A 72089-nucleotide genomic window follows, 5' to 3' on the forward strand; every position below is an offset into this window, starting at 1 on the left:
CATCCAAAAGCACAGTGTTAGTTTTCACATATGCACCGATGACACCCAGCTCTACCTCACCTTGACTTCTCCAATATTGCTAAATTATCAGACTACTACCCAAATGCGTAGAAATTTCCTCCAATTAAATATTTGGATGACCGAAGCCATTGTTTTCAGTCCCCACTTCAAATTCTGTTCCCTAGCTACCAATTGTATCCCTCTCCCTCGCAACATTGTGAAACTAGGCCAGTCTGTTTGTAATCTTGGTGTCATATTTGACTCCGAGATAAGCTTCTGACCACATATGCATGCCATCATGACAACCACTTACTTCCACCTCTGTGATATTGCCTAATTTCAGCCTGTCTCAGCCCATCTGTTGCTGAAACACTCATCCATGCCTTTGTTACCTCTAGGCTTGGACCATTCCAACACATTTCCAGCTGGTGTTCCACATTCTACCTTCCATAAACTTAAGGGCATACAAAACTCTACAGCCTGTGACCTAACTCACACTAATTCCCTATCAGCCCTGTGGTCGCTGACCTACAATGGCTTCCATTCAACCAATGCCTTGATTTTAAAATTCTCATCCTTGTTTTCAAACCTCTCCATGGCCTTGCCTCTCCCTAATTTGCTCCGGTCCTACAACACTCTGGGATATCTATGCTCATCTATTTCTGGAATCCTGGGCATCCCTGATTTTAATTGCTCCACCATTGGTGGCTACACCTTCAGCTGCCTAGGCTCTAAGCTCTGGAAAACCCTCCATAAAGCTTTTCACCTCTCTATCTTGCTTTCCTCTTTATTTGGCTTGGTATCTTATTTCGATTTTTTAATGCTCCTGTGGAGCACCTTGGGACATTTCATTGTGATGGAGGCACTATACAAATATAAGTTGTTACTGTTGTTTTAAAACCAAACTGGAATAGATTATCTGCCCTGGAGGGAAAAAAAGTGCAGAAACGGAATAAAAATAAAATTAAAAATAAGACAAAATTAGTACTATCATAGTTCCATTATTGACCTCCCAAGATGAGCTTCCAATCTCTATTTCTGCCTCTGTAACAAAAATCGACTCTGCCATGCTTCAACCCGTCTGCTGTTGAAACCCTAATTTGTTACCTTTAGCCCTAACTATTTTAACACACTCCTGGCTGCATGGCTTCCTGACTTCCATCCTCCGTAAACTTGAGATCATCTAAAACTGAGCTGTCCCTCCTCCCTGTTCAGCTGGATGTAAAGGATTCCATGGTATTACTTAAAGAAGAACAGGATGTTTTATTAGAACCTTGGACAATATTCCTCCCTCAACCAACACCACTAAAAGTAGTTCAACTCATTCTTTTCCTATTTATCCATAAATTAGCTCCTGTATTTGTCTTTGATTACACTTCACGTCCAATAAATTTATATTTTGAAGTGCTTTGCAATCTCCTGCAGATGTCATATTATGCTATATGCTTGTTTCAGGAAGGGATAGCCAAGTATATAATTTTTGTAAATCTATTATTTGTTTTTATTCTCACTCATCTGTTTGTTTATTACAGGGGGAGGCGATGGTGTACTGGTATTGTTGCTGAACCAGTAATCTGAGAACCCAGGCTAGAAATCTGCCATGGCAGATGGTGGAATTTGAATTCAGTAAAAATCTGGAATTAATAGTCTACGGATGACCATTGTCAATTGTTGTGAAAAACTATCTTTAGGGAAGGAAATCTGTTGTCCTTCCCTGGCTTATATGTGACTCCAGACCTGTAGCAATGTGGCTGGCTCTTAAATACCTGCTGAAAAAGGGCAATTAGGGATGGGCAATAAATGTTGGCCTAGCCAGTGATGCCCACATCTCAATATTGAATAATAATTTAAAAATCTGTTTATTGCTCTTATTGCCCTTATAGTTTATAGCCTAAACCAGAGTGTGATTTTCAAGTTGAGAAAATTACATTGTGACCAGTGGTAATCGATAAGATTTTCTGTTCATTCCTGAGCTCAATACATTGATACAAATATTCAGAAGGTAAAGCACACTTTGCGTCATAGGAATCCAGGGCTTCTTTTTGGGAGCCCTCTGTCTTACTAAGCCCGATAGAAATATCTAGTAAACCACAACCCCCAACCCCTACCTTGCAGAACATAACACGTATGACCCATATTTAATTCCGGAAGATGGCATTCATTGCTTTACAACCCATGGCAGAGCATTTTATTTTGCTCTTTTTTACAGCTGAGGATCAATGAAGACCCGCTCATAGAAGTCAGCATTAAAATGATTTGATATCAGTGGGAAAGGACTGAGAAACAGAGGGAATAAAAGTACCTCGTCTGCAAGGTTTTCAAGTATCTGGCTGCCTGCCCTCTATTCTTTGCAGAGTTAAATACAGCCAATACTTCTTACTTCTTTCTTCACAACTGAACATACCATCCATTACATCAATTTGAGCCATCGAACCTTTGTCTGTTTTGCATATTAGTGTTATCCTGTTTTATTAATTAAGTTCATGTTTCCAGAGATATTCTGTTCAGTGGTTTGAGAGACAAATGAAAATCTCAGCATACAGTATGAAATTATTATTGCAGAATTTGCTTTATGAGTGTCTAGCCACTGAAGGACATGGCCCTTCTAAATGTTGCCATGTCTATGTCACCTGATTTCCTTCTGTGTCCATTTGTGTGTACATTTGGTTGCTCCTTTGACACCAAGCCCATTACTATGATTTCCCTTTTTTCCTCTTCTAGATCCTTTTCCCTTGTTTCTTTCCTTTCCTATCAAGTCATGCCACTCCTCTTTTCTCCCCTCTTCCGTACTTTGCCCCCACTAATCTCTACCCTAAACCATCACTACTTCTCTGTCCCTCTTATGTTGTCCAGCCTTGGATTTCACTTGGATAAACCTATGGCCACCCTCTGTGCGTTTCTTAGCAGTCTCAGAAAGTCTCACTGTAACACCCGTCGCTGCATCCTTGCAAGTAGCAATCCCAAATGTTCCATCCTTTTCTCTAGTCCACCTTCCCATTCAATATGCCTCCTGAAGACTAACCTCCTCAATCCTGACTCACTCACCCAAATCACTAGATCCCCTTTGGACTCTGTCAATGAAACAACAATTGCTGCTCTTTTCTTCATTTCCCTTTTGAAAATTTGTTCACTTGTAAACAAGGACATGCCATACAGAACCATATTGTGGATAATTGCATTGGCATTCGGATTTTACAGAAATTTGGCTCGAGTGGAGCCTTATGAAACCTTCATGGCAGATGAAATTTTCTACATCTGGCCCACCCAAACCAGTGGAGTGGCAGTATAGGCTTTGTTAGCAAATCACACCTTGGTGTCTTCCCCATTCCCCTTGTGTACCTTCCCCTTCTTTGAGCATCTCACCTTGTTCCATCTTCTCACAACGATTTTTCTACACGGTCCTCCAAGCCCTGCCCTGAAACTTTATTCCTTCTTTTCTGTCAACCTCTGCACTAAGCAATTCCTTGTCCTCAGTGATTTTGATCTCCACCTAAACTCACCTCTGCCCCATTCTATCTTCACCTTCAGCAAGCAGTGTGAGGAGCTCGATGAACTTCTTCATCATTAAGACTAATACCAGCTCTTCAGTTGCCTCTGCTGCATTTCCTTATCATAAAACTAAATCCCAAGTTTCCCCTCTGCCCTAGTAATGATCCCACATATTTAGAATTTCTGGCGTATCTTTCCTAATGCCTGAGCTCATCTGGTCCATAAGACCAGACAGCTCTTCTCACATTAATCTGCTGACCGAGCACACATGAGTTGACCACACAAATAAGCCTCTTTTGCAAAACTGCCATCATCACCACAATCCACCTTTTTGTCTTTACAAACTACCATCCCATCTCCTATCTGCTCTTCTTTTCTAGAGTCCCTGAAAGCATTGCCATCTCCAAAATCTGTGCCCATTTTATCAGAATCTCAGATTCAGATTCAGGTCTGTAGTTCCACTGGAGATGGTGTTATGGAAGCCAGTCAGCCTCCTGGGGTAGTGTGTTGCCCCACCATCCTTTCCAGCATGTGCTGCACCCCATCTTGAAGAGGCCGTCCATGCAAGAGTCCCCTGCTAGTACCAGAAACAAATGAAGGGGTCCAATCGTGATAACCCTGCCAGCTGAGGTGATGCCCATTTTCCAAATTTGGACCAGACAGGCTCATTCAACAAATTCACACATCAGTCAGCAAAGATCAAGCATGCAGCTACAAGAGGGTACAGCACAAGCATTATTTAAAGAGCCAGGCACCCAACTTGCAGATGAGGCAATTTTGAAAAGCTTCTGTTGTTGCAATGTGTCTGGAAGTACCCTGGAGTGTTTTTGGAGGTGTTGTGGTGAGATCCTGGATTTGGCAGGGAATGTTACTGAATCCTCACACAGAGGGCAGAGGATTGGTGACCTGTCCGTACAAAAGCTGCAACAGGTATTGGGCTACAGTTGCAGTGTCTTTGTGTCTGCAGCACAACAGAGAGCAGGAGCAGAGGCTGTGGAGAGGGAAAGCTCTGCACAACATCCTTTGCCAACTTGGAGCTGGACTCTTCCATGCTTCTTGACAAGAGCCTATCTGGAAGGCCAGCCAATGCATCTCAGTGTGCATTCTCATCAGTGTTCTCCTGTATGCCACCCCAATGTTGTCCTCATCTGAGTTCCAAATAGCAAAACTTGTCTGCAACCTCGCTCTTCAGTGAGCTGGCAAACAAACCATCCTTTACCACTAAAATAAAAGCAAAACACTGCGGATGCTGGAAATGAAATGAAAACAGAAAATGCTGGAAAAACTCAGCAGGTCTGGCAGCACCCGTGGAAAGAGAAACAGAGTTAATGTTTCAAGTCCGTATGACTCTTCTTTGGACTCTTCTCCACAGATGCTGCCAGACCTGCTGAGTTTTTTCAGCATTTTCTGTTTTTATTTCAATTATCCTTTCCCCTGGCCTTGCTGCACCCAGTCAATCCTGCATGACATGTCTGGTCCCAACTTTATACTTGCCTCCAGGGTAAGTGCAGCAGCAGTATCTGAGTTGGTGGCTGTGAGTGTCAGCTGAAGTGGCAGGGCCTCTTCATCAGTGCTGTGCTGTTGCTTTCTCTTTTCCCCCCCTGTGTACTGTTGCCGGGCAGGTGACAGTTCTTCCATGTCTGAAAACAGAAATTAGAAGAGAAAGGTTGGGGTGAAATGGGTGCAGGGGTGGGTGGAAAGCAAGTAGTTTGCTCATCATGCCAAATAGCAGGATAAGTGTGAGCTGGGAATTGAGAAGCAGCATAAGGCAGAAACATACCATCACCCTGAATGTTCTCAGTGATGCTGGCTATAGCCAGCTCCATATTGCAGAGAACCATCTCCTTTACAGGACTCAGGAGATGCAGCTGCCCATGTCTCCCACCAGCTCTGCTCCCTTCTATTGTGTGCCTGCAAGAGAGAGGAAAGAATGTCAGTAAGCATGTTGCACTGTCTGGCGGCATCTGCGGAGAGGAACACAGTTAACGTTTCGAGTCCGAATGACCCTTCAACAGAACTAAGTAAAAATAGAAAAAAGAGAGAGCTCTTCTATTTTTACTTATTTTTACTTAGTTCTGTTGAAGGGTCATTCGGACTCAAAACGTTAACTGTGTTCCTCTCCGCAGATGCTGCCAGACTTACTGAGTTTTTCCAGGTATTTTTGTTTTTGTTTTGGATTTCCAGCATCTGCAGTTTTTTGCTTTTATCAGCGTGTTACACTGTGTTTGAGTGATTTGCTTGCCATTGGTGAATAACTGAAGTTGGAGACAGCGAGAGGTGGATGTGAGACTGGCAGCATTGATAGATGCATGAGGGTGACGTGGGGTATCTGGATGTTATGTGTGAGTCCTAAGAGCCAGGGAGTGTTGATGGGTGTGTGGTGCACTGAGCAACATGGGACACTGATGGAGATGAGTAGGAGATGTCTTGTACGACTGTGACTGTGACTGTGAAGATGGTGCATTTGCCCCTTGTTCTCCTCAAATTTCATTCAGCCTCTGGCATGGTTGACATTCTTCAATGCATTTTCTCCATTAGCTTAATGGGAGGGCCTTTATTTTATTCCAGTCCTTTCTATCCATTCATAGCTAGAGAATCAACACCATGGCTTCTCTCTGACCCTTCACACCTCTTGACTTCTTTAACAATTTATCCTTGGCCTCTTCCTCTTTCCCCTCTATGCTTTGCTCTTTGGCGACATTATTGGAAGACATGACAAGGTCCCTCATGGCAGACTGGTACAGAAGGTAAAGTTGCACGGGATCAGAGGTGAGCTGGCAAGATGGATACAGAATTGGCTTGGTCATAGAAGCCAGAGGGTAGCAGTGGAAGGGTGCTTTTCTGAATGGAGAGCTGTGACTAGCGGTGTTCAGCAGGGATAAGTGCTGGGACCTTTGCTGTTTGTAGTATACGTAAATGATTTGGAGGAAAATGTAACTGGGCTAATTAGTAAGTTTGCAGACAACACTAAGGTTGGAGGAGTTGCAGGTAGTGAAGAGGATTGTCAAAGGATACAATAGGATATAGATTGGTTAGAGACTTGGGCGGAGAAATGGCAGATGGAGTTTAATCTGGACAAATGCGAGGTAATGCATTTTGGAAGGTCTAATACAGGTAGGAATTATACAGTAAATGGCAGAACCCTTAAGTGCATCGATGGACAGAGGGATCTGGGTGTACATGTCCACAGGTCACTAAAAGTGGCAACGCAGGTGGATAAAGTAGTCAGGAAGGCATATGGCATGCATGCCTTCATTGGCAGGGGTATTGAGTATGAAAGCTGGGAAGTCATGCTGCAGTTGTATAAATCCTTAGTTAGGCCACACTTGGAATATTGCATGCAATTCTGGTCGCCACATTACCAGAAGGATATGGAGGTGTTGGAGAGGGTGCAGAGGAGGTTTATCAGGATGCTGCCTGGTCTGGAGGTTATTAGCTTTGAGGAGAGGTTGGAGAAACTCGGATTGTTCTCACTAGGGCGACGGAGATTGAGGGGTGACTTGATAGAAGTTTACAAAATTACGAGTGACATGGACAGAGCAGATAGAAGCTTTCTCCCAGGGTGAAAAAATCAATTACTAGGGGACATAGTTTTAAGGTGAGAGGAGAAAACTATAGAGGAGATGTGGGGGGCGAGTTTTTTACGCAGAGTGTAATGAGTGTCTGGAATTCGCTGCCAGAGGAGGTGGTGGAAGCAGGTACGATAGTGATGTTTAAGAGGCAGCTTGACAAATACATGAATAGGACGGGAATAGAGGGATAGGGACACCAGAAATGCAAAATGTTTTAGTTTGACAGGCAATATGATCAGCGTAGGCTTGGAGGGCCGAAGGGCCTGATCCTGTGCTGTACTTTTCTTTGTTCTTTGTTCTTTGTATGCTGACAATACCCAGCTCACCCTCTCCATCATGTCTCCCAGCCCTTCCACTGTTTGTTACTGCTTGCCTGACACCCAGTCCTATTGCAATGCCTTTAGTATATGATCCCAATCATAAACTCCATTCCCTTGCCACCAACTCAATCCCTCTCTTACACCACTACCTCAGAGTTTGCAACCTATTTGAGCCCACACTAAGTTCTCACCTCATGGATTTGATTTTACCTCCTATGTAGGAACACGGTAAAGTTCCTCCTGGCTCACAAGGAACCAAATATAATGTTAAAACTTACCTTGTCCTGTGAGTTGTTCCCAATAGGTTTGGCCTGCTTAGGCTGCCATCACTACTCTCCCCCTGCTCAGGCCTTGGGTTAAAATTGTAGATTTTGCCCCAGTGACATTATTGGCATATTTAAAGTAGATGCCACTTGCTTGGGGTGGATATCCTTGCTGCCTGTAATTAAAAATTACAGCTGGCAGAAAAGGATTGGGTCAGGTCATGGCATCATTTGGAAATGTTGCTTCACAGTTGTCATGAGATTCAGTGTTTCTCCAATACTGGCCTCTTGCACATCCGTGGTTTCCTTTGCCCCACCATTGGAGGCTGTGCCTTCAACGTTCTAGGCTCTAAGCTGTGGAATTCCCTCCGTGAACCTCTCTGCATTCCTACCTCTGTCCCCTCTTTTAAAACACTGCTTAAAATCTAATTCATTGACTAAACTCTTGGTCACCTATCCTAGTACCTCCTTGCGTGGCTTGATGGGATCAAATATTGTCCAATGTCCTTCCTATGATGCACCATGGGCATTTTACTACTTTAATGGCACTATATAAATGCAAGTCTTATTGAGATGTCATCTTTGAGGGCAATAAACTTCCTGGTTTTTACCCTCCCCACACAAGAAAGGTCTGCTAAGCAATTCCTCATGAAGACAATGCCCTTTAGTAACTTGTCCTCCTGGCAATATAAGATTACCCTGAGCCAAAAATAAATCAAGTAAGTCACACTTCTATCTTCTGAATATGTCACAAGGTGAAATCTTGATCCAAGTTAGAGTGGAAAATATTTAATTTAATTTAGCTCCTTTGATTAATCTTGACTTTATTTATTCAGTTATCTTTAAATATTTCCCTGCTTTAAGCAGATCTTTGCTGTGTAAATAAACTTGATGTTCAGTATAATCCACAACAATCTACCCAATGGAATTGTGAAAGTCGGTTCTTGTCACTCATCTGCAACCAGCTGTATTTGTTTTCTTGAATATTAGATACTTCATTTTCTTTCACTCTTAATTTTTCAACAATGGATGCATGTTGGTTGTTAAATATTGTGCACCTTCTGCCTCTAAATAAACATGATTATATGCATGATATATATTAACTTTGTTCTTTCCTCTACTGAAGGCATGACCTGTGTTACAGGAAAACATCATGCCCTCTTGTACCTCATGCAAGTTGACAGTCCAGAAATGTGAGCTTAGATAGTGACAGCTGGCCGGTTATTCAACTGTGAGGGCATCACAGCCTGGTACAATGCTCACCTAATATTCACACATACTTTACAACACAAAAGTATGGACTTGTCCAGGAAAGGAGAACCATGAGAGATTTCAAGAAGACAGAGAGATGACAGATTGCAGGGAAGTGGAAGGTAAAACAATGGGAGAAAAAAATGGAATGGGAATACATATTCAGTGGAAAGATTCTGAAGACAGTTTTGTGTCCTGGACCTCATTTGAATTTACTAGGCGAGCTGCAAACACAAAACATGCTTTCAGATGTAGCTCACCGCTCTTCAATTGCGGGTTTGGCAGCTGAGAAGCCAGCAGAGACCTGAAAATAGATACTTAGAATGAGGTGGTGGAGGTTGGTGGTTGAGTGCTTGATACCAATTAGGCGTTCCTGCTCCTTCTGCATCTGAAAAAAAACATATTTTGTGCTCATTTCCCGATTAAACCACATAAACAGAACACGTGTAAGACAGGATCATAAAAGTACAATGAAGCATTGATAAAGTAAGTGGACAGAACAGTGGCAGGTGGTTTTCACTGCAATTAAGTGTGAGGTCATCCATTTTGGAGCAGAAAAGGATAGATGAGCATTATTTAAATTGTGAAAAACTAGGAATAGAGATCCAAAGAGTTACAGGGGTCACTGTAAATAGATCACTAAAATTTATTAGGTACAAAAAAAATCAAGAATGCTAGTGGAATGTTATCCTTTATAACTAATACTAGAACACTAATAGGGAGGAGGTTTTGCAACAATTATACAAAGCTCTGATTAAAGCACACCTTGAGTACTATGCATTGTTCTGGGCACCAGATCTTAGAAAAGATACGTTGCCTTGGAAGGAGGGCAGTGCAAATTCACCCAAATGTTTTTAGGGCTCCAGAGTCGAATTGCTACTCTGCTCCTAGCTTCCTACTTGGAAATCCAGCCGATCCTTCCAACTCAGGCCAGGTGAGAACTGTGTAGGGCAGCGCACCCTGAGGCCTTCAATTGCAGGCTGCTAAATTGGAGGTAATGAAGCCACATCCCTTTTTTACGGCACAGCTGCTGTAACATAGGTGGGTTTAAAGGCACAGCCACTTTCAGAAGCCATGGAGAAGTTAGGTTTGTAAGGTAAATGGGTAAGGTAAATGGATTAGGGGAGAGGGGTGTCGGTCAGGGTGGATGCGGTCGGCTGGTCGGTGCATGAGAGTGGTCGGTTGGTTGGGAGAAGGTTGGTTGGGAGTGGGGGGGCACAGTTGGTCGGAGAGAAGGGTTGGTCGAAGGCATCGTTGGTCAGTGGGGTGTTGGGGGTCATGTGGTGAGTGGGGGAGGTCAGTCATGCGGAGTCAGTTGTGGGGTGGGTCGATCAGTTGGTGGGATCAAGTGGTCAGTACAAGATTGAGGATCAGATGGTCAATGGGGGGATCGGTCGTGGGGAGGGTTTGGTCAGGGGGTTCATGTGGGGTGCAGTCATTTGTGGGGAGTTGGTTGGTCATTGGGGTGTCTGGATGGTCTTGGGGGTTGGGGGGCTGGTCAGTGGGGGTGGGTCAGTTGATGAGTAGGTGGTTTGTTGTTTGGGGAGTTGGGTGGTCAGTGGGGGGGTGGTCAGTTGGTCTGTGGGGGGGTTTCAGGCGGTCATGGGCGTGTGCTGGTTGGGTGGTCAGTTGTGGGGTCAGTCGAAGGGGATTGATCATGTGAGGTTGGTGTGGGGGTTTGGGTGGTTGGGAGGTGGTCAGTGGGGGGGTTTCAGTTGGTGAGTGGGGCAGATGGTTGTTTAAGGGGTGATCGGTGGGTGAGTGGGTGGTTGGTTGTTCAGAGGTTGGGTGGTCAGTGGGGCAGTCGGTCGGGGGAATGGGTTGATCGGGCTTGTTTTGAGTGGTCAGGGAGATTGTGTGGTCACGGGGTGGAGGGGGTCGGGTGGGCGGGGTGGGTTGGTTAGGGTGTTGTGGGGTCACTGAAGGGGTGATTGGGTGGTTAGTGGGGGTCCCGTGGGGGCATTGGGAGGAGGTTCGTGGGGTTTCGGGATGATGGGGGGTGGTGGCTGGGGGCTGCCAGTATTACAGTTACCCAGGCGTTAGAAGTGGTTTAATTCTAACTTTTTCTGGGTAACTATTACACAGTTGGACTTGACATTTGTGATAGAAATTGTTCTTTCGAATGGTTCCTAGCGTAGGGCAATTGCCCATCAGAAGTTTGAGCTTCCCGGGCATTTGCCGGGCAATCCTTCTCTGGGAACTTCAGGGGGCAGGGGCTTCCGCAACGCACCTTTGGCGTACCCTGCTTTACAAAACTCCGGAGCCTGGAATTTATATGCCAATACATAATGTTTGCATCCCCTGGAATTAGAAAGTTAGGAGGTGATTTGATTGAGGATTCCAGGGTTTTCAAAGGAATCAACAGTGGGTGCGCCAAATGGTTTTCTTCAGTGCTGTTTGTACAACAAAAACGATCAATTAAATAATAATTGGGACGATTTCCTCCCATTTTGACCTAGGAATGTTATAAACAATATTTGTGTCCTAGTGCTGCCTCAGCTAAAATCAACTAACACACAGACCAGAGATCAAGCTGAATATTAAAAAGAGCTTTACATAAAATCCACAGCACAAGAAACAGGCCATTTGGCCCAATCAGTTTATGCCAGTGTCTATACTACACATAAGCTTCCTCCATCTCTAATTGCCTCTTCCAAACTTGCCCCCATATCTTGTTCATGTTCATTTCTCCCTCATGCAAAGGATCCACTGCTTCTTCATGGGCCAACCTGCAAAAACATAAAGAAGTATCAGTTAAGAGAGAGAATTCTTCTGGACTAGAAGGATAGCAGACTGCTGATATGCTGCAGCCAAAGGTTCTCAGCTTGTGTCACACCGCCACTTGTCCCAACAACAAGCTGTCTGTTTCATACCAGAGTAATATGCTCCAATCTGTTGAAGGACAAGTTACCCCGAACCTCTCTCTTTAAATGAGGTGAGATTACATATTCCTGCCAGACTCCCTCCAATTGCATTTCTCTGCCTCAAATTGTCTACTGCCTTTTCCTATGGTCACATTACAGTATGCACAATGAATGCAGCTACCTAGTGTGTGATGCAAAAGACTGGCAGGGTTGCAATGCCTGGCATTTGGAACATGAGGGAGGTCTGACAGGAAGAATGTAAGCACAGTACCAGTAATCCATATGCGATGAAGGGACGGAAGTGTGCTGACGGACATGATGGATTCTGCACACATTCGATGAGATTTTATAATGGTACTGTAAAGAATGTCACAAGACAATGATGGTAACAAAGTGTCACAAAATGTTTTTGTTAATAGATGCAGATCATAAATAAAAACCTTACATCTGCCTACCCTGCCACACACTCTCTCCTCACCACCCCACTAACCCACACCCCGGCTTCTTTTGAAACTTCGGACAAATATAATGCATTATGGTTCTCACTTTACTGCCATGCCCTTCAAACTGTTGCCTTGGGCTCCTTTTCAGTGCACCAAGAGAAAAGGAATTCCCTCAAGAATCAAACTGGAACTGAACTATTCCAGATCCAAAAAGGCAATGTATTACTTTCCATTCACATAATTGAATGTAGGCCTGAAGCAGATAGTGAAAACAACACTATCCCTTTTAGGTGAAATAAGTCCTGATAACTTACATTACAAAGTGCCAATTCCTGTACCCAATAGCTAACTGCAAAATGCACATGCCAAACTGTCAGTTCATGTAAATTATGGGGAGGTCAGTAAATTACTGCACTCCTGCAGAACTTCCCACAAACATACTTCTGGTGCACAACATGACATGTGAGCTCATTGTGGCCTTCCCCGGCTATATAGTTATAATTAAGAGAATAAGGATATGGGTGGAAATGTAAAAGATGTTTATCACTAAACTCAGTGACGGATGGATGATGCTTCATCTCAATGAAATGTTTATTTCCCATCCTTCAGGAAGATTAAAATCATCAATTATCTGATAATCTTCTTTGAACTGGAGCTCATTAGCATGGGTTCACCTTCACTGGAATTTCCTGTTGTGTAAATAAAGACATTTTTAGATCCATTATCAGTAATGCTGTGTATTAACCTTTCAAAGGCTGCAGATGACTTGTTCTTTGAAAAAGTATTAAACACAGGTTCTACCTCCCTGTCCAAGTTAATATTAAAGACCACAAAGCAGTGTCAAAGGAACTGGGGGCAGAATTTTTCATTTATCGAGCGAGCGCTCGCCCAGCCCGAGCGGGAGAGAAATAATGCGCGATAACATTGGGCGAGCGTCCCAACATCATTGCGCACTCGCACGGTATTTCGCTGGGCAGGCACGTAACAGGCGGCAGCATGCCAATCGACAATTAAAAGGCCTATTAAGGCCCTTAATAATTTAATTAAATTGAATTTTTCACTGCCTGTTCAACTTTATGGTTGGCGGGCGAGCGAAAAGGCCAAGCGGCCTTTGCATTTTTTGCGAAACCGCATCCACAGGTGGGGTGAGGTTTCGACCACGGATTAAAAAATGATAAAAACTTTTAAAACTCATTTTTAACATGTCCCTGCTCACGTAAAGTTAAAAATCTTCAGTTCCCTGAGGCAGCTCTGTGCCTTCAGGGAGCTTTCACTCAGCGTCCCCGTGCACATGCTCCGACTTCCGTGCTCGACCCCCTCCCCCCACCCAGGCAGTGCTGAGCGTTTCAGTGTGCAGAGCACGCTGGCGGGCTATTTATTGGCCAGGCAGCGTGAAACCACATTCGGGGCTCGATTGCGGGCGTGGTCGGTTTTGTGGCTGCTCCCAGGCCCGCCTGCTGCACCCGCCTGACAAGGGGAAAATCCTCCCCTGGGAGTTCTTCCAGAGTCCTGCACAAAATTCTTCCCTCAACTTCCAAACTCAAATTAACTGGTCATTTATCTCACAAAACCAATTGCAATGTTTACCTATTCAACTGTTCTTGATATTCTAAGTAGTTCCCCTTTCCTTTGGTACCCATCTCTCACATCATAAGACCCTCGATACCTCGCTTTGTGCAAACTACCGCACCATTTCCAACTTCCCTTTCCTCGGCAAAGTTCTAAAACATATTGTCACCTCCTAAATCTTTCCTGTAATCTCATCTTTGTACCTCTTTGAAAAAGCTTGAATAAAAGTCACAGATGATATGGTCTATGGCCCAATGGGCTCCCACACCTTTACTTTAAATATGTATGATTATCCTCCTTCCTCTAGGGTTTCTTGTGAGCATAAAATAACTTCTGGAACTGTCGCTGAGTCCCAATAGTTAATAAGGTTTTCCCTTGGATATTTGTGCTGGGTGCCTATGGAGGAAAGCTTAGAAAAAGCTTGTGTGTGCCAAATGGAACAACATGACAGTGGCCATTTCTCTCACTCACAGACTGCAGACCAATGCAGGAAAAAAAATCAATATTCAAGGTAGGTAAGATAACATACCGGTTACTCTCATTCACTGAAAAGGCCATCTCTCACCATTCCTTCCTATTTCGCATTGCCCACGACGTTATCCCATTAAAATCCTGCATCTGCATCTGTCCCTGGAAAAATCTTCCTGCAGGTTGTTTTAAATTGCACTTCAAACCCACAACCGCCTAAACTGAAGGGGGCAATATCATGATTTCATAGCATCTATAACCATCACTTTTTTTTTCTTTTATGGATTCGGTGGAGGTGGCATTGGATTGGAAAATAGCAAATGCATCAGCTTTATTCAAAAAGGGAGGGAGACAGAAATTGGGAAACTACGGGCCAGTTAGCTTAATGCCTGTCATAGGAAAAATATTAGAAGCTATTATTAAAGATGTTATAGCCGGACACTTAGAAGAATTCAAGGCAATCAGGCAGAGTCAACATGTTTTTGTAAAAGGGAAATCATGTTTAACCAATTTATTGGAGTTCTTTGAAGGAGTCACAGGTGCTGGAGCTAAAGGTGAACCAGTGGATGTGCTGTACTTAGATTTCTAGAAGGCATTTGGTAAAGTGCCACATCAAAGGTTATTGTGGAAAATAAAAGCTCATGGTGTAGGGGGTGTCATATTGTTATGGATAGAAGATTGGCTAGCTAACAGGAAGCAGAGAGTAGGCATAAATGCATCTTTTTCTGGTTGGCGGCATGTAATGAGTGGTCTGTTACAGGGATTGGCTAGCTAACAGGAAGCAGAGAGTAGGCATAAATGCATCTTTTTCTGGTTGGCGGGATGTAATGACTGGTGTGTTACAGGGATCGGTGCTGGGCCCCCAACCTTTAACAATTTATATAAATGAATTGGCTGAGAGGATCAAAGGTATGATTGCTAAATTTGCTGATGATACAAATACAATATAAGTAATATAAGTAGGAAAGTAAGTTGTGAAGAGGATATAAGGAAGCTACAAAAGGGACATAGATAAGTTGTGGGCAAAGATCTGGCAAATGGAGTATAATGTGAGCAAATGTGAAATTGTCCCATTTTGGCAAGAGGAAAAAAAAGAATATATTATATAAATGGTGAGAATTTGCAGAACTCTGAGGTTAAGAGGGATCTGGGTTTCCTGGTGCATGAATCACAAAAGGCTAGTATGCAGGTACAGCAAGTAATTAGGAAAGCTAATAGACTGTTATCATTTTTTGCAAGTGGAATTGAAGATAAAAGTTGGGAGGTTATACTTCAGTTGTACAGGGCATTGGTGAGACCACATCTGGAGTGCAGTGTACAGTATTGGTCTCCTTATTTAAGGGAGACTGTAAATACATTAGAAGCAGTTCAGAGAAGGCTTAATAAACTAATATGGGCAGGTGAGGAAAGATTGGGCAGGCTGGGCTTATATAGAGTTTAGAAGAATAAGAGGTGACTTGATTGCAATGTATAAGATCCTGAGGGGTCTTGACAGGTTGGATGTGGAGAGGATGTTTCCTCTTGTGGGACAATCTAGAATTAGGGGTCACTGTTTAAAAATAAGAGGTCACCCATTTAAGATAGAGATGAGAAGAATTTTTTCTCTCAGAGGTTAGTGAGCCTTTGGAACTGTCTTCCTCAAAAGGCAGTGGAAGAAGAGTGTTTGAATGTTTTCAAGGCAGAGGTAGATAAGGTTCTTGATAAACAAGGGGGTAAAAGGTTATTGGGGGCAGGGGGAGGTTACAGTCAGATCAGCCATGATCATATTGAATGGTGGAGTAGCCTCGAAGTGCCGAGTGGCCTCTACCTGCTCCTAGTGCATATATTTGTATGGATGTGGGCATCACTGGCAAGGTCAGCATTTGTTGCCCATTCCTGACTGCATTGTGAGTAGTTAAGAGTCAACCAGATTGCTGCGTGTTTGGAGCCACATGTAAGCTAGATCATGTATGGGCAGCAGATTGCCGTCCTTAAAGAACATCAATGAACCAGATGGGTTTTTCAACAACCGATGATAGTTTCATGGTCACCATTACTGAGACTAGCTTAAATTCCAGATCTTTTTATTTGATTTAATTGAGTTTCTTTTATTAATTGAATTTAAATTCCACTAGTTGTGCATTAACCTGGGCCTCTGGATTACTAGCCCAGTGATGTTACCACTATGCCGCTATCTAACAGCAATCGTTTGCATGTACAACATTAAAATATTTTCCTCTACTGTAAATCTTACTCCAGCTGACATATAGCACCTGGCAGTGCCAATTCAGTTGTTTGCCCATCCCTAATTCACTCAATCTCATTTCGAGGCAAACTAGCTTATTTTGATACCAACGATGTTCAGGGCATAGCATGCTACAAGTATGCAGGCACACAAACTGGAAGCTATTGCAGGAACTCTCCTTACCTGACAAGGCATTGAAATGTTCTTTTAGGACTCCAGTAGTCTTCTTGATAACCACTGTAACAGAGGCACGTATCTCTACTCTGGAGCTCTTTTGCTACTGGTCAGGCCACAGCTACTGGCCATTATCCATAGGAATACAGGGTAAGTCTTTTCATCCTTTAAATAAAGGATTTAAACCATAAAGGATTAATCATAGGAGTTATGGCACAGCAGGTGGTAACTGCCAAGCTATTCAGGGAAGCAGTGGTATAGTGGTGTTATCACTGGACTTATATTCCAGGCACCTGGCATAGCAATCTGGGTTCAAATCCCACCACAGCTAGTTGGTTAAATATGAGTTCAATAAAAATCAGGAATTAAAGGTTGAATGATGACTGTGAAATCATTGCTGATTGTTGTAAAAACACCCATCTAGTTCACTAATGTCCTTTAGGGGAGGAAATCTGCCATCCTTACCTGGCCTACAAATGACTTCAGACCCACAACAATGTGGTGGACTCTTAAAAATGGCCCCTGAGGGCAGTTAGGAATGGGTATTAAATGCTGGCCTAGCCAGTGATGCCCACATCCCATGAACAAGGGACAAGCCCAGATATTTTTGTGGAAATCAACATCAGCTGAATGTGTCAACCAGTGTGCACTGGGGTTTTACTCATTGGCTGGAGATTGTTTTTTATTCATTCATGGGATATGGCTGTCACTGGTAAAATCTGAATTAGTTGTTCATCCCTTAGTGGTAAACCAATTTCTTGAATTTCTTGACAACTGAGAGGTTTACTAGGCCATTTCAGAAGGCAGTTATGAGCCAATGACATTGCTGTAGGTCAGGAGTCACATATAGGTCAGAAATCACATATGGGTCAGGAGTCACATTTAGGTCAGACCAGTTAACAATGACAAGTTTTCCACTTGCTGCTATATGCTTTTAAGTGACATCAGCATGACAGCACTAGAAGGGAAGTGTGTCATGTGATCCAGTCTTAGTTTCACTTTTGCCTTGAGCAGAGAATACATACACAGCTCTAACGTCTCCAAGCTACACAACCATGTAACCATCTCATGTGCCTAGCCTCAATAAATGAAACTACAACATGTTTACCCAATCCCTTATACCAGCAATTAGGTATTAATAACACAGCACCACTAACATGACTTTATTCCCTGAAAAGGCCAGTAAAGGTTAAATTTTGCAGGATGAATACATCGTGACAACTTCCAGCATATCTTGCATTCACATGTAGAATCCTTTGCAAGTTGCCACATACTATCCGTACATGCAGAGAATGGAGGCTCTAACAGTGTGAACAGTTCTGCTACTGAAAGATTGGATAAGTGGACAGGTGAGCATATTTACAAAAGCATAATAACCAGTTCATATGTCAATGGCTTGGGATTGCATTGTTACATCCACTAGGTGGTGCTATCATATAGATAGATATTGGGCAGCATGTAAGGGATATGGGTTCTGGTTATGGGAGTGACCAATGTCACTGAACTGAAAAGGTTTCCACGCAAGTCTGAATTTGGAACAACTAGTAATTGGAAATTTTGTTAAGTAACATTGACTGATTGATTTTACTTTGAAATTTGTAAAATTCACTCTTTAAATAAAGGATTAAAACCATAAAGGGTTAATCAGAGACAAGCCCAAATATTTTTTTGCAGAAGTCAACATCAGCTGAATGTGTCAACCAGTGTGCACTGGGATTTTATTCATTGGCTGGAGATTTTTTTAATTCATTCTTGGGGTATAGCTGTCACTGGTAAAACCTGAATTAATTGCTCATCCCTTAGTGGTGAACCAATTTCTTGACAACTGAGAGGTTTGCTAGGCCATTTCAGAGGGCAGTTATGAGCCAATGACATCTCTGTGGGTCAGGAGTCACATATGTGTCAGGAGTCACATTTAGGTCAGACCAGTTAACAAGTTAACAATGACAAATTTCCTTCCTAAAAGACATTAATGAATGTGGGGGGTGGTGCGGGGTGGTGTTGGTGGGGTTGGAGCTGGAGGTGGAGCTGATGGTGTTTGTTTGGTGGGGGGGGGGGGGAGTTGGTTAGCTCATTTGGCTAGATGGCTAGCATGTTGTTCAGAATAATGCCAGCAGCACAGGTTCAATTCCTGTTCTGGCTGCAGTAGGCTTGGGACCTGCCCCCAAGCCCTGCTCCAGAGATTGGAAAGCAATGGCAAACCACCACCAACAAAAGCTGCCAAGGAAACAGCTCAGGATGAAGCATCTGTAGACAATGAGCCAAGTGCCTGCCTTTGAGAAGAGCACACATGAATGAATCAATAATCTCTCCATTGAGGAATATATTCCTGACAGTATTCTAAAACATCCTTTCAAATATAAATAACAATGTGAGAATATGATGTAGTGGAATGATAATGGAAACATGGCTTAAAACGGTGAGGGCTGGGTGCTTAATATTCATGGGTAGGAATTTCTGAAATTTGTTCAGGAGAACTTCCTTGATTAGTTAGTGTGTTCTCAGTCAAACAAGAAGGGAGGCATTTCTGAATTTGGTGCTGAGAAATAAGGTGGACCAAGTGTTAGTGGGGGAACATTTGAGTAAGAGACATCATCATAACAAAAGGTTTAGATTAGTAATGGAGAACAATCTAATTGGTAATGGATCAATCTAATATAGAACTTCTAAATTGGAAGAGGGCTAATTTCAATGCAATGAGAAGGGGTTTAGCCAAGGTAAAATGGGATCAGAGACGGACAGAAAAAACTGTGACAGAACAATGGGTGATATTTAAGGAAGAGATGCTTCAGGTACAGGCTAGGTATATTCCAACAAGGACAACAGGTAAAGCAGCCAAAAAAAGGCTCCTTGAATGATGAGGAAGTTGGATGATATGATGAGAGGAAAAAGAGAGTGTAAATTGCATGTCAGTTGAGTTCTTCAAGTGAGAACCAGGTAAAATGCAATAGATTGAGAGAAGAGGTGAAGAGTAAAATAAGACTGGCAAAGGGAGAGTATGAGAATAGAATGGCAGTCAACATACAAGGAAACCCAAAAATCTTCTACCAGCATGTCATTGGTAAGCAAGTAGTAAGAGGTAGAGTGGGTCCTATTAGGGACAAGCAGGATGATTATATGCTTAGGAGGTACAGGCCAAGCCTAGAATACTTAATGAGTTCTTTATATTGGTATTTACCAAGAAAGAGGAATGTGACAAAATATTGGTGGAAACAGAGATAGTGGAGGCTATAGATAGTGTGAAAATTGAAAGGAGCAAGGTTTTTTTATATTCTTTCATGGGATGTGGGCATCGCTGGCTAGGCCAGCTTTTATTGCCTGTCCCTATCTGCCCTTGAGAAGGTAATGGTGAGCTGTAATGCCATTGAATGTCAAGGGGGGATGGTTGGATTCTCTCTTGTTGGAGATGGTAATTGCCTGACACTTGTGTGGTGCGAATGTTACTTGCCACTTGTCAGCTCAATCCTGGGTATTGTTCAGGTCTCGTTGCATTTGTACATGGACTGCTTCAGTACCTGAGGATCCCCACTTCTGACCTTGTGATGGAGGGAACGTTATTGATGGTGCAGCTGAAGATGGTTGAACCCAGGACACTACCCTAAGGAATTCCTGCAGTGATGTCTTGGAACTAAGATGATTGACCTCCATCAACCACAACCATCTTCCTCTGGGCTGGGTATGACTCCAACCAGTGGAGAGATTTCCTCTTGATTTCTACCGACGGGCTCCTTGGTGCTACATTCATTCAAATGATGCCTGTCAAAGGCAGTCACTCTTGCCTCACCAGGTAGTGGATAGGCTGGATATGCTTAGGGTAAATAAGCAATGGGGAGCTTGGTCCGGAAAGCTTGCATCCCTGGTTGCTAAAGGAAGTGGAGGTGGAGATAGTGGAAGGGCTTGCCTTAATCTATTAAATTTCTCTAGATCTGAGGGATCAACCATAGAATTGGAGAGTGGCAAATGTGGTACCCTTATTCAAGAAAAGCTAGGTCAGTCCTAGCAACTGTTTCTTAAGATCAGTAGTTGGGAAAGTTTTGGAATCCATAATCGGGGGAAAAAAATCAGTAGACACTTGGAGAGGTCTGAGTTAAAGAAACCAGCGTAGATTTGTAAAAGACAGATTGTGCTTGATTAATTTAATTTAATTTTTCAAAGAAGTAACAGAGAAGGTTGATGAAGGGAATGCAGTGGACTTTGTCTGTATGGATTTTAAGAAAGTATTTGACAAGATACTGCATACAAGGCTGATTAACAAAATTGAGGCTGATGGAATAGGAGTGTCAGTGTCCCATTGGATAAAATATTGGCTTAAGGACAGAAAGCAGAGAGATGGTTGTTTTTCGGAAGAGAGGGCAATAGGCCGAGGTCTTCTGCAAGGGTCAGTGCTAGGACCACTGTTTTTCTTGTAATATATAATTATCTTGGATCTTAGAATATGGAGTAAAATTTCAAAATTTGCCAATGATACCAAACTTGGAGGAGTGGCAAGCAGTGAGGATAATACGAATTGCTGAAACAGGCCATCGATATGCTTGCTAAATGGATAGACAAGTTGCAGATGGAATTTAACACAGAGAAGTGTATGATGCATTTTAGCAGAAGGGATAAGGAGGGGCAATAGACTTAATGACACAATTCTAAAGAGTGTACAGGAACAGAGTGACCTGAGGATGCACGTACATTGATCTTTGAAGATGGCTAGATATAAGAGTGGTCAGCAAAGCATATGGGATCTTGAGCTTTATAAATAGAGGCACTGAGCACAAAAGCAGGGGAGTTATGCTACACCTTTATAAATTTCTGTTTAGGCCGCAACTGGGATGTAGCGTCCAATTCCGGTCACCACACTTTAGGAAAGATAAGGCCCATGAGCAGGGATTTACCAGAATGGTTCCAGCAATGGGGTGGGTTTTAGTTACAAGGGCCAGAATTTTCCAGCTGCTCCTCACTGCAGGTTCCCCCCTGGTGGGCCGGCAAGCCATTGAAATCTCCATTCATATCGGTAGGAGTGGAAGATCCCGCCAGTGTGAGGAGCTGGAAAATTCCAAGGTTAGGTTAGGTTGGAAAGGTTGGGGATGTTATCTTTGGAACAAAGGAGATTGAGTGGTGATTTGATAGATGGTACGCCACTACGATAGGCATAGATCAGTTTGACAAGCTAAAACTTCCCATTGGTTGATGGGCCAACGACTAAGGGGGCACAGATTTAAGCCCTTGGGCAAGAGATGCAGAGGGAATGTAAGGAAAAACTCTTTCACTCGGCAAGTGGTCATGACCTGGAACTCTAAGATAAGAGCAAAAAACTGCTGGAAATCCAAAACAAAAACAAAAATACCTGGAAAAGCTCAGCAGGTCTGACAGCATCAGCGGAGAGGAATACAGTTGACCTGGAACTCGATGTCCACGAGGATGGTGAAAGCAGAGGCAATCAATGATTTCAAGAGAAAATTGGATGGGCACTTGAAGGAAACAAACTTGCAGGGCTATGGGGATCAAGCATGACTAGACTGCTCCGCAGGGGCAAATGGCCTCCTTCTGTGCTGTAAATGACTTGAGACTCTCTAACTACATGGGTTTTAATGACAATCTAGTAGCTTTACAGTCACCACTGCTGATACTAACTTTTTAATTCCAGATTTATTTAATCAATTGAATTCAAATTTCCCGAGCTGATATGGTGGGGTTTCAACTCCTATCTCTAGATCACTAGGCCAGGCCTGGCAAGATCACTATCCCATAATATAATGTGGTGATGTTTAGCTATTTTCTTCTAGATTTTGAACCTTTTATGGAAATCTGAAGAGTAAAGCTCCAGACTAAGAGCCCGCCAGCCAGGCCTCAGACACTTGGGTGACTCGGGACCCCAAAGTCATGATAGAAAGTGGGCCCTGGGCCCGTACTTGCTGGCAGTGGGACCCTCTTAATTGGCTGCCTGTGGGACCACCATCCAGTTAAGGATGGTAGGTGGGTGGTTCGATGGGCCAACAGCTCTGAAAAATCAGCATTGCCACTGGGAGAGGTGGTTGCTGCTAAGGAATGCAGGAATGCTTGGGCCTCCAGCAGGTAAGGAAAAAATATATAAGATTTCACGAGGCTGAGCTTCAGAGGCGAAACCTACCTGAGGTGGTTGGTAAGTCCACGGGTGCTGCCTTCCCTGCCTGCCAGCCCATCTTTGTTCCATCAGCTCCTCCCCCAGTGAGCTGTCACTGGGAAGTCGATCCATTTAGCTGGCAGGCTCCCCATGTGATGGGGAGTCACCCTGACGTTGACAAAATGCTGACAGCAATGTAAAATGGCTCCTAATTGGGCATTTGTGTACATCAGTTGCCCACCTTCTCGGAGCAGTCAGCCTCTCTGCATCTGGACCTGCCATTAGTAAAATGCCCCATCTTGTCGGCGGTATACAGTGTTGCCAATGTGCACCGGCGGCGGAGGGCATAAATACTTAGGGCGAAATTTTCTGAGCCCACCTGTGGCTGGCATGATAGGTGGTGTGTGCGGAAAATATGACGGGACCCATTTCACGACGGCATCAAGGTAGGTCGCGATCTTCTGCTTAGCCCACCGATCATGGGCAGCATTTCCCACCATCGGTTGGCAGGGAGCTAATTGTAATACATTAGCATATAATTAAAAGGCCGCCGCCAGGCTCTTGGAAACCTGAGTATCATCCGTCCACGTCAGCAGGAAAGCACGCTGACGTGTTTCACAACAGCACACAGGCAACGTGCACTTTGCAGCCTTCACTTTCAGGGAACTGAGGTGAGTGAGCAGCAGCTTCTCCACACTTGCCCATTGTTTACAGGCCTCAGGGGCACCGGGGAGGGCAGAGGAAACTGATGCCCAGCCCCGCAGGCGACTGCTGAGAGGTGGAGGGTGTCTGGGGACAAGTGCTGGCCAGCCTCGGAGGGATCTGCTGAGGGGGGGGTGGTGGGGTGGGGGTGGGGGTTGGGGGGGGGGGGGGGGGGGGGGGGGGGGTGGGGGGGGGGTTGGGGGGGGTCAAGTGATGCCCTAATGCTGCAACCTGTGCACAGGCAATTGAGGTGGGGGGGCAGGGTAAGCGAGGGAAGTGGCTGTGTATTAGGGATACCTGTATAAACTGACCATGCCTCTGCAAGTAAGGCAGATCAGGTGCAGCCACAGTGAAATGATTGGGGTCAGGCTCCTAGCCTGCTCACCCATGCAAGCATCGCAGAGGCATCAAAGGGCCACCAAGCGCTCCATACCCTAACCACACCTCGCACCCTCCCCACTCCCCCAGCACAGACTTCGAGTCCACTTTATTGGACTGTGGAGCAATTGGCCTGCATACATTGTACAATCTTCTCACCAACATTGGCCATGTAGCTGTCACTGCTGGAGGTGCTCACAGCCTCTTGCAATCTCAGCATCCTGGTTTGGACCAGTGTCCCCCATGTCGCAGGTAAAATTTGTAGCTCGGTGGGCAGGCCTGCGCCCGACCTGACCAAGTGTAAAGTGACGAGCGGGCGAGCATCTTAATGTCATTGCTCACTCGGGCGATATTTCGGTTGGCAGGCACGTGTCTACCCACCAAGCTAAAACTTTTACCCCAGATTTTTATTGAATTCAAATTTCACCATCTGCTTTCATGGGATTTGACAGAGTCACATGAGAGGACATGTTTTATTACATTTTATTTTCTTTATGTTCTTTTTTTAACAACACTTCACCTCCCTGAGGCAGCTCACTGGCACGCATGCGAGAAGTTCACACTCAGCCCACTTGCCCTCCTCCCCTCCACCTTCCTCCACCCCACTCCACAGGCTGCGCTCAGCACTGCCACTAACGTTTCACGCTGGGCGGGCCTTAATTGGCCCACAAGTGTGAAATGGCGGTCCGGTCCTGATCGCGGGTGGTGGTCGGCTTCCCAACAGCCCCTGCCTGCCCCCGCAGAGCCCAGCCTCCACCAGCAAAATTCTGCCTGGAATTAAAAGTCTGATGATGACCATGGGCAGACTCGAGGGGCCGAATGGCCTAATTTCTGCTCCTATGTCTTATGTCTTATGTCTAGGTGGTCTATTAAGGTAGAAGATTAATCCCTGAACAACTCAGATATAGATAAATGGTAGTAAGAAAAGGTGTTAGTGAAATTGTTCATTTCCTTATCTATTTAAACTGCCTATCACAATTTTCCCTCATCTTCTGTTGAGCACTGCTTACAATCTTCTACTAATCACAAACAATCCTTTCCCACGGCCACTTCCCAAAACTGTCTGCCAAACTCTTCACTTCTGCAAAGAGCTGATTGCCTCAATCCTCCCCTCTTGTCAATACTGCCCTGACCTCTACCTCACGGAGGCTGAGCGTCAACTCGCAGACACTTCCTCCTATCTCTCCTTGGACCATGACCCCACCACTGAACATCAAGCCATTGCTTCCAGGACTGTCACTGACCTCATCTCCTCTGGGGATCTCCCTCCCACAGCTTCCAACCTGATAGTCGCCCAACCTCGGACGGCCCGCTTCTATCTCCTACCCAAAATCCACAAACAGAACTGCCCCGGTAGACCGATCGTCTCAGCTTGCTCCTGCCCCACAGAACTCATTTCTCGTTATCTTGACTCCCTTCTCTCTCCCCTTGTCCAGTCCCTTCCCACCTACATCCGTGATTCCTCTGACACCTTACGTCACATCAACAATTTCCAGTTCCCTGGCCCCAACCGCTTCCTCTTCACCATGGACATCCAATCCCTCTACACCTCCATCCCCCACCAGGATGGTCTGAGGGCCCTTAGCTTCTTCCTCGAACAGAGGCCCGAACTATCCGCATCCACCACTACTCTCCTCCGTCTGGCTGAACTTGTTCTCACGCTGAACAATTTCTCCTTCAACTCATCTCACTTCCTCCAAATAAAAGTTGTGTCTATGGGTACCCGCATGGGCCCCAGCTATGCCTGTCTCTTTATGGGGTATGTGGAACATTCCTTGTTCCAGTCCTACTCCGGCCCCCTTCCACAAGTCTTTCTCCGGTACATCGATGATTACTTCGGTGCCGCTTCATGCTCTCATCGGGACTTGAAAAAATTTATTAATTTTGCTTCCAATCTCCAACCCTCCATCATTTTCACGTGGTCCATCTCTGACACTTCCCTTCCCTTCCTTGACCTCTCTGTCTCAATCTCTGGTGATAGACTGTCTACCAATATCCATTACAAACCCACCGACTCCCACAGCTACCTCGACTACAGCTCCTCACACCCCGCTTCCTGTAAGGACTCCATCCCATCCTCTCAGGTCCTTTGCCTCCGTCACATCTGTTCCAATGATGCTACCTTCAAAAACAGTTCCTCTGACATGTCGTCCTTCTTCCGTAACCGAGGTTTTCCACCCACAGTGGTCGTTGACAGGGCCCTCAACCGTGTCCGGCCCATCTCCCGCGCATCCGCCCTCACGCCTTCTCCTCCCTCCCAGAAACATGATAGGGTCCCCCTTGTCCTCACTTATCACCCCACCAGCCTCCGCATTCAAAGGATCATCCTCCGCCATTTCTGCCAACTCCAGCATGATGCCACCACCAAACACATCTTCCCTTCATCCCCCTTATCGGCATTCTATAGGGATCGCTCCCTCCGGGACACCCTGGTCCACTCCTCCATCACCCCCTACTCCTCAACCCCCTCCTATGGCACCACCCCATGCCCACGCAAAAGATGCAACACCTGCCCCTTCACTTCCTCTCTCCTCACCGTCCAAGGACCCAAACACTCCTTTCAAGTGAAGCAGCATTTCACTTGCATTTCCCACAACTTAGTCTACTGCATTCATTGCTCCCAATGTGGTCTCCTCTACATTGGAGAGACCAAACGTAAACTGGGCGACCGCTTTGCAGAACACCTGCGGTCTGTCCGCAAGAATGACCCAAACCTCCCTGTCGCTTGCCATTTTAACACTCCACCCTGCTATCTTGCCCACATGTCTGTCCTTGGCTTGCTGCATTGTTCCAGTGAAGCCCAACGCAAACTGGAGGAACAACACCTCATCTTCCGACTAGGCACTTTACAGCCTTCTGGACTGAATATTGAATTCAACAACTTTAGGTCGTGAGCTCCCTCCCCCATCCCCACCCCCTTTCTGTTTCCCCCTTCCTTTTTTTTCCAATAAATTATAAAGATTTTCCTTTTCCCACCTATTTCCATGATATAAAAAAAATAAATAAAAAAAAAACACCCCCACTAGAGCTATACCTTGAGTGCCCTACCATCCATTCTTAATTAGCACATTCGTTTAGATAATATCACCAACTTTAACTTTAACACCTATGTGTTCTATTGTACTATTGTCGTTGACATCTTTTGATGATCTGCTTCTATCACTGCTTGTTTGTCCCTACAACCACAACCCCCCCCCCACCTCTCTCTCTCTCTCTCTCTCTCTCTCTCTCTATCTCTCCGCCCCCCACACACACACCTTAAACCAGCTTACATTTCAACTCTTTCTTGGACTCAAACTCAAGTTCTGTCGAAGGGTCATGAGGACTCGAAACGTCAACTCTTTTCTTCTCCGCCGATGCTGCCAGACCTGCTGAGTTTTTCCAAGTAATTCTGTTTCTGCCCTGTTAAAGTCTTGTCTCATCTTCCCCTCCCCTTCTTTTCTGCTGGGTGCTGCCTGTCAGAACCCTTCCTCCCTATACAGAGCTATACCAGTCAGCCCTTGCCTTCCACTCAGAGCTATCTATCATATTCTTTTGTCTCCTCCTCCCACCCAGAGCTGAGCTACTTACATCAGTTTCTTTTTTGTAGAAGAGCTTTTACTTTAAATAGACAGTTCCTGATCTTAACTATTGGTACACAGGCAAAATTCAGTCAAAATGTTTTGTTATCAAAAATGTTCACTACAGTTCAACATAATTTTTCTGCTAACTACATCAGGTAAGGAAATTTAAACTTAAGTACATTTTAACTTAACGTATTAAATTCTTTGGGTTAATTTTAACTTTCACAAAGTATAGAAAAGGTGATATTAGTACAGTTGACCATTTTACAACCATACAATTTTCCTTCCCATTTAACTTGATGGGCAGCCGCTGTGATATCCACTGCTTTATGCAATCTTCAAAAGTTTACATTACCCCTATACATTTAATTTCCAAAGGAAATTTGGAAACAGAGGTTATTTAATGAATTGCAAATTGGGCAGGAAGATTTTCTATTGCATTAGCTGTTGTTACAAATATTGATTACATTTACTCAAACATTTCTCTTGTATCTTATGCTGTTGTTTCTGTTTTATGAAATTACACCCTTAAGTGTGCACTTAATTTACCTTCCAAAGCTAAAAGCGCACAATATTCGTATATCTGTTAACCATGCAATTAATTCGCTGTTCCTAATATAAAATCTTTCGTATTCAATATTTAATTTAAAAGTTTGGTTAAGTTACTCCTAAGAGATTATTATAATTCAAATTTGTACTTCTGAACATTAATAACTAAAACATCACTGAATCAGGATTGCCAACTTACACTGTTTAAAGGCATTTATTTCTAGATATTTATATTGAAATTTAAATTTACATTTTCAATGGTAATTTTGTAAATTACACTTATACATTCCTTGAAAACGAAGGAAAATAAGTCTTTTCAAGTTCAGGTTTCTCAAGATAACACTGATGAGATTAACATTTGGAACCAAGTCAATCCACTATGGCAGGTTTAATAATGTGATATACTGTAAGCATATTTGTGGCAATTCTAGCTACTGTGGATAATTTATCCTAAAGGGGTGGAACTGTTAGTGGGGCCTGGGAGTTTTCTCAATCAGTTCCAGATACCATTTAAGCTAACGTCTTTAGTCCTGGCTGGACAAGCAGTGGGAACTTACCGGTACTCGCAGCTGTCAGACTGTGGGATGTAGTTAATTGAACTCCAGGAGGAATCCTGCACACATTTGGAGTTCTCTAAGCATTGCACCTGTCAACCTGTATCAAAGCCCTTTGGACCGGTTACTTTTTCGATGTCCTTCATGTGGAAGAGTCTGTACCCTATATCAGGCTAACAGAAACTCCACTCTGGTGGATTTCTCAGTAGTTTGGATTGATGATGGGTTTTCTTGCATGTCAGAGATCAGTTGACCATATTAATATATTTAAACAGTTTTATTCTTTAATCTACAGGTCCGTTTCTTACAGAAAGTTGTGACACTGGAGAGAATGTTTATGGTGAACTTGGGAAGTCAGTGTTTTTAGATGTTCAGGATCAAAACTCTCATGATTACCATGAGATTAAGTGGAAGAAAGGAGACAAAGTAGTTGCACGATACAAAAATAATCTGTCTAAGGCTTATGGTGGTAATGAAAATAGATTAGAAGTTTCTCCAAATGGGACTTTGACATTTAAAATCGGGAAAAAAACTGATGAAGGAAAATATCAGTTTGAAATATATAACAAAGATGGAATACTGCTATCTACTGAAGGATTTAAATTGCATTTACTTGGTGAGTTTATTTCATTTAAACCTTTCTTTGTTAGAGTTCAGCCCAAAGCCTCAGGCAAAATTCACTGGGTAAAAGTAGGGGATTCCAAATCCCTTGGGGTAAAGAATCTATTTCAATTAATTAGGGCGTTGTGAATTTGGGGAAATATTCTCCGAGTCATGATTAGCCATGCAGTACAGAAACTCCAAATCCCTTTGAATCTTGAAGCAGCACCCACAACGTCAACCTGTCAACATGAATTTACACACAATGTACATGATGTTAATACATTGTATTATGTGAAAAGTTCTATTTATATGCATGATAGTGGGGATCTGGTACTTCAAGATTTGTAGGTGGGTGGGGGATAATGGCATTGACACCATTTGAACCACGTCAATGGGGTTGCAATTCGATCTAAGTAAATATGATGCAGTTTAGATGCTTGTATTGTACTGGTGCGGAGTTTAGTGCTATTCTCCTGGAACTGGTACTGCTCTGGTAGAAATCTGAAATTGGCATTGATACAGATATGAGTTTGGTACTGCTATCAGTTGTGTATTGGTGCTAGACTGGTAATGTAACTGTCATGGAACTGTTCTGATGTCAGTCTGGTGCAGGCACACGGGTACCGGTGCATATAGTCCCTCTGTACTGGACTTGCACTTAGATGCTTTTGTTATATTAGATGGTGATGCCTTGGAGCTGGAGCATTCCAGTTCTGTATTACAGGCAAAGTTTATATTTTGAACCATCTATTCTGCATGCTGGCTATCTTAAAAAAGAGTCTACGCAGATCCTTGTGATGTTCATCATGTCGTTACACAACATTGAATCCTAAACCAGCAGATTTGAGATGGTTTCGAGGTAAACAAGAGCCAAAATTTAAGGAACACTTTTTTGAATGGGTTTGCACCGAATTGCAAGTAGTTCCGAGTACTTACTATAAACCAGGAGCAAAATTTAAGGCTGCTTTGAGCCACAATGTATAATATACTGGTAACTGGAATATCAGATGCTATATCATATTTATACTCTTAATCTTAATCCACACTTTGTTCTGTTCTACATTATGTTCGCTGAATATCTAAGTTCTTTACTGGAATATTTTAGTGAATTCTATCAAGCCATTTCTTTCTATTCATTGTGTGGTTGAACAGTACTTTTTAACTAATTGAAAAAGTTAAATTTGGATTATTTTTTACTACTTCCAAGAACTATACTTGATCAGTTGGCTTAGATGTACAATAATGAAGAAAATAAGATGTTCAGAATTTTAAGGTAAATAGGTCTTTTCTGATAGCAATTCTAGGGTGGTCAATATGATTAATAGCTTGGCTTTCATTATTTTTATCTTAATTTATTTTATGTCACTGGGTTTTCTTCCGGAATCTTTTTACCTCAAAAAGTTCCCCACACATCCTGGTGCCAGCTTCTTTTTGGTCAAATTTCATGTCACTGTGCAAATTTGTCAGCCAAGATCTATGAATCAAAATTAGGAGGAATTTTTCATGATCCCTGCCACAAGTGGTAACCTAGAGACTGCAGGCGGTTTATCAGGAAGCCACAGGTGCACTACACTTTTCTGTACATTGATTTCAAGTGCACATAGTAAACTCTAGCGCTAGTAGAAAACATGCTGCAAGTGTGAAGTAAAAACAGAAAATGCAAGAATTGAACAACTTTCAAACTAAAGCCTGTCTCATGTTCTGGTGAATGATTAGGTCCGAACTAAAGCCCATCATTCTCTTTTTTGGGATGTCAAACAGAACTACTTTGTATTTTCAATTTGTTTAGTTTTTGCAAAGTCTAAAGCTGTAGTTTATATACAATATGGACTTTTAAATTTCCCCTGTATATCCTTCAAATGTTAACATGTAGATCACAGGGAATGCATGCTGCAGACTTACATTTGTGACCAAAAATCTGCAATACTGATGGGAAGCAGTTGACAAAGAATCTAGCTGGATCAGAGAGTTCTGCTCATGTTAGCTGGAATCACAAAGCTAAAGTACTTGATCATGATAAATAAACATCAGAAGCCTAAAAGTAAATTATTTCCTTAAATTCACTTTCTGTTATTTGCACCATGTAATATATTCCTTCAAAATATGGTGAAGTTTAGCTTATTTCCAGTTTCACTGTTTGAATTGGTCACTGAGCATCAAACTTCACTTGTTCAGTTGCTCTTATCAACTTTATTTATTGATTTAACAGATCATTGATGGTGGAGTGTAAAATTTGGAATTCTATCAGTAAGACTAACTGAAGTGCAGAGCTCCTTTTTAAGTTCACCTCCAGCTGTAATATTTACACAGTGATACTTTGACATTTTGTTGAAGATTATTTTGTGCCTCGTACCAAGTATCGTTGACCTATTACCCTTGTGTTCACTAGCCTGCATTGGTTCCTGGTCTGAGAATATCTTGATTTTAAAATTCTCATTCTTGTTTTCAAATCCCCTGAAGGCCTCAACCTCCATACCTCTATAATAACATCTATCCCTACAACCCTCCTTCCGTGCTGTAATGATTCCATTCTATGAACCCTCTGAAATCTTTACAATCCTACAATTCTAGTCTCTTGCACATTCCCAATTTTAATCGTTCGACTATTGATGAGGCCCAACACCCTGGGCTTCTACCTCTAACCCTCTCCCAACTCTCTATCTCCCTCTTGTCCCTTAAAATGCTCCTCAAAACCTATCTTTGACCAAGATTTGGTCATTTATCTTAATATCTCCTTATGTGGCTCAATGTCTATTTTGTTTGGTAATGCTCCTGTGACATGCATTGAGATTTTACTGCATTAAAGGTGCTATAAAAATAATTGTTAGCATTGTTCTTGTTGTAGATTATTTGTTTATTATGTAAACTATCTTTCTCTTTCAGTGAGTGTCTCAAAGCCAGTCTTGAACTTGAGGTGTATTTCTTCAAAATGGGTCAATATAACCTGTAAAGTGGAGAATGGAACGAGTTTCACTTTGAAATTATCTGGTGACTCACTAAATGAAACAGGCACTGACAGATACTTAAACAAGATGCAACACTTGGAAAAGACTGGAAGTATGCAATATATCTGTGTTGCTAGCAATAAGATTAGTAAAACCGAAGACTCAGGAGTGATTGACTGTTCAGGTAAATGCAGATTAATATTTTATAGTGACAGCTAGTTGGTTCTTGCACTAGTCTTTACAAATATTGTCTGATAATGAGAAATAGATAGAACTGGTTCCTATGCATTCAACTTCACTTGATATACAGGATTGTGTTAACCTGGGGAAAAATTTCCCCCACTGGGTTGGGGGGGGGAAGTGCGGGGGGAAGCATAGACGGGCGCTCACCATCACCTTCTCAAGGGCAATTAGGGATGGGCAGTAAATATTGATCTTTCCAACATCCTGTAAATTAATTAAACAATTGGAAATGGAAATGAAGTAGTTTCCATAAAGGGAAGCTGACTTCAAGACTGAAATATCAACCAAAATTCCATTTGACATCCTTGGTCAAGTAACATATTGTCAATAAAGAAATGCAGTTCATAATTTTCACACTGGAGTTTAGATATAATCACTTTGTAAATGTCCTTTGCAGCTTTCAATTTGCATTGATTTGATACCAAAATTCAAAGTATGACTTTGTAAATTGATCTTACTTTCTTGGTCTGTTTCTCCTTACTTTATACTACACCACTCACCATCCTTTCCTGATGGAGAGAGCAGGCTCCATTCCTCTGATGAACAATGGGCATATATGTAGATTCTATCATCACTCATTGAGGTCAATTTTGACTTTGGGTGGTTAGCGAACCAGCCTGCCATAATTGAGGCCAGCAGGTTTGGTGAGTTGGGGTATGGGGAGGTAGGGAATGATTCCAGGGTAGGCCGAGAATGAGCCTGCTGCAGTTTTGTGGATCCAGGAGGAGAACCTGTGCTCTTCTGGATCTACACACAAAAAAAATGCTCATGAGTGTCAGCATCCAGGCACATCACACAAAATTGACATTTTTAGGATCCTGATTTGCATGGGAAACTGGCCTACTAGTTGTTTCAGGCAGGCATGCTAGATGCCCAGCAGTAAGCCTTTGACAAAGTTATATCAGGCTTATTATTGGGGTTAACAGGAAGTTGACTTAGGCCTCTACTGCTGTTAACACTGATCGTCCCATGTCAAAATGGGCCCACTGGCATTAGATACTGGAATAAGAACATGCCACTCATACATTTTTAATGTTGATTATAACAATGAATATTGCTATCTTAATATATTATCTGAAAAAAAATGCTTAATATCATTTCATATCTTAATCTTAATTACAATACTGGTATTCCTGTCATAAAATATTTATTGTTAAATTTTTACTGTGTGGCTTTGCAGACATTATTTATGCTTTCATTCGTTCCTTTTTTATTTACAGAAACTCAAATCATGAGTTTTAATGAAATTATGATACTAGCAGGAGCAGCAGGACTGGTAACCATCTTAATAATCCTAGTGGTTTATTGCATTCGAAAATGTCATGGACAGAAAAGGGGAGATGGTAAGTAATAGTATGGCTCTGTGAACTGAAGACATATAAATTGCCAAGAAAACTGTCAAATATTGATTAATCTCTTCAAAAAATTGCTACAGTTCCAAAAAAAGCTGACAATTCACAAAATGGCCCTGAATATAACACCTCACCATACAGGAAATGGATTAACATGGGCCTATAGTTAAGCTATAAGCAGGCAAGTATTGTATATTCTGTCACACTCTGTACTCGAGCATGTTAAATGGTGGAGAAGCTTTAAGAAGTCAGGCAGTGAGCCACTCATCTAAGAACTCCCAGACACTACCTTACCCTTAAAAAATTTGCACAACAGGGCCCTGGTGCTGTGATGGACTGTCATCCATTAATCCCCACCGATTTCCTCCTATATGTCAAGTATTATTAAATAAACCCATGTTGAGTCAAATATCTAGTTGAATACTGTCTTGATGTTTACGGCAGTGAGCTAGTCACATTTATTGCCAATGAAATGAATAACTTGGCTGCTCCTTCCAATGACTGCAGCAATGTCCTGAATTAATCTTGGATTTCTATGCGTAAAGCTGGTTTTTAACATTTTATATGTAATGAGAGAAGCTAATACTAAGCTAAATTACAGCTGGACATGCTAATCAGACCTCTGGAATTCTGTCCATGTTTGGACCAAGGCTATAATAAGCTCAGGAGTCAAGTGGTCCAGACAGAACTCAAACTGAGCATCAGTCAGTAATCAGGTTATTGCTGAGTAACTGCCGCTTAATAGCACTGTCAATGACACCCACCATCGTTTTGCTGCTGATTGAGGGTAGCCTGATGACGCAGTAATTGGCTGGATTGGATATGTCCTGTTTTTTGTGGACAGGACATAACTGGGTAATTTTCTACATTGTCAGGTAAATGCCAGTGTTGTAACTGCTTTGGAATATCTTGGCTAGGGGCATGGCTAGTTCTGGTGCAGTAGTCTTCAGTTCTACAGCCGAGGTATTGTCAAGGTTCATAGCCTTTGCTGTGTCTTCAGCCATTTCTTGATATCACATGGAGTGGATAAAATTGGTTGAACACTCATATCTGTGATACAGGGGACCTCAGGAGGAGACCAAGATGGATCATCCATTCAGTACTTCTGGTTGAAGATGGTCGCAAATGTTTAAGCTTTGTCTTTTTCACTGATGTGCTGCTCTCCCTCATCATTGAGGATGGGGATGTTTATGGAGCCTCCTTCAGTTAATTGTTTATTTGTCCACCACTATTCACAACTGGACGTGGCAGAAATGCAGAGTTTTCATCTGATCTTTTGTTTGTGGGATTTCTTCTGTTAATCGCATGTTACTTCCAGGCTTCCTCATGCATGCATTCCTGTTTTGTAGTTTCACAGGTTGGCACCTCATTTTTAGATATGCCTGGCACTGTTCCTGGCATGCTTCCTGTACTCATCATCGGGTTTGATACCCTGGTTTAATGATAATAGTAGAGTGAGGGCCATGAGGTTACAAATTGTGGTTGAGTACAATTCTGCTGCTACTGATGGCCCACAGTGCCTCCTGGATGACCAGTTTTGAGCTGCTAGACGTGTTCTGAATTTGTATCTCATTTAGTGCCTCACAGTATGATGGAGGGTATCGTCAGTGCCAAAATGGAATTTCGCCTCCACAAGGGCTGTGTGGTGGTCACTCCTACCAATACTCTCATGAACAGATGCATCTGCGACAGGTAGATTGGTCAGGGCAAGGCAAAGTAGGTTTCTGCCCCATGTTGGTTTTCTCAACACCTGCTGCAGGCTCAGCCTGTAACACGTATCCTTTAGGATTTGGTCAGCTCGGTCAGTAATGGTGCCGCTGAGCCACTCTTGAGAGGATTCTTTCCTCCTCGGGCAGGCTCAGCAGGGGCAGGCCAGGGGCGATCGGGAAGCCGACCGCAGCCCGCGACCAGGGCTGGACCAATTAAGGCCCGCCCAGCATTAAACATGTATGGCAGCGCTCAGCGCTGCAAGTGTTGGGGGGTGGGGGGGATGGGCAGGGAGGAGGGTGAGTGCAAGTTCACGCATGCGCACAAGTGCTGCGCACTGGAAAAGCTCCCTGAGGCACAGAGCTGCCTCAGGGAGGTGAACAGTTTAAAACATTAAAAATAATGATTTTAAAAATGGTACAAAACATGTCCCCTCATGAGCAGGGATATGCTATTAATGAAATGTTAAAATTTTATTTTATTTTTATTTGCTGTTGGAAACATCATCCTGCCCATGGATGAGGCTTCCTAAAAAATGCAAAGGCCGCTTGGCCTTTTCGGCTACCCGCCAATATTTCTTTCAATTATAACTTTAATGGCCTTAATAGGCCTTTTAATTGTCAGCGGCACACTGCTGACTGCGGCATGCGCCCATCTACTGAAATATCACGTGAGTGGGCAATGACATCGTGACACTCGCCGACGACAGCAGGCGTTGTTTTGTGCTCAGTCGGGCTGGGTGCACACCACCCGATAAGCGTTATATCCTTGCCTTGATGATGGACATTGAAGGCCCTCACCAAGAATAGATTCTGTGTCCTTGCCACCCACAGAGCTTCCTCCAAGTGATGTTCAACATGGAGAGCACTGATTCATCAGCTGAGGGAGAGGGGGGTATGTCATAATCAGCAGGAGGTTTCCTTGTCCATGTTTGACCTGATGCCATGAGCCTTCATGGGGCCCAGAGTCAATGTTGAGGACTCCCAGGGCAACTCCCTCCCGACTGTATACCACTGTGCCGCCAAATCTGCTGGGCTTGCCCTGTCGGTGGGAAAGGACATTGCCAGGTATGGGGATGGAGGAGTCTGAGATGTGGGCTGTATACTATGATTGTGTGGGTATGACTATGTCAAGCTCTCCCAATTTGGGTACAAGTCTCCAGTTATTAGTGATGGGGACTTTGCAGGGCCAACTGGGTAGGATGTGCCTTTATCACTTCCATGTGTCTAGGTCGTGCCAGGTGGTCCATTTGCTTTTGTTCTTTTTTGAGTTTTCTGTAGTGGTTTAATATAACTGGATTACTTACTAGGCCATTTCCAAGGGTATTTAAGAGTCAATTACATTGCGTGGGTCCAGAGCCACATGTAGGCCAGACCAGATGGGGATGGCAGATTTCCTTCCCTAAAGGGCATGAGCGAACCTAATAGGTTTTTACAGCAATCCCCTAGTTTCATGGTTCTGTTGCCAGTCTTTTTATTCACGTGTTCCCAAATTGTGCCCAGATCCAATCTCTATCACAAAGATCACCCATTTCCACCTCCTTAACCACATCTGTTTTGAGCTCTGCTTCAGCCTTTGTCACCTCCACGCTCAATTATTCCAATGGTCTGCTGGCTGATCTTCCATCCTCCGCCTTACTAAATCTCAACTGATTCAAAACTGCTGCCCACATCCATAGGCAATCCTGATGTGTATTTGGGTTTGGATTAAAACCTACATTCAGAGCTGATAATGAATGTCTTTGTGAGCCTGTACCAAGGTCTGGGGATATGCCAGTGCTTAAGAGTCGGACTGATTACTGACTCACTTTTAAACATAAAAGACTCTCAAAGAGAACAGTGAAAACTGATTGCAATAACAGATATTTATCTTGTCCACTTTCTTAATTCAAGGATTCATGGTATCTTTTGCCTGCATTTACCATATTCTTTTCTGCCTTTTTATTATCAAGATCAAGCACAAGCAATAAAAACAGCAATATATTGAGAAAGAGGACAAGTACATTATTTATAACTGTTACAGACCCAGCCACTGTGCTATAGTGTTGACCACTCATCTCACCCATGCTGAACATCATTTTATTCATCATCCTAACCAGGGACCACTCTGTAGACATCCATGCACAGGACATCCAAAATAGGCAGATATATGAACCTGCAGTTAATTACAATTAGAATTAAAAGTGATAATAAATGAAGAGTGTGGATGTATGTGTCTGTTAAGGTATGAAGGAGAAAAATGAAATCATCAGAGAATGCATCACTAAACCACAGGCAAGCAAGAAAGAAATATTGAGGGGACTCATCAGTAACAATACTTTGGAACGGTTGGGTACAAACAAGTGGCTTGCTAGATTATTTCAGATGGCATTTAAGAGTTAAACACCTTGCCGTGGGTCTGATTGCACAATGTTCAGAACCATTGCTGATTTCTCAGTTACTGAAGCAATCCATGCCCATATATGCAGGAAGATCTGGACAACATTCAGGCTTGGGCTGATAAGTGGCAAGTAACATTCGTGACACACAAGTGCCAGGCAATGACTATCTCCAACAAGAGAGAGTCCAACCATCTCCCCTTGACATTCAGTGGCATTATCGTCGTTGAATCCTCTACTATCAACATCCTGGGAGTTACCTAACTATCTAGTCCACCAGGTAGCAAGCACAGGTAATTCCTTTTAAACTAGAGGGTTGCTGGCTCAGTCATTCAGTTGCCAAAATGTTATATAAAAAATACATATGCCAAAAATATATAAAGCAGGAAGGTTCCAAGTTTGAGTCCCAGTCTGTGTTGTGTTAGACCATCTGTTTCTGGATTAGGGAATGGAAAATCAGCTAGAGTTTCTCTTTTTTATATTCTTTCATGGGATGTGGGCATCGCTGGCAAGGCCAGCATTTGTTGCCCATCCCTAATTGCCCTTGAACTGGGTAGCTTGCTCAGCTATTTCAGAGGATAGTTAAGGGTCAACCAGATTGTATTTGGTCTGGAGTCACATGTAGGACAGACCAGGTAAGGACGACAGATTTCCTTCCCTAAAGAACACTAGTGATCCAGATAGGTTTTTACAACAATCAATGATAGTTGTCATGGTTAGGATTACTAGCTTTATATTCCAGATTTTATTAATTGAATTTAAATTCCACCAAATTTCAGGAGCATTACTAGTCCAGTTTCATCACCACTACACCACCATCTAACCCTGAGATCTGTTCTGTTCTTGATTATAATCTAACAAGTCTTGTTGGAAGCTTTGTGGTTGCTAAGTGAGAAAAGGTTTGACGTGGCTGTAAGAAGAGAATGTTTTAATTAAAAACAAAAATAAAAATACCTGGAAAAACTCAGCAGGTTTGACAGCATCTGCGGAGAGGGACACAGTTAATGTTTCGAGTCCATAAGACTCTTCAACAGAACTAAGGAAAAATAGAAAAGAGGTGAAATATAAGCTGCTTTAAGGGGGATGGGACAAGTAGAGCTGGATAGAGGACCAGTGATAGGTGGAGATAGACAAAAGATGTCATAGACAAAAGGACAAAGAGATGTTGAAGGTGGTGATATTATCTAGGGAATGTGCTAATAGGTGACATTAAGGGTAGAAAGCAGGAAAAGCAAGGTACAGATAGCCCTAGTTGGGGTGGGGTGGGGAAGGGATCGAAATAGGCTAAAATGTAGAGTTAAAACAATAGATGGAAATACATTTAAAAATAATGGAAATAGGTGGGAAAAGAAAAATCTATATAAATTGTTGGAAAAAAGGGGGATCAGAAAGGGGGTGGGGATGGAGGAGAGAGTTCATGATCTAAAACTGATTAACTCAATGTTCAGTCCGGAAGGCTGTAAAGTGCCTAATTGGAAGATGACGTACTGTTCCTCCAGTTTGCGTTGAGTTTCACTGGAACATTGCAGCAGGCCAAGGATGGACATGTGGGCATGAGATCAGGATGGAGTGTTGAAATGGCAAGTGACAGGAAGGTCTGGGTCATGCTTGCGGACAGACCAAAGGTGTTCTGCAAAGCGGTCACCCAGTCTGCGTTTGGTCTCTCCAATGTAGAGGAAACCGCATTGGGAGCAGTGAATGCAGTAGACTAAATTGATGGAAGTGCAAGTGAAATGCTGCTTCACTTGAAAGGAATGTTTGGGCCCTTGGACGATGAGAAGAGGGGAAGTAAAGGGGCAGGTGTTGCACCTTCTGCGGTTGCATGGGAAGGTGCTGTGGGAGGGGGTTGAGGTGTAGGGGATGATGGAGGAGTGGACCAGGGTGTCCCGGAGGGAACAATTCCTGCGGAATGCCACCGGGGGGGTGAAGGGAAGATGTGTTTGGTGGTGGCATCATGCTGGAGTTGGCAGAAATGGTGGAGGATGATCCTTTGAATGCAGGGGCTAGTAGGGTGATAAGTGGTTCTTGGAGGGAGAGCAACGTGTGGGGGTGGATGCGCTGGAGATGGGCCAGAAACGGTTGAGGGCCCTGTCAACCACTGTGGGTGGAAAACCTCGGTTAAGGAAGAAGGAAGACATGTCAGAGGAACTGTTTTTGAATGTGAAATCATCAGAACAGATGCGACGGAGGCGAAGGAACTGAGAGAATGGGATGGAGCCCTTATAGGAAGCGGGGTGTGAGGAGCTGTAGTCGAGGTAGCTGTGGGAGTTGGTGGGCTTATAATGAATATTGCTGGACAGTCTATCACCAGAGATTGAGAAAGAGAGGTCAAGGAAGGGAAGGGAAGTGTCAGAGATTAACAATGTGAAAATGATGGAGGGGTGGAAATTGGAAGCAAAATTAATAAATTTTTCCAGGTCCAGATGAGAGCATGAAACAGCACTGAAGCAATCATCGATGTACCGGAGAAAGAGTTGTGGGAGGGAGCCGGAGTATGACTGGAACAAGGAATGTTCCACATACCCCATTAAGAGACAGGCATAACTGGGACCCATGTGGGTTGTAATTAAAATATGTTAAGAAAATGTGAAAATATTAATAGGCATTTCTATAGGCAGAAAAGGAGCATGAGGATGGTGAATCAGCTGCACACTAGCTCGGATTCAGACTTGATCTCTCAGGTCTGCTGAAACTCCCCAGTGGCCCCTATTGACAGGCAGATCATTATGATTGTGCAGAGAGAGAGATTCATTACAGTGTGCTTGTGGGGAGCAAGGGACTCATTGCAGTGCCTTAGTTTATTCACTCATGGGATGTGGGCATTTCTGGCTAGGCCAGCAGTTATTGCTCATCCCCAATTGCCCTTGAGAATGTTGTGCTGAGTGCAAAATGATGTGCGATGATATCAGGCGAGCATCCCGACGTCATCGCGCACTCGCGTGATATTTCAGTCGGCGGGCACGCGCCAGATTTTGCAATGCGCCCGCCAACAATTAATAGGCCTATTAAGGCCATTAAAGAGGTAATTAAAAGAAATTTTTCGCTATCTGTCCAACCTTACGGTGGGCAAGCATGCATAAAGGCCAAGTGGCCTTTGCAATTTTTAGGAAACCGCATCCACGGGCGGGATGAGGTTTCCAACAGCAAATAAAATAAAAACTTTAAAATTTAATTAATTACATGTCCCTGCTCATGTAACAGCGTCACATGAGGGGACATGCTTTATATCATTTAGAAACATTTATCTTTTTTGAAAAGTGTTCATCCACCTTAGGCAGATCTGTGCCTCAGGGAGATATTCAAGCGGGCAATCATGCACATGCGCAAAGTTCGCACTCACCCTCCTCGCACCCCCGTACGCTCACGTTTCATGCTAGGCAGGCCTTAATTAGCCCGCCAGCATGATATCGTGGTCCAGCCCCGAGTGCAGGTGGCCGGCAGCTTCCTTAACGCCCCCGCAGAGTCTGGCTGACAAGGGAAAAATCCTCCCCAGTGTCTGTGGTGTGACAGTGAGGAGTTGATTACAGTGTGTGTGATGGAGAGGGGTTGATTACAGTATGTGTGAGGGAGATCGGGTTGATTACAGTGCATATGAGGGAGAGGGGTTGATTACTGTGTGTGTGATAGAGATCGGGTTGATTAAAGTATATATGAGGGAGAGGGGTTGATTACAGTGTGTGTGATGGAGAGTGGTTGATTATAGCGTGTGTGAGAGAGAGAGGCTGATTACAGTGTGTGATGGAGATTGGGCTGATTACAGTGTGTGTGAGGGAGAAGGGCTGATTACAGTGTGTGAGGGAGAAGGGCTGATTACAGTGTGTGTGAGGGAGAAGGGCTGATGACAGTGTGTGAGGGAGAAGTGCTGATTACAGTGTGTGATGGAGAGGGGCTGTTTACAGTGTGTGTGAGGGAGAGGGGTTGATTACAGTGTGTGAGGGAAAAGTGCTGATTACAGCGTGTGTGAGGGAGAAAGGCTGATTACAGTGTGTGATGGAGAGGGACTGATTACAGTCTGTGTGAGGGAGAGGGGCTGATTACAATGTGTGTGAGGGAGAAGGGCTGATTACAGTGTGTGATGGAGAGGAGCTGATTACAGTGTTTGTGATGGAGAGGGGCTGATTACAGTGTGTGAGGGAGTGGGTCTGTTTACAGTGTGTGATGGAGAGGGGCTGATTACAGTGTGTGAGGGAGAGGGGCTGATTACAGCGTGTGAGGGAGAGGGGCTGATTACAGTGTGTGATGGAAAGGGGTTGATTACGGTGTGTGAGGGAGAGGGGCTGATTACAGTGTGTGAGGGAGAGGGGCTGATTACAGTGTGTGAGGGAGAGGGGCTGATTACAGTGTGTGATGGAGAGGGGTTGATTACGGTGTGTGAGGGAGAGGGGCTGATTACAGTGTGTGAGGGAGAGGGGCTGATTACAGTGTGTGATGGAGAGGGGCTGATTACAGTGTGTAAGGGAGAGGGGCTGATTACAGTGTGTGAGGGAGAGGGGCTGATTACAGTGTGTGAGGGAGAGGAGCTGATTACAGTGTGTGATGGAGAGGGGTTGATTACGGTGTTTGAGGGAGAGGGGCTGATTACAATGTGTGTGAGGGAGAAGGGCTGATTACAGTGTGTGATGGAGAGGAGCTGATTACAGTGTTTGTGATGGAGAGGGGCTGATTACAGTGTGCGAGGGAGAGGGTCTGTTTACAGTGTGTGATGGAGAGGGGCTGATTACAGTGTGTGAGGGAGAGGGGCTGATTACAGTGTGTGAGGGAGAGGGGCTGATTACAGTGTGTGATGGAGAGGGGCTGATTACAGTGTGTGATGGAGAGGGGCTGATTACAGTGTGTGAGGGAGAGGAGCTGATTACATTGTGTGATGGAGAGGAGCTGATTACAGTGTGTGAGGGAGAGGGGCTGATTACAGTGTGTGTGAGGGAGTGGAACTGATTACAGTGTGTGAGGGAGAGGAGCTGATTACAAAGTGTGATGGAGAGGGGCTGATTACAGTGTGTGAGGGAGAGGGGCTGATTACAGTGTGTGATGGAGAGGAGCTGATTACATTGTGTGAGGGAGAGGAGCTGATTACAGTGTGTGAGGGAGAGGGGCTGATTACAGTGTGTGTGAGGGAGTGGAACTGATTACAGTGTGTGAGGGAGAGGGGCGGTTTACAGTGTGTGATGGAGAGGGGCTGATTACAGTGTGTGAGGGAGAGGAGCTGATTACAGTGTGTGATAGAGAGGGGCTGATTACAGTGTGTGAGGGAGAGGGGCTGATTACAGTGTGTGATGGAGAGGGGCTGATTACAGTGTGTGAGGAAGAGGGGCTGATTACAGTGTGTGATGGAGAGGGGCTGATTACAGTGTGTGATGGAGAGGGGCTGATTACAATGTGTGATGGAGAGGGGCTGATTACAGTGTGTGATGGAGAGGAGCTGATTACAGTATGTGATGGAGAGGAGCTGATTACAGTGTGTGAGAGAGAGGGGCTGCTTACAGTGTGTGATGGAGAGGGGCTGATTACAGTGTGTGAGGGAGAGGAGCTGATTACAGTGTGTGAGGGAGAGGGGCTGATTACAGTGTGTGAGGGAGAGGGGCTGATTACAGTGTGTGATGAAGAGGGGCTGATTACAGTGTGTGATGGAGAGGGGCTGATTACAGTGTGTGAGGGAGAGGAGCTGATTACAGTGTGTGAGGGAGAGGGGCTGATTACAGTGTGTGTGAGGGAGTGGAACTGATTACAGTGTGTGAGGGAGAGGGGCTGTTTACAGTGTGTGATGGAGAGGGGCTGATTACAGTGTGTGAGGGAGAGGAGCTGATTACAGTGTGTGATAGAGAGGGGCTGATTACAGTGTGTGAGGGAGAGGGGCTGATTACAGTGTGTGATGGAGAGGGGCTGATTACAGTGTGTGAGGAAGAGGGGCTGATTACAGTGTGTGATGGAGAAGGGCTGATTACAGTGTGTGATGGAGAGGGGCTGATTACAATGTGTGATGGAGAGGGGCTGATTACAGTGTGTGATGGAGAGGAGCTGATTACAGTATGTGATGGAGAGGAGCTGATTACAGTGTGTGAGAGAGAGGGGCTGATTACAGTGTGTGATGGAGAGGGGCTGATTACAGTGTGTGAGGGAGAGGAGCTGATTACAGTGTGTGAGGGAGAGGGGCTGATTACAGTGTGTGAGGGAGAGGGGCTGATTACAGTGTGTGATGAAGAGGGGCTGATTACAGTGTGTGATGGAGAGGGGCTGATTACAGTGTGTGAGGGAGAGGAGCTGATTACAGTGTGTGAGGGAGAGGGGCTGATTACAGTGTGTGATGGAGAGGGGCTGATTACAGTGTGTGAGGGAGAGGAGCTGATTACAGTGTGTGAGGGAGAGGGGCTGATTACAATGTGTGATGGAGAGGGGCTGATTACAGTGTGTGAGGGAGAGGAGCTGATTACAGTCTGTGTGATGGAGAGGAGCTGATTACAGTGCGTGAGGGAGAAGGGCTGATTACAGTGTGTGAGGGAGAAGTGCTGATTACAGCGTGTGTGAGGGAGAAAGGCTGATTACAGTGTGTGATGGAGAGGGACTGATTACAGTCTGTGTGAGGGAGAGGGACTGATTACAATGTGTGTGAGGGAGAAGGGCTGATTACAGTGTGTGATGGAGAGGAGCTGATTACAGTGTTTGTGATGGAGAGGGGCTGATTACGGTGTGTGAGGGAGAGGGTCTGTTTACAGTGTGTGATGGAGAGGGGCTGATTACAGTGTGTGATGGAGAGGGTCTGTTTACAGTGTGTGAGGGAGAGGGGCTGATTACAGTGTGTGAGGGAGAGGAGCTGATTACAGTGTGTGATGGAGAGGGGCTGATTACAGTGTGTGAGGGAGAGGGTCTGATTACAGTGTGTGAGGGAGAGGGGCTGATTACAGTGTGTGATGGAGAGGGGCTGATTACAGTGTGTGAGGGAGAGGGGCTGATTACAGTGTGTGATGGAGAGGGACTGATTACAGTCTGTGTGAGGGAGAGGGGCTGATTACAGTGTGTGTGAGGGAGTGGAACTGATTACAGTGTGTGAGGGAGAAGGGCTGATTACAGTGTGTGATGGAGAGGGGCTGATTACAGTGTTTGTGATGGAGAGGGGCTGATTACAGTGTGTGAGGGAGAGGGTCTGTTTACAGTGTGTGAGGGAGAGGGGCTGATTACAGTGTGTGATGGAGAGGGGCTGATTACAGTGTGTGATGGAGAGGGGCTGATTACAGTGTGTGAGGGAGAGGAGCTGATTACATTGTGTGATGGAGAGGAGCTGATTACAGTGTGTGAGGGAGAGGGGCTGATTACAGTGTGTGTGAGGGAGTGGAACTGATTACAGTGTGTGAGGGAGAGGGGCTGATTACAAAGTGTGATGGAGAGGGGCTGATTACAGTGTGTGATGGAGAGGAGCTGATTACATTGTGTGAGGGAGAGGAGCTGATTACAGTGTGTGAGGGAGAGGGGCTGATTACAGTGTGTGTGAGGGAGTGGAACTGATTACAGTGTGTGAGGGAGAGGGGCTGTTTACAGTGTGTGATGGAGAGGGGCTGATTACAGTGTGTGAGGGAGAGGAGCTGATTACAGTGTGTGATAGAGAGGGGCTGATTACAGTGTGTGAGGGAGAGGGACTGATTACAGTGTGTGATGGAGAGGGGCTGATTACAGTGTGTGATGGAGAGGAGCTGATTACATTGTGTGAGGGAGAGGAGCTGATTACAGTGTGTGAGGGAGAGGGGCTGATTACAGTGTGTGTGAGGGAGTGGAACTGATTACAGTGTGTGAGGGAGAGGGGCTGTTTACAGTGTGTGATGGAGAGGGGCTGATTACAGTGTGTGAGGGAGAGGAGCTGATTACAGTGTGTGATAGAGAGGGGCTGATTACAGTGTGTGAGGGAGAGGGACTGATTACAGTGTGTGATGGAGAGGGGCTGATTACAGTGTGTGAGGAAGAGGGGCTGATTACAGTGTGTGATGGAGAAGAGCTGATTACAGTGTGTGATGGAGAGGGGCTGATTACAATGTGTGATGGAGAGGGGCTGATTACAGTGTGTGATGGAGAGGAGCTGATTACAGTGTGTGATGGAGAGGAGCTGATTACAGTATGTGAGAGAGAGGGGCTGATTACAGTGTGTGATGGAGAGGGGCTGATTACAGTGTGTGAGGGAGAGGAGCTGATTACAGTGTGTGAGGGAGAGGGGCTGATTACAGTGTGTGAGGGAGAGGGGCTGATTACAGTGTGTGAGGGAGAGGGGCTGATTACAGTGTGTGATGAAGAGGGGCTGATTACAGTGTGTGATGGAGAGGGGCTGATTACAGTGTGTGATGGAGAGGGGCTGATTACAGTGTGTGATGGAGAGGAGCTGATTACAGTGTGTGAGGGAGAGGAGCTGATTACAGTGTGTGATGGAGAGGAGCTGATTACAGTGTGTGAGGGAGAAGGGCTGATTACAGTGTGTGAGGGAGAAGGGCTGATTACAGCGTGTGTGAGGGAGAAAGGCTGATTACAGTGTGTGATGGAGAGGGACTGATTACAGTCTGTGTGAGGGAGAGGGACTGATTACAATGTGTGTGAGGGAGAAGGGCTGATTACAGTGTGTGATGGAGAGGAGCTGATTACAGTGTTTGTGATGGAGAGGGGCTGATTACGGTGTGTGAGGGAGAGGGGCTGATTACAATGTGTGTGAGGGAGAAGGGCTGATTACAGTGTGTGATGGAGAGGAGCTGATTACAGTGTTTGTGATGGAGAGGGGCTGATTACAGTGTGTGAGGGAGAGGGTCTGTTTACAGTGTGTGATGGAGAGGGGCTGATTACAGTGTGTGAGGGAGAGGTGCTGATTACAGTGTTTGTGAGGGAGAGGAGCTGATTACAGTGTGTGATGGAGAGGGGTTGATTACAGTGTGTGAGGGAGAGGGGCTGATTACAGTGTGTGATGGAGAGGGGCTGATTACAGTGTGTGATGGAGAGGGTCTGTTTACAGTGTGTGAGGGAGAGGGGCTGATTACAGTGTGTGAGGGAGAGGAGCTGATTACAGTGTGTGATGGAGAGGGGCTGATTACAGTGTGTGAGGGAGAGGGGTTGATTACAGTGTGTGAGGGAGAGGGGCTGATTGCAGTGTGTGAGGGAGAGGGGCTGATTACAGTGTGTGAGGGAGAGGGGCTGATTACAGTGTGTGATGGAGAGGGGCTGATTACAGTGTGTGATGGAGAGGGGCTGATTACAGTGTGTGAGGGAGAGGGTCTGATTACAGTGTGTGAGGGAGAGGGGCTGATTACAGTGTGTGATGGAGAGGGGCTGATTACAGTGTGTGATGGAGAGGAGCTGATTACAGTGTGTGAGGGAGAGGAGCTGATTACAGTGTGTGAGGGAGAGGAGCTGATTACAGTGTGTGAGGGAGAAGGGCTGATTACAGTGTGTGAGGGAGAGGGGCTGATTACAGTGTGTGAGGGAGAGGAGCTGATTACAGTGTGTGATGGAGAGGGTCTGATTACAATGTGTGATGGAGAGGGGCTGATTACAATGTGTGATGGAGAGGGGCTGATTACAGTGTGTGATGGAGAGGGGCTGATTACAGTGTGTGAGGGAGAGGGGCTGATTACAGTGTGTGATGGAGAGGAGCTGATTACAGTGTGTGAGGGAGAAGGGCTGATTACAGTGTGTGAGGGAGAGGGGCTGATTACTGTGTGAGGGAGAGGGGCTGATTACAGTGTGTGATGGAGAGGGGCTGATTACAGTGTGTGAGGGAGAGGGGCTGATTACAGTGTGTGAGGGAGAGGGGCTGATTACAGTGTGTGATGGAGAGGGGCTGATTACAGTGTGTGAGGGAGAGGGGCTGATTACAGTGTGTGATGGAGAGGGGCTGATTACAGTGTGTGATGGAGAGGGGCTGATTACAGTGTGTGATGGAGAGGGGCTGATTACAGTGTGTGAGGGAGAGGGGCTGATTACAATGTGTGATGGAGAGGGGCTGATTACAGTGTGTGATGGAGAGTGGCTGATTACAGTGTGTGAGGGAGAGGGGCTGATTACAATGTGTGATGGAGAGGGGCTGATTACAGTGTGTGATGGAGAGGGGCTGATTACAATGTGTGTTGGAGAGGGGCTGATTACAGTGTGTGATGGAGAGGGGCTGATTACAATGTGTGATGGAGAGGGGCTGATTACAGTGTGTGAAGGAGAGGGGCTGATTACAATGTGTGATGGAGAGGGGCTGATTACATTGTGTGAGGGAGGAGGGCTGAGTACAATGTTTGTGATGGAGGAGGGCTGAGTACTTTGTGTGAGGGAGAGGAGCTGATTACCGTGTTTTTCTGACGGGGCAGGAGACTGGCTTCACTGCGTCTTCTGTCACTGGGAAATATGAAGGACTTGGCTGAAACCTACATGGTTACATAAAATAACATTTTTACAAAGTACTTTCAAGACATATATATGCATATTTATATGTTGTAAGATCAGCTGTGATCTTATTTGGCAAAATTTTATGGCAGCAGGATATTACGTTCCCGGCAAAGCCAATGGGATTTAGAATGTCTCGCTACCTTTCAGGGCCCCGTCCCCACCAAAATGGGGCCATAAAATTCTGCCATTTAAATGGTGGAGCATGGTCGTGTGGCCATATGTCTAATCTTGACCTCATTCCTTATGTTCCTATGTTCTGACCTGCACAATGTGCTCAAGGCTGAATAGTGTGGATCGAACCATATCACCAGAAAAAGAAGGCCTGGGAGATGTTTGTTGGATGAAAACAAGGAAATTACTGGCACTTCTATACTTCAGCAGATATACACAAAGTCAAACTGACCTAATTTAGTTGATTTGGTTAAAGCCACCGATTGCTACTGATTATTTTGTATTCATTAAGACAATAACAAACTATTGATCCTGCATAAGACTGACTGATTGCTTGTGCTGAGACATTTTGATTCTCTTTGCCCAAGCGCCAATATTTTTTAAATAACATGCCCATCTTACTTTGAACCAAATCACTGAACCAAATCAGTTCAACTCAATTTAAATTGCTTTAGTTCTCAATAACTCACTTCTGTGCTCATTACTACACTTAAGGCATACATGGTGAACTCGGTCTCTCTTTACCCTCAACATTTAAGTGAGTTGAAACAGTTCAGAGTTTTGTCTGCAGCTTTGGAGTGAGGGTGTATCTATTTTTCCAGGAATGCAGAGCTGAAATTTGCTTTAATCTTTTGGCATACAAGTTACTATAACAAGGAGGATGGAGGGTGGGAGTGGGGCCAGGTTATATGGTCTTGCCTGTAAAGTTAAAGAAAAACACTTCTGTTAACCTGGGGAGGGTTATAATGACCATCTAGTGAAAGGATTTTTTATATCCTAATTTTTTTGATTTTCGCTTGCATGAACAAGTGTAACTTTGAAGTAATGATTTTTTTTCTTCTTTCGGTTTAGTGGTGGAGAACACACCCCAAGCTGAGCTGAAAGCCCCCATAAATTCCAGAGAACAGATGAAACAGCCAAGGCAACCAATACCAAGACCTGGACAACACTTTGAAGAATATACTGCACCAAAACTACAATCCCGAAAACCCGAGGAGAGAGGAGAAAGAATGAACAGAGGAGAGAGAGCACAGCAAGGAGAGAGAGAGCACAGAGGAGAGAGAGCACAGAGAGGAGTGAAAGGAGATAGAACACAAAGAGGAGAGAGCGCACAGAGAGGAGAGCGCACACAAAGAGGAGATAGAGTACCGAAAACTGAAAAGAGAGAACTGAGAGTAGACAGAGGGCCTGTACCTCTCCCACCACGAAAAGTCATTGATGCTAACTAACAAAATTACTTTAGGAACATGTTTTTTAGGTGGGAGTGTTTATAAAGAAAAATCATTCCTACAAATAAGAATATTATCTCCTCAAATGCTGTAAGATCATCATTTGTGCTTTTGCTACAGTAATGGGGTTGCAATTTCTACAGGTTGCTTATAAAAATAATTTATTTGCACAACAAGCTAATAATCAATAATTTTACCAATTGATGTAAGATCTTTGTAACTTTATTCATAAATGTTTTTAACAAGAGATATAGATGTATGTAAGATAAGTAGCTGTGTTTTGCTTTTGCTGAAGAGTATTCATTGCAGTCAGAGCTAACAATAATCTGAATATTTGATATTTATTTCATTTTTATGTTTTCTATTGTGGAACAACAATGAGATTAAAATATTTAAATGTCTACCTTGCAATGTTTTTGACAATGAATATGGTAGAAACAGAGATGCTACTGGAGATAAAGGGAGGTAAAATGTCAGACTTAATAGGAATGTTGAGTTCAGCTTATATCAAGCAAAATTTTGTTTCAAACATGTCCTCCTCTCAAATTCAGTAGAGAACTTCAAATTTACCTGAGGGGAGTTAGAGCCTTTTTTTAACTCAGCAATGTGGTGTGGTCTTAATTGTGTTAGAGTATTAAATACAGAAATCAAAACACCATCAGAATATTTGTCCCATCCACTTGAAAAGAGAAGGCTGAGAGGTGACTTAATAGAAGCCTTTAAGACTGGATAAGAAGAATATCTTTCCACTTGTGGGGGAAAATCAAAATGAGGGGCCATAAGATTAATTTAGTCCCCCCAAGAGAAACTGCCATACCTAGAGAATGGTTATAGAATGTGAAACTCGATAATAAGACGAGGAGTTAAGGTTAATGGCAGAGATGTATTTAAGGAGATATTAGATAAATATACAAGGAAGAAAAAAATAAAAGGACGTGCTGACAAGGTTAGGTGAATAAGAGCTGGGGGAGGCTTCTGTGGAGCAAAAGCACCAGCATATACCAGTTGAGATAAATGGTCTTTTACTGTGCTGTAAATTCTATGTAATTATCCTGTTCCATTCCTTTGGAATTAAGGGACATTGTCTTCCTGAACAGATACTTCGGCAGTATTATTTTTTTGTTTAGAAACGATTAAAGCCAGGATAATAAATCTTTTTTGTTGTACTGTTTGTATGCCTGATGCGTTGATGTTCATTAATATGATTTGCACCGTTTAAAAGGTACTATAGAGATTCTCTTGGGTTCAGTGGCACTGCCCTCTCCTTTAAACAGACCCATAGCTCTTATACGGCAGAATTAACTCATACCTAATTATGCTTAGAGGTAAGGGAGTGTAACAATACAACTACTATGTTTGCTGAATTAGACACTTTGCATGTGCCCCCCTGCGCACTTCCTCAGTCTTCCAGTTGAGAGGCTGATTAACACTTTAGCAAGGTGAGGCTAAAAATAGATTTATATGATGCTACTATCTTACAATCAGCAATGAAATAAGAATATAAGAAATAGGAACAGGAGTAGACTAATTGGCCCCTCGAGTCTGCACCACCATTCAATAAGATCATGGCTGATCTTCTTGTGTTTCGACATATTACCAGCTAACACGGATAATCTTTGATTCCATTGCCTAACAAGAACCTATCTACCTCTGCCTTAAAAATATTCAATGGCCCCACCTCAACCACCTTCTGAGGCAGAGAATTCCAAAGTCGCACAACCCTCAGAGAAAAGATTTCTCCTCATCTCTGTCCTAAAAGGACTACCGCTAATTTTAAAACAGTGCCCCCTAGTTCTGGACTCAGCCACAAGAGGAAACATCCTTTCCACCTTGTCAAGGCCGTTCAGACTAATGTTCAAATTAACAGTCATAACAAAAATTCACTCTTTCCAACTTAACCTAGGCCTCTTCATGTAAATAAACAAAATACACTACACCGTCCTGCCTTGGTTAGCAGACTAAATGTTCTCTATTTCAGCCAATCGTAGCATTGAAGCAGAAACTGGGCCTGGTCAATTCAGATAACCTGTCTGAGGTTAACTTGCCACTCTCTTGATGGACCCACTGGCTGGAATTTTCCATCCCTGTTGGTGTCAGGCATGTCATGGTGTCACATGATGGTGTGCATGAGCAGACAAAATGGTGAGAAGGCCAAAAATTATTTTCACACCTTTGTCCGTCAAATGCGGGCTGCAATTCCCACCGCCGCACATCGAGAATGTTATTTAATACGTTGCATCTAATTATAAGCCCTTCTCATCTAAATCATCTCCTGCATCAAATTATCAGCCCATGTTGGTGGAAAATACCGGCCCAGAACACATCTTGACAAGTGTGACACGCAGAAGTGGGACTTAGCATTAGGGCCTCGCTCACATTATGGACATCCGAGAAGCAGAAGATGCTGGAGCCCTTCGGCTACCAGGCCCTGAGAAACATATGCATGGCATGCTGGGTGGATTCTCATGGACATGGCCCTGCTGCAAAGTGGCTCACAGAAGCTAGAAGTTCTCCATTGATGTCTTGGGTCTGCTTCAGCACATCGCAGTCTTGGCCATGGGCTGCTACAGATGACTATCACGAAGGGGGAAAGGAAGGTCCAACTGTCAGTGTGAGAGGAACATGCATCGGGTTGGGGGCATAGTGGGATGCAGGTGGGACTGTGAGGGGGGGAATGAAGGTGGAAGAGGATGCAGGGTGAGATTGGGAGGTGGGGGAAGAGAGTATGGGGGAGGAAGGTGTAACGGGGGAGAGTGCGGCAGTGGGGGGGAGGGGGGTAGGTTAAGGGAGGAGGAAGATGTAAGGGAAGAAGTTCAGAGGGGGGAAGGAGTTCGGAAGGGGAGAGGAAGAAGTTCAAGGGAAGGAAGGACTTCGGTGGAGGGCCGAACTTCGGTGGGGAGGAAGGAGTTTGGAGGGGGGGAGGATTTCATGGGCAGGAAGGAGGTTGGAGGGGCTGGGAGTCCCTGGGGGAGGAAGGAGTTTGAAGCAAGGGAAGGTGTTCAGGGAGTGGAAGGAGTCTGGGGGGAGGAGAGGAGGGATTAATTGTGCAGGAGGGATTAAGAGTGAAGGAGCGAATAAGGGTAGAGGAGGGAGTGGCGGGGGGTGGCGGGGAATATCCAGGCAAGCGTGCAAGGGAGGGATCTGTGGAGTCAATGACTGCCACCCGGGGAGTGAACTGGGAGTGGGAATGGTGAGTATGAGACGGGGCAGAGTGAGCCCAAAGGGTGGGAGGGTATGGGTGCGATCGTAATGATAGAAGGGATGGTGAGGGTGGTTGGTGGGGAGTTGGAAGCAGACATGGACCCTGGGGATGGGAAGAGGGGGTCTGGAAGGGCAATGTGGATGGGGGTGGGATTCTTGGGAAGGTAGGGACTGTGCACGTTGACCTAGACATCCTGGCAAGTAAAGGGTTCTGGTTGGTAGGCGACAGTGGGAAGGTGGAAAGTGATGCCGGGGGGCTGAGAGTGATGGGGGACAGGTCATGTGTGACTAGGAAAGGGGAAAGGACAGGGGAGCTGAGAAAAAACCTTACTACAACCATGTTTTTGAAATCGAAAGTGATTGGAGTCTGATGTTGGATGGGTACAGGTGCTGCATAGGAGTGCAATCAGTGGGTTGGTGGAGGTGCAGGTCAGCTCAGATGGACAACTGAAAGAGAACCCCAGCAGGCAGCATTGAAAATGCTCAGGATAGTGAGATGAGCATGATTGAGGAAGGCTCTGAAAGGTCCCGCCACACACATACTTCTCCCTCCAGGATCACTCTGCACACAGCTGAACTGCTAGGAGGGTTTGCTGGGGGAGGACTCACAAAGCCTGTAAATGAAGCTGTAGAACACCATTACACATTACACAGTGAGAGTGAATATATTTTCAGATTATAAAGTGACAAAATATGTTCGCCTGTACAATCACTTGTGACCAGAAATTCTTAACTTTTCTAGGCCTAACACTTCTTCCAGATGCTGCCCTGACATCCGCAACAGAGATGGAGACAGCCTGTGCAGCGGTTGGCCCTGTTGCCTCTGATGACTTTGGTATGCGGCCTCTGGAGAGCCGAGGCCTTGAGGACCCAAGCTTGTCTTGGCTGTCCTCCTGTGGACCAGCTGCTCCCTCTGCAGTGAGAGGTTAAGGTTGAGGTGAGCACAGGCAAAGGGGACTCGGAGGAAGAGGACAGCTTCTGAGTGGATGTCCCAGGGGTGCCCAGCTGCCACTGCTCCTCCCTTCAGGCGCCCTGTTGCCCTCTCATATTGCCATTGCAGGAACTCACCCATGGCAACTGCAATGGAGTTGAGGTCTCCATGCATCTCTGTGTTCTGCTAGATCAGGGTCTCCATGGCATCCGCATTCCTCCCCACGGAGTGAGCGCACATGCTCCTCCGACTTACGTACCACTTTGTTGAGGATTTCCAACAGCTCTGTGTGATGTTCCCCGCCTTCTGCTAACTCCCCGCGATGAGTTGGAAGGCCGAATCCAGAGGCTCGCATTCTGATTTGGACCTCACAGATACCTCTTCACCAGCACTCCTCCGAGCACTGGGGAGCTTGGCTGAACCTGCCCCCTCCTGCTGCAGACACATGACCATGTGATGACTTTCAGGTTGTGATCCCGAGCCTGCTCTAGATCTAGATCCCATCGAAGTGTGTATCTCTGTGCTAGTGGAGGGTCTGGGTAAGCGCTGCGATGGGTCTTCCAGGCTGCTTACTTCCAGCTCCTCAATGAAGGAGATGTCCTCTTGGATGAAGGTGAGAACCTGGATGGAGCTGAGGGACTGGCTGGCTGAGGGTGTCGGTCACTTGGCAGAGCTCCCTGTGAACCAAAGTAGAGATAATTAGTGCATGTCAGCAGAGTCAAAGCAGGAGAGAGAGCCCTCACCCTTGCATTGAGAACAGGATGATGTGGTGTCAGATCCTCACATCGGTGTTCACTGCTAATCTTACAATCACCACAGGTATGGTCCATGACCTCACCAGTCAGCGCTCATCAAAATGAGTGAGGGGCCTAATGCGGGCCACTCCACCCCCAGTCTGGGACCTCTCCCTGCTATTGTCAGTCAGCTTCTCCTGCATGAAAACACATGGAGAGAGTGTGAGCAGGGCACATCACTGTGTGGAATGTTTGCGTGGTGAGTGGAGCCATGGATGGGATGAGGGTGCGAGCTCCAGATGATATGAGCCTGATGAAGATGGTGAGGGTGTGTGTGAGAGTTAATGGTGTTGTCCCTTGAGGTGTGAGATCCCTATGGATGTATGATGGGTTTGTGAGTCTGGGAGTTGAGAGTGATGAGAATAGTGACTTACCTTGGTGGAGCGGATGAGAGCATTCATTCTCTTGTTGCACTGGGTGGCTGTCCTCCTTTCTAGGGCATTGGCACTGACGACTGCTACCCCAGCACCTCCCAAGCTGGATTGGTGACCATGCTTGCTGGTCTTCACCCAGAGCAGGGTCAGAGGCCATCGCAGTGGGGCTCCACTGCACCCAGTAGGCATTTGAGAGAGGCATCACTAAATTTGGGGGAAGCATGTTTCCTCCCTTTGGCAGCCATCAGTTCCCAGCAGCTTCCTATCCCTTGAAGAGCACTAGCTTTGTGCAGGGTCGGCCTTTAAATATGGCATCTGGTTTACTGAGGTGACGGTGGGGCAGGCCAATCAGAGGCCGCCCGCCAGCAATCAGGCATGTTTCCTGGGAATGCATAATTAATGAGGCATGACAAGCCAGGAATGTAGTGCAAAAAGCTGCCATTGCGGCTGGCAGGTAAAATGTCCTTTATCACACCACTGCACTTAGTGCAAATCTGGGATGGTTCTGCCTACTGCCAGCTTGTGGGTCTTTTTCCAATTATTCTTTGTCCCACACTAAGTAGGGGGTCTTGAAATTCTCCCTAGTCCAGGGTTTGGCCAGTCTATCTGCCAATCTAAATGAGATGACCTCAGAAAACCATTCTCCATTGCTGCAATGTGAAATATGCCTGCGCTATACCATAGCTGCACTCCTAGGGAAATTCTACCCCATAGCTATGAATCAAACAAGACCATTAGAAGTTATTTCATTTTACAAAGTTTGATAAACTAATATTGCACTTCAATAGCAACTTCAATGAGGTAATACTTTTAGCTCCAGCCATTTCCTGGAAGTGATGCTGTGTGCAGACAATTTTCGCCATATCCTGTTATTTCAACCTAGTATTTCAATCTTTTCAATGTTAAAGCAAATAGGATTACTTGTAAATTTGCATCTAAACACATCTGCAGTTCTTTGAAACATAGGAATATAGGAACATAACTACAGGAAAAGGCCATTCAGCTCATCGAGCCTGCTCCACCATTCAGTACGATCATGGCTGATTGAACAATTCAATGCCTTTTATCCACACTATCTGTTGGAAGGGCGGCTGAGTTGTGCTACTAGTAATAGAGTTGACCTGCAGACATTTCTTGGGTGGAAATATTAAGTTTATTTACAACACACTCAGCAGCAACTACACGTGTGCTTTCAACTCCCACTCTGTCTCTACACTGTCTGCTGAGGTAGCCCATATTACTCTCCTATGGGTTGCTATAGATCATGTAATCTTTCCTAACAAGCATTATTCTTAAATGTGCATTACACACTAAATAAAACTATAATTACTACATTATCCCCATAACCATTTACATCATTGTTAATCAGAAATCTATCAATCTCTACCTTAAACATACTCAATGACTGAGCTTCCATGACCCTCTGGGGTAGAGAATTCCAAAGAATCACAGCATCCTGAGTAAAGAAATTTCTCCTCATCTCGGACCTATGTGGCTTCCCCCTTATTTTGAAATTGTGTCCCCTGGTTTTGGACTCCCCAAACAGGGGAAACAACATACTTGCCATCAACCCTTTTTATTCCTTTAAGTATTTTGTAGGTTTCAATGAGATCACCTCTCATTCTTCAAAACTCTAGAGAATACAGGTCCAGTTTCCCCAGTTTCTCTTCATAAGGAAGTCCCATCACCCTGGAACAAGTCTGATAACCTTTGTTGCATTCCCTCTATGGCAATAATATCTTTTCTGAGGTAAGGGAACCAAAACTGTACACTGTATTCCAGATGAAGTCTAACCAAGCTTCTATATAATTGAAGCAAGACTTCATTACTCCAAGTATAAATCCAAGTATACTACGTCCATCAACTCTCCTTTATCAATTCTGTTAGTAACATCCTCAAAAAACTCCAAACATGATTTCCCATTCGCAAATCCATGCTGAATACATCCAATCAGATCATGATTATCCAAGTATCCATTTATCACATCCTTTATAATAGAATCTAGCATTTTCCCTACTACTGATGTAAGGTTAACAGGTCTGGAGTTCCTGTTTTCTCTCTCCCTCCCTTCTTAAATAGTGGGGTGACATTTGCTACCTTCCAATCTTCAGGAAACATTCCAGAATCTATAGAACTTTGGAATATGATCACCAATGCATCCATTATCCCTATAGCAACTTCTTTCAACACTCTGGGATGCAGAATATCAGGTCCCGAGAACTTATCAACTTTCAGTCCCATTAATTTCTCCAATACAACCTTCTTACTTATACTAATTTTCTTCAACTCCTCATTCTCTCTAGTCCCTTGGATCTCAAAATCTGGGAGATTTCCTGTATCTTCCTTGATGAAAACAGACACAAAGTAATCATTTAGCTTCTCTGCCAATTCTCTATCCCCCATTAAGAATTCTCCTGACTCTGCTTGCAATGGACCCAAAACAAAAACAAAAATACCTGGAAAAACTCAGCAGGTCTGGCAGCATCTATGGAGAGGAGCACAGTTAATGTTTCGAGTCCGTATGACTCTTCAACAGAACTAAGTAAAAATAGAAGAGATGTGAAATATAAGCTGGTTTAAGGGGGGTGGGGGGGGCGGGTGGGGGTGGGACAAGTAGAGCTGGATAGAGGGCCAGTGTTAGGTGGAGATAACCAAAAGATGTCATACACAAAAGGACAAAGAGGTGTTGAAGGTGGTGATATTATCCAAGGAATGGGCTAATTAAGGGTAGAAAGCAGGACGAGCAAGGTACAGATAGCTCTAGTGGGGGTGGGGTGGGGTCCATGTGGTGTAGGTGCACCCACAGTGGAGGGAGTTCCAGGATTTTGACTCAGCGAGAGTGAAGGAATGGTGCTATATTTCCAAGTCAGGATGGTGAGTGGCTTAGAAGGGAACGTCCAGATGGTGGTGTTCCCATGTGTCTGTTGCCTTTGTCCTTTTAAATGGTAGCAGTAATGGATCTGAAAGGTGCTGCCTAAGGAGGCTTGGTGAGTTCCTGCAGTGCATCTTGTAGATGGTACACACTGCTGCTACTGTACGTCAGTGGTGGAAGGAGCGAATGTTTGTGGATGGGGTGCCAATCAAGCGGGCTGCTTTGTACTGAGTGGTGTCAAACTTCTTCTGTTGTGGGAGGAGGAGAGTATTGCATCACACTCCTGACTTGTGCTTTTGGTGGACAAGCTTTATTTGAACCAAAGCTGTAATGAGGTCAGAAGCTGAGTGACCCTGGCAGAACCCAAATTGAGTGTCAGTGAGCAGATTATTGCTAAGCAAGTGCCGCTTGATAGCATTGTTGATGACCCCTTCCATCACTTTACTGTTGAACAAGAGTAGACTGATGGGGCGGTAATTAGCCAGGTTGGATTTGTCCTGCTGTTTGTGTACAGGACATATCTGGTCAATTTTCCACATTGCCAGATAGATACCAGTGTATTGGCTGTACTGGAACAGCTTGGCTAGGGATGCGGCAAGTCCTGGAGTACAAGTCCTCAGTGCTATTGCCGAAATATTGTCAGGACCCATAGCCTTTGCAGTATCCAGTGCCTTCTGCCATTTCTTGATATCACGTGGAGTAAATCGAATTGGCCGAAGACTGGCATTTATGATGTCAGGACTTTGTCCTTCCGGAAACATCTGAAGAAAATAGCAACAAAGGTCAAAACCAGAAACAACCTACTAACCAATCATGCTGTATCTATGTGGGGTGTGCCGCCACTGCACCCCTGGCTTCAGCACTTGCCCTATCGTACTCTGTAGCAGAGTACTGTCTGGCATCATCTTGTTGACACTCAACTGAATGCAACAATGCGCATCATAACTGGAACCCACCACTCAAAATCCCTCCCCGACTTCCTGTCTTTGCAAACATCACTCCACCACATATGACGGAAACTCACAAGCTGGTTGAAACCATCTGTGCTACATCTCACTTATCACTCCATGATGACCTGTCCAATCTACCAACTGCCTACCTTCCATCTCGCCACCGCACATGGAGTACATTCTTGAGCAAGATATGCCAGCAAGCATCCTCTGGATTAAGGAATGGGGAACTTGGGAAAGTCACTAACAAGTTCCTTATGACAAACCCCATCTGTCGAATGGCAGGCTTTGAACTACCATGGTGAGAGTGGTCCTTGCTAAACAGATTCAGGACAGGCCGAGGCCCCTGTGCAGCCAAATTCCAGTGCTGGGGCCTCAGTAAAAACCCCTTATGTACTTGTAGAAAGACACAAACAATGCTGCACATAACTGAGGAATGTCCCCTCTACAGACTAAGTGGTGGACTAATCACCATAAACTCAGCAAATTAGGAGGCTATCGCATGGCTTCAGGAATTTGTATTCACTAAATAATAAATAAAAATTATGTAGACAGGCAAGTTTTTCCTTCCTTTGAGAGACAAATCATTTTGCATCTGTATAATTACTCAATTACTTAACTGTACCATAAATTGATGAATTACTCCCCACTTTTATTTGTTTTACTCAGATATGCTTATGTGTTTTCTTTGTACATACACTCATCAAATTATCACCACTTGTCTGATTATATTTTTTGACCTGACTCTAGGATGATCTAACTTGAAATTTATAACAAACATTACATTATTCAAGTTTTTGTTTCCCCAGTAGTCATGCAGGTGCAATGAGAAGAGCTCCCAAGAATCCTACAGGTGCACAATAACCAGCTCACATCCATGTCTGAGCTCAGTAAACCCAGCTGAAACATTAACTTTTTTATTGCAACTAAGATGTAATCTAGAACTTAGGTTGAAACAATAACTAGCAACAGTGTTACTGCTGTCTTTTGCTGGCTACCTTCCAGCTGTCATTCTCCTACTCCATCTCCAACAGCATTGAAGCTAAGGAGGAAAAAGCAGCCATAATGTATGGAGAGGCATAATTAAAGGCATGTGCCACTTATCCCTTTTGCCCCACTCAAAGGTTCCTACACTGCAGGCACATCAAAAAAATGCTGCAAGTCCCCAGAATTATCTGAACCATAATGTTCTATGTAAATCATTTAGCACAAAATGACAAAATAAAAATGTGTAATGTAATATTGGTATACTTCAGAACCGCTAGTAAAAATATGCCACAAGCCAATAAATTGCAGCCTTTGTACTTACCATTGATTCAGTGCATGAGAGCTGTTCAGAATCTTGTAAACTTTGTTTTGTTCATTTACAGGATGTGGGCAACGCTGGCTAGGCCAGCATTTACTGTTCACCCCTGATTGCCTTTGGAAGGTGGAGGTGAGCTGCCTTCCTGAACTACTGCAGTCCCTGTGGTGTAGGTACAGAGAGGGAGTTCCAGGATTTTAACCCAGTGACAGTGAAGGAATGGTGATATGTCTCCAAGTCAGGATGGTGAGTGGCTTGGAGGGGAACTTCCAGGTGGTGGTGTTCCCTTGTATCTGCTGCCCTTGTCCTTCTAGATGGCAGTGGTTGTGGGTTTGGAAGTTGCTGCCTCAGGAGCCTTGGTGAGATTCTACAGTACACCTTGTAGATGGTACACTCTGCTGTCACTGTGCATCGGTTATGGAAGGAATGAATGTTTGTGGAAGGGGTGCCAATCAAGCAGCTGCTTTGTCCTGGTTGGTGTCAAGCTTCTTGAGTGTTGGAGCTGCACTCATCCAGGCAATGGAGAGCATTCCATCATACTCCTGACTTGCGCTTTGTCGATAGTAGACAGGCTCTGTGGAGTCAGGAGTTGAGTTACTTGCCACAGGATTCCTAGCCTCTGACCTGCTCTTGTAGCCATAGCGTTTATGTGGCTCATCCAGTTCAGTTTCTGAAGCTCTTCATATACCACTTAATTAATCTTGAAGAAATTAGCAAATCATTCATCAAACCATGAATAAAGTGATTGTGACTCGCCATGCTCAAAATAATTTACTGACACCTATCTGGTTTAATACTCATTTTAAATTTCAGACACATGTTCCAAGATGGTGGTGTACCTGAACTTCGCCACCTTCCCATCTCTGGCAGAAATAAGTTCTGGGCAGGAAGCCTATGGTCGACATTCCCGCCTTGGCGCCGAATGAGGCCCTTAATTAGCCAATTCTTCAAGGGCTGCATCCCACCATTGCTGGTATTAACCCAACTGCAAGTGGGCCTGTTGCCCGGCATTGTGCATTACAGGTAAAACCATGTGGCCAGCTTGTCACCTCTGGGGTGGGTGTTGGAGGTGGGACGGGGTGGGGAGGGTGGGGGTGCGGGGTGGGGAGGGGGGGCGGGCGTGGGCACGGTGGACCATCAGGAAGTGGGAGACCACTGAGAGTCAACTTCCTGCTCTTGCTGCCAAACCCCCTGCACCCCTCTCTCCGTGATCCCCACCATGCAAAACAAGCCCCAAACACCAATCCCACAGTACTTAACTGAGACCTAGGACTCTTGGTGCCTGTCCTTCTGGCAGGAGCCATGATCTCCCCAATTGCACTGTTGAGCACAACAGCTGCTGGCACCTGATTGACCAACAGCTCTCGGTAGGCAAGACTTCTGCCCCCAGGATATTGATTCCAGGGAATGGCCCAGTCACTGCCTGGATGGCTTATAGTTTAGCAGGCCTTCCCAAAAAGAGGCAGGAAGGGCCTCTCGCAGGCTCTCCAGCCAGCAGGTGAGACCCCATTCGCCTCAACAAGGTTTCACCCATCGATACGATCATACGAACAGATGTGTTAGGAGCAAGAGTAGGCCACTCAGCCCTTCTCCACCATTCAATAAGATCATGGCTGATCTGACTGCAACCTCCTGCCTACTGCTGGTAGCCTTTCGTCCCCTTGTTTACCAAGAATCTATCTAGCTCTGCCTTGAAAACGTTCAAAGACTCTACTTCCACTTCCCTTTGAGGGAGGGAGTTCCAAAGGCTCACTACCCTCTGAGAGAAAAAAAATTTTCTTGTCTCTGTCTTAATGGGTGACCTCTTATTTTTAAACAGTGCCCTCCTAGCTCTAGCTTCTCCCACAAGTGTAAACATCCTCTCCATAGCCACCCTGTCAAGACCCCTCAGGATCTTATATGTTTCAATCAAGTCACCTCTTATTCTTCCAAATTCCAGTGGATACAAGCCTTGCCTGTCCTCATAAGGCAACCTGCAAATTTCTGGTATTAGTTTAGTAAACCTTCTCTGCACTGCTACTAATGCATTTACATCCATCCTTAAATAAGAGGACCAATACTGTAAGCAATACTCCAGATGTGGTCTCACCGGTGCCATGTATAACTGAGGCATAACTTCCCTACTTTTGTATTCATTTCCCCTCACAATAAATTATAACATTCTATTAGCTTTCCTAATCACTTGCTGTACCTTCATACTAACCTTTTGTGATTCATGCACCAGGACACCCAGATCCCTCTGAATCTCAGAGCTCTGCAATCTCTCACCATTTAGATAATATGTCTCTTTTTTATTTGTCCTGCCAAAATGGACAATTTTGCACTTTCTCACATTATATTCCATTGCTAGATCTTTTCCCATTCACGTAACCTATTTATGTCCCTTTGTAGCCTCCTTATGCCCTCTTCACAACTTACTTTCCTACCTACCTTTGTATCATCAGCAAATTTAGCAACCATACCTTTTGTCACTGCATCAGTCATTTATATAAATTGTAAAAGGTTGAGACCCTAGCACTGATCCCTGTGGCACACGACTCGTTACATCCCACCAACATATGACAGATTACAAACTACTGCCCAATCACTATCTCCATTTTCTTGAATTCACAATGCTATGTCAATCACTCCCAGTGTTTCTTTTTCAAGATCCTCCAGTCCAATTTCCTACCAATGTACAGCAGCAACATTATGTTAGTCAATGTCACAAATTACATCCTGTTAGAGTGCAGCCCTGGTTCTCTGATGCTCCTTATTCTTTATGACCGGCCACCTCATTTATTGCTATCAATCGCTGATTCTCTTCCATCATCACTTGCTAAGACCCACCTTGCTCCACCCCATCTGCTTCAAAGCAGGCGTTCCATCCCCACAAATAATTTCTTACCTAGCCTGATATCTCAGGGTTCCATCTTTGGCTCTTTCTTCTTTATGTATGAGCTTTCCCTCAGAACCAACTTCTGCAAAGGCGTCAGTTTTCACACATACACAAAAAAATACAATTTTGTCGACCACCACCATCAATTTCAATATTACTCAACATATGTCAAGTCTTGATGAGCCTAACTACCCATTATCTTTCTGGCTCCACCTCCACCAGCTTTTTTACCCATTGAGGCTGAACATATGGAATGTCCTGTAGGGTCTACTACCGACCAAAACTAAATCCCTAATTTGCATTCCTGCCTCTGCATCAAAGCATAATTTGTGAAATCTATCCATTTCCCCACATTTTACGACTATTAAACACTTTAAGTTAAAGTATAAAATGAACAACATGCAAATAAATGCTCCATCCTGTCAACCATGTGTCTTAACATGAACCTCAAGAACGGCACCCACTACTATTTTCATTTTTTAATATCAGTTATGAGCTCCCTGAGTGAGAATGCGAAATTTAGTGTCAATTAGTTCTGTGGATGTTTCATTAAGAACTGAGCTGAAACTACTCAAATTAATTTCAAACAGGACCCAAAGAGCTTACAGAAAATGGAAACTTTTATTTCAACAGTCTGCGCTAGATTCAACTCCATGGCCTTGATTTTATTGAAAGGATCCGGGTGAACAATAATATGGGGAGATCCAAGAATGATTTTAACCCCCAGGTCTCATTTTAATATTCAGGCTCTCACTCCAGCCTTAGCTCATTAGAAATTGCTGACTGGTCAGTGGGCAACGGTCCCCAACAGTCAGGTGAGTGGTGGAAGGGGGTTGAGGAGAATTCTAGGGTAAGGGATGCCCAAGGTTTCTCTCTGGGGCCTAGTGAACCATTACTGCTCCTCCTGCCCCAGAAGGAAATGAAATAAAATTTAAACTTACCTTACTTGACCCCGATCCTTGATCCAGCTTCTGACATTTTTGATCTAGCAAGGAAGCCATCACTGCTTCCAACAGAGTCCTGTGGTTAAAATAGCAGATGAGGCCGCAATGGGGTCATCAAAGTTCAGTATGCATATTTAAAGAGGCAAAGACCAACTTGGGATGGGTGTTCTTGGTAGCCGCAATTTTAAGGACTGTTTAAGTCCCCCATTTTAACTGCCATATCTACCTGATTTCCATCAGGTGATAAGTTAAAATCACATCTCAGAGGTGAAAGGACAAAATGTTAAAACATGGGTTTTAGTAGCCCTTGACCACTTGACTCCGTGTACCACTCAACAACTAGGCTGACAATTGGCAACTGATCATCTGGAAAAGCCCAAGTGACAAGGACACTAAATAATCACACACTTCTCTTACTAAAATAGAATGAAATTAGAAGAATAAATATTGGCGTAAATGATTGTTTCAAATATGTGTATACTGTAAACACTGTGTAAATTATATTGTTATTCATAAACTGTTCTTTAAAACGAAAATCAATAAACATACTGTACAGTATTCTCAAATTTGAAGCAATCCTAGATACATGGAACTAATATGAGTATATGAATTACTGGCAGCAGCAAACGAGAAAGTTTACACTTATTGTGGCTGTTTCCTTCATTTTACAGCAAAATTAGCTGTTAAAGCTCACATTAACCTGTCATTACAAGGTGATAAACTACTTGGTTATCCTATGAAAGGTAATGTTGCTGTAAAGCTACTCATGGTAAAGTAATTAGGTTTTTGCTGATATTTCGTATCTTCCTCCATTATTAAACACAAATTTAATCAGATGGTCTCAAGCAACTGTTGAAACCAATTCAAAAGCGAAATATTATGGGTGCTAGAAATCGGAAATAAAACAGAAAATGCTAAAATACTCCCCAGTTTAGGCAAAATCTGCAAAGAAAGTAATAGAGTGAACATTTTAGGGTCATGAACTTTCATCGTGTTAACTGTTTCTCTTTCCACATATGCTTCCTGACCTGTTGGATATTTCCAGCATTTTCTTTTCTTTATTTCAAATGAAAACCAATTGCCAGATCTCATTGTTTTCAGCGACTAATGTGTTCCTTTGTATATTTGAAGCGATTTCTTAGATGATGTCATGCAGTTCCCTGTTCTGATAGAGAGTTTTCATGCACCTTTTCAATAAATGTAAGCTGTCATTCTTTTGCAGTTCAGTCGAGGAGGTGGGAGGTAGGTGGGGTGGTGAAGGGCTGCCTTTTGAATGAGATGCTAAAGCCATTAAGGCCTATCCTGTCCTTCAGGTGGATTTAAAAGATCTCATGGTACTATTACGAAAAAGAGTAGGGGAGTAATCATCGGTGTCCTGGCCAATAATTATCCCTCAATCAACACCACAAAAACAGGTTATCTGGTCATAACCATATTGCTGTTTGCAGGCGTTTGCTGCTTTCAAATTGACTGCCATATTTCCTACATTACAGCAGTGACTATACTTCAAAAGCACTTCCTTGGTTTTAAAGGGTTTTAAGACATCCTGTGGTCATGGAAGGCAGCATATATATGTTTTTTAAGATGAAAATATATGCCACTGGTTTGTCAGTGGTTGTGAGATGTTTTACATTAGGCTTAAGGATCACCTAATATAATGCCTAAAGGATCAGTGTATCCAAGACTTGGCTTAATGTCCAGCTTTTGTGATGCGCTTGTGCCAGACTAATGCAGGACATACACCGGAGATCTGCAGTTTTTTGGCATTAGGACTTCAAAATGTGTAGTAAGCAAGCCTGATATTTTTTAAAATGCAAAATCCCAGATACTCCCACAGGGCCTGAAGGCCATTTCTTCCTGAAATGCCAAGGAGTGTATGGGTCAAGGATATAGCATTCACTGCCATTGTCATTTCTCTTCACAAAGTGTCAACTGCTGTCTTAAGGTATTTCCTGCCCTTAACCAGACCTTGACCATCCCTGTGTTCTAAATTTCAGGACACTCTCTCCACAGCACCCACTCATCATATCTCAAAGCTGTTCTTGTCCCCAGTTTCATGTTATTCTTCGTCTCATCCAACGCCATAACAGGAAACTTTTTCTCTTCCTTCCAAGTGTTAAGGAACATAAGCTTCAACAGCTTATTGATCCCAATGCCCATCTGGGACCCTCCATCCCTTCCTGTTCCTCTGACCCCATCCCTTATTCTAATCCCAGCCCTTGCCGTCTATTCACTATACCCTCTGACCTTTCAGCCTCTGATGCTGAACGTTCTGTATTCAGCAAAGGACTCAGTTTCATTCCTTTATGCCCTCACCTCAACTAATTTCGGACTCGGCAGGATGCTGAACTCTTCTTCCATCGCCTTCGTCTCCATGTTCATTTTTTTGTGAAGGAGTCCTCCTCCATTCAACAGATCCTTTCGCCTGCCTCCAGCATTCTCCCTCTACCTGGACCCCTCCCTCTGGCCTCTTACCTGCTCTTGATCTTTTCATTGAGAACTGTCGATGTGACATCAGCTGTCTTAATTTCTCTGCTCCTCTCACCCATTCCAACCTGTCTCCTTCTGACTGCGCTCTCTCAGTTCCAACCCTGACATTTTTTATCAAACCTGCCGACAAGGTGGTGCTGTTGTTGTCTATCGTACTGACCTCTACCCTGCAGAGGCTGAACACCAAATCTCAGACACTTCTTCCTACCTTTCCCTGGACCATGACCCCACCAGCAAACATCAAGCCTTTGTTTCCAGGACTGTCACTGCCCGCACTTCCTCTGGATATCTTCCCTCCCCAGCTTCCAACTTCATAGTCTGTCAATCCTGGACAACCCCGCTTTTACCTCCTTCCCAAAATCCACAAACAGGACTGTACCGATAGACCCTTTGCGTCAGCCTATTCCTGCCCCACAAAACTAATTTCTTCTTATCTTGACTCCATTCTCTCTCCCTTTGTCCAGTCTTTTCCCCCCTACATTCACAATTCCTCTGATGCCTGTCATATCAACAATTTCCAGATTCCAGGCCCTAACTGCCTCCTCTACACCATGGACGTCCAATCTCTCCACACCTCCATTCCACACCAGGGTGGTCTGAGGGCTCCCCAATTCTTCCTTGAACAGAGGTCTGAACAAACTCCATCCACCACTACGATCCATCTGACTGAACTTGTTCTCTCCCTGAACAATTTCTCCTTTAACTTGTCTCACATCCCCCAAATAAAAGGTATGACTATGGGTACCCGCTTGGGCCTCAGTTATGCCTGTCTCTTTATGGGGTATGTGTAATGCTCCTTGTTCCAGTCCTATTCAGGTCCCCTCCCCCATCTCTTCTGTCGGTACATTGATGACTGTATCAGTGCCGCTTCATGCTCTCATCTGGACCTGGAAAAATTTATCGACTTTGCTTCCAATTTCCATCCCTCTCTCACCTTCACATGGTCCATCTCCAACACTTCACTTGCCTTCCCTGACCCCTCTGTCTCCATTTCTGGTGATAGACTGTCCACCAATATTCATTATAAGTCCACTGACTCCCACAGCTACCTCGGCTACAGCTCCTCACACCCTGCTTCCTCTATGTACTCCGTCCAATTCTCTCTGTTCCTCTGCCTCCGTCGCATCTGTTCTGATGATGCCACTTTCCAAAACAGCGCTTCTGACATGTCTTCCTTTTTCCTTGACTGATGCTTCCCCACCATTGTGTTTGACAGGGCCCTCAACCGTGTCCAACCTATCTCCTACGACTCTGCCCTCACCTTTCCCATGCCTTCCAGAGCCATGATAGGGTCCCCTTGTCCACACTTTCCACCCCACCAGCTTTGCATTTAAATTGTATCCTCTGCCATTTCTGCCAACTCCAGCATGATGCCACCACCAACCATATCTTCCCCCCACTGTCCGTAGGGACCATTCCCTTCGGGATACCCTGGACCACTCCTCCATCACTCCTGACTCCTCATCCCGCTCCGACAGCACTGTCCCATGCAATCGCAGAAGGTGCAACACCTGCCCCTTTATCTCCTCCCTCACTGTCCAAGGGCCCACACACTCCTTTCAGGTGAAGCAGCGCTTCACTTGCACCTCCTTCAATTTGTTCTACTGTATTCCCTGCTCCCAATGTGGTTTCTTCTACATTGGAGAGACCAAACGCAGACTGGGTGACTGCTTTGTGGAATAACTTTGGTCTGTCCGCAGGCGTGACCCAGACCTTCCTGTCTCTTGCCATTTCAACACACCACCCTGCTCTCATGCCCACATGTCTATCCTTGTCCTGCTGCAATGTTCCAGTGAAGCCCAATGCAAACTGGAGGAACAGCATCTCATCTTCCAATTAGAGTCTTTGCAGCCTTCCGGACTTAACATTGAGGTCCATGGTGTAGAGGAGGCAGTTAGGGCAGTTAGCTCCAAGCTCCATTCTGACCCCCTTTTTAATCCCATTTTTATTTATTTATTTATTTTCATTGAAAAAAAAATCCATTCTTGTATTTACTTGTTCATTTTTAATCCTTTTGCACCCCCCCCCAAAACCCGCCCTCCCACCCCACACAGGGCCATCTGTCACTGTTTCTATGTTTAGCTTTCACAGAGTGCTGACCCTTGTACTGTTATTAACATCTTCTGCTATCTTAACTTTATGCCACTATCAGCACCTTCTTTACTCTTTACCCTAACCATTAACACTCCCTTTGTGATGCTACTAGAACTGCTGAGCTTTACCAGCATTTTTGGGTTTTATTTCAGGAAGTTTGTTGCTGTTTTCTGATCTGATTGCCATCCTTGTCTAACTACACTCAGGGCACAGCAGTGTTCACCCATTATTAGATTTTCGCATAGAGTGCCTCCCACAGAATGATTGCTCTTAGGCTGGTTAAAGCTTCTGAGGTGTAGCATTACATAACAGTGAATGGTCATGTCTTCCAAATGTGTGAGGGAAGTGATGGATGCTCAGTAACAATCTGGCTGCCAAGATATTTAGGCTATTCTTCAAAATATCCAATTTATTTGCTGTCACTTAGTCTGGAGAAACCAGGGAGAAAGCAATGACGTTGGTAGCAGTAGGGTTTAATTGCCAAAAAGAAGCATGGTGCAGGGTATACGCTGAGCTGCAAAACTTATTGTTCGCACCAAGTTACCCATGACTTCCCTTATTTATATTTTGCTTCACTAAAAGTGTATGTTTGAATGCGAAGAAATGGGAATCAAAGGGTTGGAGTCACCACACAGGAAGTGAGCAGTCCAGTGCACCCAGGTCTAGCTAAATGAGATGGTCTGTGCCTAAACCTACCTAACTGCTTGCTAGCCACATGAAGCACTTCCTGTGGTTTGTCAGCAATATATGCAAAAGCCAAACATGATGACAGCTGGTTTTTGATGAGCATTGTTCACTATTTGCATGTTTGCAAAATAATCTCTTTAACATGTAAAAAAATGATCAGTATGCCACAATAACCTATTTCAAAATGCATGGAAAACTCCTATATAAAGCCTTCTGAATGGAAAATAAAACTAACGGTTTAGATGTTTCTGTAACATAGAATTTAATGGCATTTGTTATTAGTTAGACTTGCCCCTTTAACATATGTACCCGAGTGAACAGGGCAAACTACAGGGTATCTCCTTAGCCAATGCGATTAAATGGGGAAAGGTTGGTGTCTAAAACCTTTCTGCCATAGTGCACCGAGGGGCTGGGAAAGGTATAGACCCCTAGGCCTGTACGGCTCACAATGAATGTATGCATTGAATACTAACAGTATTATAATTGTATTGAAGCACTTCAGAGTGCAACATGATGTATGTTGATAGCTCCAATACCACTGCACTGTCTGACTGTCTGTAATGACCATATTGAAATGACTGTACTATTCACTGAATTGAAGCACCTCATGATCCATGTGTAAAAGTTAAATCTGATTGCACTTTTTGTGATGGTGATTTAGAAATATTTGTAATGTTCTTCCAGATATTTTATGAATAAAGTATATATTTTTTCTAAAAAGGGGTTAAATGTGGGGAGGCAGTGAGCAGGGAGGTGATGGCATAGTGTTGTTGTCACTGGACTGGTAATCCAGCAACCCAGAGAAATGCTCTGGCGACCTGGGTTTAAATCCCACAGCAGATGGTGGAATTTGAATCCAATAAATATCTGGAATTAAAAGTCTAATGATGACCATGAAACCATTGTTGATTGTTGTAAAAAAAAACCATCTGGTTCACTAATGCCCTTTAGGGAAGGAAATCTACTATCCTCACCTGACTCCAGGTCCACAGAAATGTGGTTGACTCTTAAAAATGTCCTCTGAACAAGCAATTAGGGATGGGCAATAAATGCTGGCCTATAAAAAATGATTGGTAAATAAACAGCAGAAGGACTGAGCAGGAGTCTGAGCTAATGAAGATGAATTTAATGATAAATTAGCAGATAAAGATCAAGAGGGAAAGAAGAGTTGGATTAAGGGAGAAAAGGAACAGAAAGGAAAAGCAAGAAAAAAGATGTAATTTAAAATTTGACACTTCTAATATCTCCTAAAACTCTTCAGAACCTAAAGAAATGAGCCACCACAATTATAATTATAGGACAATTAGTTTGGGTTGGACTCCTACTCTTAGAATAATGACAGACATGGAGAGTATTGTTTCTGCTTACACATAGTAGTGCCTTTACTAAGACTTAATTTCAAGTTGCAGAAAACAATGGGCTGAATCCTCCTAGGAGTGGATATCGTCATCAGACTGCCGCTCTGCTCCTATTTTTTACACAACGCTGGAGTTCCACGTTGTCGCCCAGACTTCTGAAGTGGGCCTCTTCAGAAATACGGAACATGCCTAATATCGGAGACCCTTCCTCGTTTGGCAGGATCATCGGAGGAAGCCAAACCATGCCTCGTTTTAACGGCACCAGCTGCTGTTTTTTGGTAAGCCTTCATTCATTAACACAGAGAAAAGCTTTGGGACATTAAATAGCTTTTCACTGTGTGAATGAATGAGTACGAGTGAGGTAAGTGTGTGGGGTGATAGGGTGGCAGCTGGGTGGGATGACAGCTTGGCAGGAGTGGGTAATAGGATGGGTAGGGTGGCAGACTGGTGGTGTCAGGGAGCCATCTGGGTAGGGTAGTAGGGTGATAGGTGGCAAGGTGGATAGGGTGGCAGGGTGGTTGGGTGGTAGGGTGGTGAGGTTGGGTCAGGTCATGCCGGGAGTGGCGGTCAGAGGGTCATGAGAGAAAGTCAGAGGATTGGGGGGCGATTCGGAGGTGTCGGGAGAAGCCGGAGGGTGAGAGAGGGGCTGAAGGTCAGGGGGAGAGTTGGGGGGGCGGGGGAATCGGAGGGTCAGTGGTATTGGAGGGTCAGATGAGTCAGAAGGTAACTGGGATCCGAGAGTTGGGGGGTGTCAGGGTGAGGGGGGTGTTGAAGGGTCAGGAGATGACTTGGGGGGGTCATTGGGGATTCAGGAAGGGAGGGGGGTCAGTTGTATAGTTACCCAGGAATTAGATATATTTTTTTCCTGTCTAACATTGGCTGGGTAACTATTCTTGCAAGTGAGACAGAACCCACTGCAGTCCCCAAATCCCCAAATCTAACACAGAGCTGGAGATGTTTTCGGAGGGTTCCGGATGCAGAGGATTTGCCCTTTGGAAGTTCTTGCATTGGGACTTTTGAGGGATCCTCTGGTGCATCATCCCGGTGCCTCTGGGGTATGACCATCTTGAGAGCGGAAGACCTGGGCTAATATTAACAGTTGCTGCCCCTGTATGCTGGGCCTCACCCTACAGTGGTCAATCCACTGACTACTTCTCCTCACACATCTTCCAGTGACAGTCCAGGCCACTCCTTCCTGACTGTAATTCAGATCTTCTCCCACTCTGACTTTTAAATTCACGGCTGCATTTCAATTACCATGATATTAGCATGTCTGCTGTCCCCAACCATATTTGGCCAAAGGACAGTTTCGGCTGATTGCATTGGGTTTCAACCATTTCATTGGCCAGGCTCTACTGACCGCGCCTGCCCTTGTCTTTCTCATCACTGATTAGATCAGCCCAGCTTAATGCAAGTTTGAACTTGTTACTTGCTGTAGTTCTCGTAAGATCTTCAGTCTGATGCTTTCTCCAATCTTGATATTTCACAGACAACCCATTGTGGCAAAGTTGCACACATCTTTGCACCACAGGAAGGATCTGCATGCATGGAAAATGCTTGCATGAGGCTCCAAAAGGCCCTGTCACATCACTTCTCCCCCCAGAATCACTCGTTGTCCAGCTGCATGCGGCTGAACTACTAGTTGGAGGAATGGAGGGAGAGGACTTGTGATGCCTGTAAGAGAAGCTGAAAGACATCACTACACATTATTCAG

The 72089-nt window shown here is 44.5% G+C and overlaps 1 protein-coding gene across 1 annotated transcript; it reads left to right on the forward strand.

Moving 5' to 3' along the window:
- Nucleotides 1-27115: 27115 nt before the first annotated feature.
- On the forward strand, nucleotides 27116-50670 carry LOC121290730 (T-cell surface antigen CD2-like). Its single transcript, XM_041211573.1, has 5 exons — nucleotides 27116-27526; nucleotides 28770-29090; nucleotides 31961-32206; nucleotides 33486-33608; nucleotides 49123-50670. The coding sequence occupies exons 1-5, from the start codon at nucleotides 27466-27468 to the stop codon at nucleotides 49497-49499; spliced, it is 1128 nt and encodes a 375-aa protein (XP_041067507.1). The 5' UTR covers nucleotides 27116-27465; the 3' UTR covers nucleotides 49500-50670.
- The last annotated feature ends 21419 nt before the right edge of the window (nucleotides 50671-72089 follow it).

The sequence above is a fragment of the Carcharodon carcharias genome, chromosome 18 (assembly GCF_017639515.1).
Source record: "Carcharodon carcharias isolate sCarCar2 chromosome 18, sCarCar2.pri, whole genome shotgun sequence".
Taxonomy (NCBI): Eukaryota; Metazoa; Chordata; class Chondrichthyes; order Lamniformes; family Lamnidae; genus Carcharodon; species Carcharodon carcharias.

Coding starts and splice junctions, on each gene's coding strand:
- LOC121290730 (XM_041211573.1), top strand. CDS start 27,466: ATGTTTTGTTATCAAAAATGTTCACTACAGTTCAACATAATTTTTCTG. Junction 27,527..28,769: donor TTTTCTGCTAACTACATCAG/GTAAGGAAATTT, acceptor TTTAATCTACAG/GTCCGTTTCTTACAGAAAGT. Junction 33,609..49,122: donor TGGACAGAAAAGGGGAGATG/GTAAGTAATAGT, acceptor CTTTCGGTTTAG/TGGTGGAGAACACACCCCAA.